This window comes from Tursiops truncatus, chromosome 10 (assembly GCF_011762595.2).
Source record: "Tursiops truncatus isolate mTurTru1 chromosome 10, mTurTru1.mat.Y, whole genome shotgun sequence".
Lineage (NCBI taxonomy): Eukaryota > Metazoa > Chordata > Mammalia > Artiodactyla > Delphinidae > Tursiops > Tursiops truncatus.
Window position 1 is genome coordinate 39166975 of NC_047043.1, and position 69521 is coordinate 39236495.

General features: G+C 52.1%; 2 protein-coding genes across 11 annotated transcripts; one reads left to right on the forward strand and one right to left on the reverse strand.

Annotated features, from left to right (window-relative positions):
• The first annotated feature begins 4178 nt into the window (after nucleotides 1-4178).
• Nucleotides 4179-7853, forward strand: SMIM29 (small integral membrane protein 29). Of its 5 annotated transcripts, none has more exons than XM_073810842.1 (5): nucleotides 5209-5340; nucleotides 6420-6606; nucleotides 6801-6826; nucleotides 7136-7202; nucleotides 7379-7853. In XM_073810842.1, the coding sequence occupies exons 2-5, from the start codon at nucleotides 6496-6498 to the stop codon at nucleotides 7442-7444; spliced, it is 270 nt and encodes an 89-aa protein (XP_073666943.1). In that variant the 5' UTR covers nucleotides 5209-5340; nucleotides 6420-6495; the 3' UTR covers nucleotides 7445-7853. The 5 variants fall into 5 exon arrangements, with proteins under 5 accessions (XP_073666942.1, XP_073666943.1, XP_033720294.1 ...); XM_004325057.4 differs by having other exon boundaries at nucleotides 5212-5340; nucleotides 7097-7202; XM_073810841.1 differs by lacking the exon at nucleotides 7379-7853 and having other exon boundaries at nucleotides 4179-5340; nucleotides 7136-7372.
• A 143-nt stretch (nucleotides 7854-7996) lies between these two features.
• On the reverse strand, nucleotides 7997-17187 carry HMGA1 (high mobility group AT-hook 1). 6 transcript variants are annotated; one of them, XM_073810843.1, is made up of 7 exons: nucleotides 17028-17186; nucleotides 16672-16785; nucleotides 15637-15747; nucleotides 13311-13489; nucleotides 11374-11457; nucleotides 10675-10725; nucleotides 7997-9356 (listed from the first exon to the last, which is right to left on the reverse strand). In XM_073810843.1, exons 4-7 carry the CDS (start codon nucleotides 13443-13445, stop codon nucleotides 9303-9305), a joined length of 324 nt encoding a protein of 107 aa, XP_073666944.1. In that variant the 5' UTR covers nucleotides 13446-13489; nucleotides 15637-15747; nucleotides 16672-16785; nucleotides 17028-17186; the 3' UTR covers nucleotides 7997-9302. The 6 variants fall into 6 exon arrangements, with proteins under 6 accessions (XP_073666944.1, XP_019799624.1, XP_019799621.1 ...); XM_019944065.3 differs by lacking the exon at nucleotides 15637-15747 and having other exon boundaries at nucleotides 13344-13489; XM_019944062.3 differs by lacking the exon at nucleotides 15637-15747.
• Between the last annotated feature and the right edge of the window lie 52334 nt (nucleotides 17188-69521).

Consider the following 69521-nt stretch of genomic DNA (forward strand, 5'->3'; position numbering starts at 1 on the left):
TGTTTCTAAGTGTACAGTTCAGTGGCATTAAATACACTGTTATGCAAGCATTACTACCATCCATCTCCAAAAAGTTTTTCATCTTCTCAAGCTGAAACCCCGTACCCATTAAACAATAGCTCTTTATTCCCTCCCACCCAGCCCCCCCGCCCCAGCCCCTGGCAACTACCATTCTACTTTTTATCTATATGAATTTGACTACTCTAGGTACCTCATATAAGTGAAATCATACCTTATTTGTTCTTTCGTGGCTGGTTTCTTTCACTTAGCATAATGTCTTCAAGGTTCATCTATGTTGTAGGTGTGTCAATATCCCATTGTACATATGTACCATATTTTGTTTATCCACTTACCTGTCGATGGGCACTTGGGTTGCTTCCACATTTTGACTATTGTGGAGAATGATGCTATGTACTTGAGTATACAGATATCTGTCTGAATCCCTGCTTTCCATTCTTTGCAGTATATACCCAAAAGTGTAATTGCTGGATCATATGGTAATTCTATTTTCAATTTTTTGAGGAACCACCATACTGTTTTCTGTAGTGGCTGCACCATTTTATTCACACCAGCAGTACACAAGAGTTCTTTTTTCTCTACATCCTCACCAACAATTGTTATTTTCTGTTTTGTTTTGTTTTAAATAATAGCCATCCTAATGGATATGAAGTGGTATCTCATTGTAGTATGATTTGCATTTCCCTAATAAGTAGTGATGTTGAGCATCTTTTCATGTACTTATTTGGCCATTTGCATGTCTTCTCTGGAGAAATTTTTTTTCAAATCCTGTTAGATCATTTTAAAATCCATTCTGCCTTTTTTTGTGATAGAATATACATAAAATTTACCATTTTAATCATTTTGAAATATACAAATCAGTGGCATTAAATACATTCATAATATTGTGCACCTATCACCAATCTCTGTCTTTTAATTGGTGAGTTTAATCCATTTACATTTAAAGTGATTACTGATATTGAAGGACTTACTTCTGCTATAGTACTGTTTTCTGTGTGTGATATCTTTTTCGTTCCTTAATCCTTCCAGTACTGACTTCTTTTGTGTTTGATTTTTCTCCTAGTATGTACCATTTTGATTTCCTCTTCATTTCCTTTTCTATATATTTCCTACTTGTTTTTGTAGTGGTTACCATGGAGATTACAATTAACATCCTAAGATTAACAGTTGATTTATCATCAGAAACCCCAAAGGCTAGAAACCAGTAGAATGATATATTTAAAGAACTGACAGGAAAACACAAACAAAAACCTGTCAACCAGTAATTCTATATCCGGAAAAATTGTCCTTCACAATTAAGGAGAAGTTCAGACATTCCCCGATTAACAAAAACTAACAGCATTTGTTTAGTAGACCTGCCCTACAAGAAATGCTACAGGGAGTCATTCAGACTGAAACAAAAAGGCACTAGATAAAAGTTCACTGATAAAGGTAAGTACAAGGTAAATATAAAAGCCAGTATTATTGTATTCTGGGTATGTAACTCTTTTCTGATTCTTACATGGTTTAAAAGACAGATGCATAAAACAATAATTATAAATCTATGTTAATACGCATGCAATATATAAAGATGTATTTGTAACAATACCAACTTCAAGGGGGACATAGAATTGAATAGGAGGAATTAATGTATGCTATTGAAGCTTAAATTGAAGCTATAAATTTAACCTAGATTCCTATACATTTATCTATTTCTTAGGTGAGCTTTGGTAATTCGTGTCTTTCCATCTATTCTTCATTTCAACTAAGTTATTGAATTTATTGGCAAAAAGTTGTTCCTAATATTCCCTTATTATTCTTTTATTATCTGTAGAAACTGTTGTGATCTTACCTCTTTCATTCCTAATATTGGTGATTTGTATTTTCTCTCTTTTTTCCTGATCAGTCTGGCTACAGGTTTATCAATTTTGTTGATCTTCTCAAGAAGCAGCTTATGGTTTCATTGATTTTCTGTTTTCTATTACATGGATTTCAGCATTGATCTTTGTTATTTTCTTCTGTACACTTTGGTTTCAGGTGGACGCTGAGGTCGTTGACATATCTTTCTTTTTTTAAATAGATATTTAGTGCTATAGATTTCTCTAACAGAGATGTCCCACAAATTCTGATACACTGCATTTGCATTTTCATTCAGTTCAAAATAATTCCTAATTGATCCAGAGGTGTGTTATTCATTTTCCAAATAGCTGGGAATTTTCCAAGGATCTTTTTGTTATTGATTTCTAATATAATTCCACTGTGATCAGAACACACACTTCGTTATGACTTGAATCCTTTTTAATTTATTGAGACTTGTTTTATGGCCCATAATATGATCTGTCTTGATAAATCTTCTGTGTACACTTAAGAATATGTATTCTGCTAGTGTTAGGTGGAGGATTCTATAAAGGTCAAGTTGGTTGATAGTGTTGTTCTAGTTTACTACATCCTGGCTGATTATTTGCTTGTTTCATCTATTATTCAGAGGGTAGTACTGAAATCTCTGACTAAAACTGTGATTGTTTTTTCTTGGAGCTCTATCCATTTTTGTGTCATATATTTTGAAGCTTGCTTATTGGGCACATGAACATTTAGAATTGTTATGTCCTCAATTAATCAACCCCTTTGTCATTACAAACTGAGCTTTTTTTCATCTCTGGTAATATTCTCTGCTCTGAAATCAACTTTGCCTGATTTTATTATAGCCTTCCCAGCTTTCTTTTGACAAGCATAAACATGGTGTATCTTTTCCCATCTTTTTGCTTTTACCCTATTGGAGTCTTTATATTCAGAGTACATTTCTTATGGGCAACATGTAATTGTGTCTTACTATTTTATCCATTCTGATAGTCTCTGCCTTTTAATTGGGTTATTTTATTATTATTATTACTATTATTTTGGCCATGCTGTGCAGCATGCGGGATCTTAGTTCCCCGACCAGGGATCAAACCCGTGTCCCCTGCAATGAAAGGATGGAGTCTTAATCACCGGACTGCCAGGGAAGTCCCTTAATTGGGTTGTTTAGACCATTTACTTTTAATGTGATTATTGATATATTTAGGTTTCAGTTTATCCTCTTATTTGTTTTCTGGTTGTCTCATCTCTTCTTTGTTACCCTTTTTCTCCCTTATTTTGGATTACTTGAGAGTTTTTAATTCTATTTTATCTCTTTTGTTGACTTACCTAAAATAACTCTGTTATTTTAAGGTTTACATTATGTGGATTTAACTTATAACAGTTCATCTCATCACAGGGACAACCCAGGCCTCAAATGCAGTCCCAGAGTAGCTGCCAGAACACAGCTGTCCAAGGAAGAGGGGCCCGCCCATCATCCCATTCTGCCTTACCCTTGGTGATCACACCAAGGGCCTTGGGAAGTCATTACACCACTCAGGGCCTCAGCTTACTCACTGTAAACTGAGGTCGTCCCAGCTGCCCTGCCTACCTTGGAATGGTGTTCTGTCCTAGGAGTAAAGACCCTGTGCCTTTCCACACACTGGCCTAGCTAATGCAATCACTAGGCCTGCTCCAAGGACCACTAGACCCTCTAGATATGTGGTTGGAAGTCCTGAGGATGGGAACAACAGTTGGGTGTGTGGTCAGCCAAGGGGGCCTGGGTCTAAAACATACTACTTGATCCCTACTTCCTTGTGGAAGGTGAGGGAGGCCCTGCCTGGGGAGGTGCCTCCTTCCTCTGCCCTCAGGTCTAATAGAAGACTCTTATGGGTGGTCTCCCTACTCTCCAGACTCAAAGGCAGAGAATACCAGGACATCTACCTGGAGCCTTCAGACCCAAGCTTTTCTCTCATTCCTTTCCCTTTATCTGATTCCCCAGTCAGATGGTGGTGTCTGGAGGCAAGAGGCAAGTTCCCACCTGCCCTCTGGTTCCTAATTGGGTCATCTCTGCACCAGACCTGCTCTCATCTAACCACCTCTGGAAGGACTTGAGGAAACTGAGGCCTGACCAGACAAAGTAGCTCAACCACATCCATGCCATTGGCTGTCTCTGGCAAGAATAGGGTGACCCAGGAAATTCCCTGGCGGTCCAGTGGTTAGGACTCCAGGTCCAGTGGCAGGGGGCACGGGTTCGATCCCTGGTGGGGGAACTAAGATCCTGCATGCTGGGGCGGCACAGCCAAAAAAAAAAAAAAAAAAAAAAAAAGAATAGGGTGACTCACAGCACCCCTGTATCTCCAGTAGCACTTGAGGACCCAGGAGGGCCTCAACCTAGTTCGGCTGCCACAACCTTTATGTTCTTGGGTGTTTTCTATTGCCTGCCAATCTGGAGTTTTCCCAATTGTGTGTGATTCTGGTGACGGAAAGGTAGGTGTGGTACAAAACTATACACACACAATTCGAGGTAACTAGATTCACATGCAGTTGTAAGAAATAACAGAGATCCCTTGTACACTTTGCTTAGCTTCCCCCAATGCTAACTTTTGCAAAACTATAGTATAACATCACAACCAGGATACTGACATTGGTAAAACCCACTAATCTTATTCAAATTTCCCCAATAAGTGTGTGACATTTTTAATTATCAGACGACCGAAGCTTCAACTCAAGCTTACTTGGCAAGTTACCTATGACCCAGAGGAACTTCACCTCGCTGCTCCGTCTGTGCCCTGGAAAACCGGAAAGAGGCTAACAGGGAATTTAAAATTCTGGGCATGCTACGTGCTAGGCTCTACCCATGTCATGGTTTAATCCTTACAGCAGCCTGTTTTACCAATATTAAGAGTGAGGCGCAGAGAAGGTGGCTAGGTGGGTGGACCTGAGGTCCAAGGCTGGGCAGGGGCTACCCCAGGCCTGCCTACACACTCTGAGCACTGCACAGAGGGCCAGTCTGCGCCGCTAGGAGATCTAGAGGGCCCAACAAAGCCCTTGCGGGGCTTTGGAGGCCTTGTGGGGCCTGGGCTAAACGTTAGAGCGTGACTGGGCTCCAACCAGAAGTGCGAGTAAAGCGGACGCCAGGCCTCTCCCTGGAATGTGAGCTCCCAAGCGCGGCCGCATAGCAGGGGTCCGCCCCGGGGTACGCCGGGAAGCCGCGCGCGCCCCTCCCCTCTCCGCCCCTCCCCGCTGCGCAGCCCTCGGCTGCCCCCTGCCGTCACAGGGTGGACCCCGCAGCCCAGGCCGTCTCGGCTCGGCGCCGCCAGCACCCCCGGCCTCCGGATTGGCCCCTCCCGAAGCCTCCGGCCCTTCTGCCTGCCGCCATCGGATTGGCTGCACCCTGATACTGTGGCCCCGCCCATTTCCCCGGGTCCTTTGATCACGCGCCTGACGGCTCTTCCGGGGCCCGGGAGCCAACCGAGGGCGTTCCTTTCCGGGCTGCATCGGCGGGAGGTAAGGCTTGGCCGGGTTGGATGGGCTGCAAAGCGCGGGTACAGGTCCACGCCTCGGGGTGTTGGGATGCCAGGAGGCCCGGGCCCCTCTGTGCTCCCCCTAAGTTCCCTTCCCCTGGCCTGAGCCTCCCAGCGCCGTGGGAACTACCTCCCGCTCTCCGTTGCTGGTCCGCATCCTAGGAACGGCCTGTCACCCTCCCTACCTCGGCATGTCCCCTCTACTATGGGACGGGCATGCGACTGGGTAAGCCCGGAGCCTCCACGGGTAGCGGGACGGGTAGTTCATACCTTGCCCTCCGATAGAAGCCCAGGAGAACCGGGGTCAAGGACCTGGGTGTATCTGCGTGCAGCCACCCGTGGACAGTCTCCTTGCATCTGTCATGGGAGCTGACCCTCTCCACTTCCTTCTGTCATTCCAGGCCAGGAGGGGAGGGACCCGGGCGGAGCCCCGAGTGGGGACCAGGGGGCGGTGACATCACCTCGCAGATGCAGTCCAGCCCTGCCCACTTGTGTCCACCCTGGCACATGAGACCGATGGGGGAGACGGTGCCCAGGCTATGCCTGGCGTGACTCCAGGGACAAAGAGGGCATAGGACCTATATAGACCGAAGTGTGGGCACTGGACCCGGGCCGAGATGGTCTCCTTCAGATGCTCCCACCTCACCCCTAGGCTGCAATGCAGGACCCTCATGTTTTAACCTAATATCCCCATTTTGCTCCACTGGATAGCTGCTGGCAGTCCAGTACCCCGGGAGGCTGGGGCAGGAGCTGGGAACCTACATCTAACCTCTCCTCAGCAATTGATATCTGCAAATGTTTGGCCAGCACCTGAGCTGAGCAACCCCCCCCCCGCCCCCGATGTGGGGATAGGAGCTGGGCAGGACTCAGGCCCTGGTCTGGGCCTCCCTTTGGTGCCGTTTACACCCAGGACTTGCTGAGAGTCCCTGGAGGGTTAAACCCAGCACATTGACCTGGAAGATCCCTCTTCCCAGTGCCTGACCTAAGTTTTCATATATTACTAGCTCTTGGGGAGGAATCCGGAGCCTGAGTGGAATTGACAACCTCCTTCCTCCTCCCCAGGGAGCCCAGTGGAGGCGCCCTCCCGAGGCAGTACTACTGCCCATGCTGACTACCCAGCCCTCTGGCTGCCGATGTCATGAGTAACACCACAGTGCCCAATGCCCCACAGGCCAGCAGCGACTCCATGGTGGGCTATGTGTTGGGGCCCTTCTTCCTCATCACCCTGGTCGGGGTGGTGGTGGCCGTGGTAAGGAACCCCCCACATACATACATACCTACCCACACCTTTGCGAAGGCAGGGCTGGGTGGGCCTGGTCCAGCCTGCACACAGCATCTCAGCTGTCCTGCTGTTACGGGAGAGGAGGGTGTGGAGGTAAACCCCTGTCACTTGTGGGCCATCCTGGGCTCAGCGGCCTCCACAGTGCTGTGTCTCTGTTACAGGTAATGTATGTCCAGAAGAAAAAGCGGTGAGTGTCCCTGCCCCCCCGCACCCCCTCCCCCGAATTGTGCTTAAAGTTCTTCCCACAGGATCTGAGATCCCTGCATACATGTACGATGCTCCTCAGCCATTCGGACACAAACCTGCAATTCCCTGCACTCCCGTTAGGCTTTCCTGCCCAGACATGTCTCGTTAGAGCTCTAGTGTGCCCCTGCCAGGGGGAGTAGAGACAGGGCAGTCAGGTGTCTGAAGAAGGGGAGTGGGTCCCCTGGGCTGAGCCCCCTCCCATGCTCCCCAGGGTGGACCGGCTTCGCCATCACCTGCTCCCTGTGTACAGCTACGACCCTGCTGAGGAGCTGCACGAGGCTGAGCAGGAGCTCCTCTCTGACGTGGGAGACCCCAAGGTGAGCACTCTGGGGACAGCGAGAATCAGCAGAGGTGGGCCTGCTCTATTGATACCCCTGAAGACAGAGCCTGGTTCTGCTCTCAGCCTTCCCCATGTGGGCCGTGGCTAGTGGGGTGCCTCCTCCCAAGTTGTGCTGCGGACTGTGCCCTGTGGTGCGGGTCTCCTCCCCTACAGGTGGTCCATGGCTGGCAGAGTGGCTACCAGCACAAGCGGATGCCCTTGCTGGATGTCAAGACATGACTTGAGCCCCCTGCCCTGCTCTTCAGAACCACGGGGTCCTGGAACGTCCAGGGCCCTGCAGCCTGCTGCTTCCCCCAGCTCCCCCTCCCGGGTACTGGGTCTCCATTCCTCCTCCCATCTGTCTCCAGTCCTAAGCCCTGCATAGCAGTCAGCCCCCACTGTCACCTCACTCCCTGCTAGGCCTTCAGTCCTTTGTGGGCTGAGCCTACCAGCCACTCCCAGGAGCTAATGGGAATTTTTCCTTCTGGGGTGGAAGGGTGGCTGGGAGACAGGGTGGAGCTTTGCCCTTCCACAGGCACCACCTTTCTCTAGCCCTCCCTGACTTGGCTTTGGAGCTGTTCCCATGGTGACAGGGCCTAATGTATAATATTCGGTATATATATTTTGTAAATAAAACGTTTTGTGGCTAGGGGTGTAGTTGACTTCTTCAAGAGGGGCTTAAGTTACCTTCCCTGGAGCTGACGCCAATGCTTTTTCTTCTTCCTCCCCCACCCACTAGAGCCTTGGTTTCCACCCTTCCCTATTCCAGGCACCCATCACAGAAAGACTCAGTCCAGAAAAGGATATTTTTTTATTCAAGTAACTGCAAATAGGAAACCAGAGGGGGGGCCCCAGGCTGGGACAAATAATGGCTACCTCCTCCCTGACAGAACAGGGGGAGAAGGTGGCCCCTACACCCGACGGTCAACACAGGCCCCCCTCCTTACTCTGCTGCAGCATCCTAGGGGCAGGGCCCCACCTTCCCTGGGACTGGGGTAGTCGGTAACCCAGCCTGCTTTGCCCCAGGCCCCTTCCCCTAAGAGCATCTTGGAGGAGGGGAATGTGGGCAGAACAGGAGGCAATGAGGATGAACATTTGGCGCTGGTAGCAGCAGCAATGACGGATGTCTAAGAATGAAACATTGAACAAAAAACAACACAACTGTCCAGAGGTAGTTTGTGAACAGAGGAAAGATGGAACCAGAACCTTGGGGGTTGGGGAGGAGCAGAAGGATGGGAGTGGGCAAGGCTAGCTCCTTGTTATTAGTGCCCCGAGTGAGGGAAGGAAGGGGAAACCGAGGTCTAGAGTGGAAGCAGACAGGGACAGGGAGTGGCTCTAGCCCGCCTTAAGTGGCTGCCACCGGGAGCCCAGGCCTCCTGGGCCTCACCTGGATAAAGGTGACTTTGCATTTTCATCACTGCACTGGATTCCAGGGTGAGGGCAAGGTAGATTGGAGCCTGCTTAGAGGGGGGAGGGGGCTTAAACCCCTCCTGCCTGCCTTCCTGTGCCCCCAAGGGGGCGGCCCAACCTACTGCAGGGACTAGGCAAGGTGGGAAGGAAGCAAAGGGCGTGCGAGCCACCCCTGGTGAGACACAGCTTGGTTGGGGGCATCTGGGGCCCATCACCCCTCTCCAGTGGCCACGCCTGCTGCCGCTAGTACAGTGGGAGTGGGGCATGTCAGAATGAGATGGGGCTTGGGCCCCTTTTTAAGGCCAGGGGAGCCCTCCCAGGCCCCTTAATGGGAAGCCAGAGGGAAGAGTCGGGGATTAGAAGGGACCCCGAAACCAAGAGCCCAGCCAGCAAGGTCCCCACGCTGAGGGAGTGGGGATGCAGCAGCACGGGAGCAGCTCGGTGGGAAGTCAGGTGCGTGGGTCAGGGGTCGCTGGGACCCGAAATCAAAGGAAACTGCTCCCGACTCGGGCCCCCGGGGGCCCTGTGGCGGCGGCTGGTGTGCTGTGTAGTGTGGTGGTGAGGGCGCAGGTGGGTGGCGGTGACACGAGAGCCTGGGGGAAGGGGTGGGGGCAGTGGGAGCGGAGCGGAGCTGTCCAGTCCCAGAAGGAAACTGCTCCTCGGTGAGGGAGCTGGCGGCGCGGCACGGTCACTGCTCCTCCTCTGAGGACTCCTGCGAGATGCCCTCCTCTTCCTCCTTCTCCTGCAGGGTGGGCAGGGCCATCAGCAGGAATGCCAGGCCTGTCCCCCTCCCTCCTCCACCGCCCAGGGGCCAAGCTCGCCCCCAACCCCTCCCCGCACTCCCTGGCTCTCCAGAAGGGGGATGAGTCAGGGCTGAGTGTGTGGGTGACTCAGCAACCTCCACGGCCCAGTTTCATTCATAAAAAAGGAAGAATTTAAAGGGAGGGAAAAAAAACCACACACATGCTGCGCTCACATAGAGCCAGGCCCCCTGGCCCCCAGGCCCATGGCAGGGGTACCTGGCAGAGCTCGGGGCACCACTGAGCTCGAGGAAGCGAGGACGTGATTGGTTCTCGGGCAGGGGAGGAGAGGAGGCAGCCAGGGAGAGGAAATGAGGAGGGAAGGGGTGGCTGGAGGCTGCATGAGCCCCCCTGGTGGGTGCAGGGGAACCGAGTGGCCTTGGCCTGCAGGGGCAGCTGCTGGGCTGCGGAGCAGTGGCCACAGGCTGACCCCAGGCCAGGGCGGGGAGGAAGGGGAAGTGTGTGCCGCCGGGGCTCACTCACTGGGCGGGAATGTCGGGACACCACACGGGGCCCCCGTGCCAGGCACAAACTCCAAAACAACTTGTTTCCTGTTACTCACTCCTGGGGCCCGGCCAGCACCCAGAGCTCCCCTCACCCGGTGGTGGCTCGAGGAATGAACGCCTCAGGGAAGACAGGTTGGGGACAGTAAAGGGCTGGGAGGGCCCTCACTGCAGTGGACCCCCTGGCAGCATCTCCCGGCTCAACCCGCCTACTTCCATTACCAGCTATCGGGGCCTAGAGATGGACGGCGCCTCCCTGAGGAGGTAGCTCCCTGCGGCATCGCACCTCAACCCCCACCCAACGTGACCCCCTCGCCCGCCCGCCTGCCAAGGCCTGAGCTCCCTTGCTGCTCCTTAAACCTCTTCGTTCTCGTTTCTATAATGGCAGCGGAGGAGAAACACTAGTAGTTGACCTCCAAGTTCACCCGAGAAGTTCTGAGTCTGTTCTAAAAGCAGAGGAAGGAGAGACAGGGACCACCCCCAGTAGGGCAGCGCAGGGTGTCTGGTCTGGTTTGTACCTGGGACCCCTCAGGTCTCGTGGACACAGCCCTTTAAAAGCCCTGGGCTGGGTGCCAGGAACCCTAAGCCCTGGACAAGTCCCTTCCCCTCTCCGGGCCTGGGTAAAACATGAAGTCTCACCATTCCTGGCCCTGCGGGTCAGGGAGAGCCATGTTCCTATGCGGGATTAGGATGGGGGCATCTCCCGCTCTTAACAGCCTCCCCAGAAAAGCCAAGCTGCCGCCACCTGTTCACCTACCAGTTTTTTGGGTCTGCCCCTTGGTTTCCTCCCTGGAGTTGTGGTGGTTTTCTAGATGGTCAGAGAAAAGATCCACTAAGTCAAAGATGTTCCTGACAGTGCCCTGGATGGTGAGGGAGAGCAGGGAGGGGCAGAACTACCTTCCTCTGCTCGGGGCAGCCCAGGACTCTCAGCCCAGCAGGCCCACCCGAGTCCAGCTGGTGATGACTGGCCAGCCACACTGCCCCCCCACCCCAACATACACACACGCCCCCCACTCCCTCCTCCACCCATGACTCAGAGGATATGAGTCGTGTCTTAGAAAAAATAAAATAAAAAACAAAAGAACTTCTCTGAAAGGCTGATGCCACTGTAGATCTGGCCTTCCCTGCTTCTCCCCACTCCCTCAGGAGCCCGGGGGGCCTCCAGGAGAAAAGGTGACATTCTCAGCCCAGGAGCTGCCCCTTCGCTCCTCCTAACTCGCCTCTCTCCAGACCAGGAAAGCTGCGGGACATCTGACTCGATTTCCCCAGTGTCCTGGGCAGGACCAAGGCCCCAGAAGTGAGACCTCAGTCATTGCCCCACTCTCTTCAATTAGCAAAGACACATCGTCCCCCATATGCCAGAGAAAAAGAGGGTGCCAAGAATAAGGACAAGCCGGCCCTTTCCCAGACCTCCTATGGCTGCTGTCGTGGGGAGAGGGCCCTCCTCAAGCCTCACCCGGGTCTTGGCAGCGCCCTTGTTTTTGCTCCCCTTCGGTCGGCCCCGAGGTCTCTTAGGCGTTGGCACTTCGCTGGGCTCCTTCTGCAAAGACAGACAGGGCAGTCAGGGACACAGAAGCCACCTGTCCCCCCCTTTTCAGGACAGAGCCCTCTGCCCCAGCCCAGCAGAATTAAGTCTGCAAGCCATCCTCCAACTCTGGAATCCACAGGAATCATGGAATCATGGCAGGCAGCCCTTGGGATTCAGGTTCTCTGTCTGAATATCTTTTGCAAAGTCTCTCCCCTTGCTTCCCTATGACAGCTAAATGACAAGAGGCCAGAAGGCCTCTGGGAAGGGTGTCACAGGGGCAGAAAGACACTCTTAGGCAGCTCTGTCCTCATGCCAGCTCGGCCACTGACTAGCTCTAAGGTCTCGGGCAAGACACTTAATGCTCGAGCCTCAGTTTCCCTCATCTGTAAATGGTGACAAGACTTACCTTGTAGAGTGTCACGAAAACTAAATGAAAAATGTACAAGTGTCCAGCACTGGGCTGTGATCATTGCCCACCCCCTCAGATGATGCAGAAGAGGGGAAGGGATCCCCCTTCCCCCTAGAGGGAACCTACTGCCTCTACCTGCAAACCAGACTCCCTTCAGGCTGCCTCCTAGGGAGAAGGAGTTATGTCCAGATCTCGGAACCCCAGAGATCCCTGCCCACTGGTGCCGCTGAAATTTTAATAAGCCCGAGACAGAATAAAAAACTGCTACATAATGCATAGAAGCTGGGCAGCAAAGGCACGTCAGCTATGGTTTCCCAAGGCGGCTGCCTAGGGGCTCTTCATGGTCCAGTAACCCAACACCCCTTCTCTGACCCCCCCACTGACCACAAGCTAACAGGCGGCAGGGGTGGGCCTAGGGAATGAGACTAAGAGGATGAGCTCCCCACACACAAACTGTGGGCTCTGAAAGAGGCAGTTGAATTCCACCACCCGTCAGACTCCTCACGGGTCCTGAGGGTCAGTACAGGCCTCTCCACCTACAGATGGGGGGCGGCACCCGGGGCCCGGTGGACACAAGCTGCCTGATGTGTAAAGAGCAAGGATCGACCTCAACCGCTTTCCTCTCCTCTGCCCCACGAAAGGGAAGTAATGGGGCTTCGCCAACAGCTGCCCCTTACATGGGGATAGATGCCCCTCTGTGAGAGAAACCCAAGATCTCCGCCATGTAACAGGTGGTCCCCACAGCCCGACTGGCCAAGCTCCCTGGGGTGCCCACAGTGCCAAGCTGGCCTTTTAATCCCACGGGACCTTTGTGAGGGGCAGAACCAGGGCTCTCAGTCACTCTGCCACCAACTCCCCAACATTTTAAGCTTCTTGGGCTTCCACTTCCTTTCACAGAGCTGGGGCAAAGCCCAATCCAGGGCCACTCAAGGAGGCCCGTGAACAGGTGCTGGCCCAGAAACTGTGACTGTCCTGGGATGAGGAACTACAGAAACGTACAGTAAGTATTTAGAAACCTTCATAGTAAATTTCACAGTAAATTAACAAAGTACTATCACATGCAGTGAATATAATAACAAAAAACGCTGGGCTTCCGTATGTAAACGTTCACGTTTCTACAATTCATCTTTACTGTTTCATAATGCACTGGTCCACGATGGACTGGAAATAAAGGGTGGGTGGTTTATCACAGTGTATAAGCACTGACTGGCCTGCGTGACTACAGGGTCACTTCTGGCTCGGACTTTCGGGCTCGGGCTCAGGGCTCCCTCGGGCTGCACTTCTCTCCCAGACTCTCAGGCACCAGGGATGCATGTGTGGGGTGCACGGGTGTGTGGGGAGAACACACATGTACAGGAATGACGCTGCACCCTGCCAGTCCTGCTTTCACCTGCCAAGACGCCTGGCACCTCCCTAGCCCAAAGAGGTAAACTGAGGCAAAGGTTTGGACACCCACCTGACTCCCTACCAGCGCCGTCCCGGGACTCACCGGAGGCTGCTTGCGCGGCCTGCCCCGCCCTCGCTTCTCAGTGCCGTCCTTTTCCTGCTTGGAGGCCAAGGGCTGGCTGGACTTCGAGCTCGACTCGCTCATCTTCCCTTGTCGGCAGAGCAGGTGGAGGAGCGACGGCTGGGATGCTAGGAGGCGGGAAAAGTTGTTTTAAACAAAACCTCTTGCTTTAGCCGCCTCCTACCCCCTCACCACTCCCACCCTCCAAATGCCCGGCAGGAAACTGCCTGCTCCCAGGGGTCCCCGCGATTCCCACCTGGGCCGATGGGGGCATCTGCCCAGCCCAGCTTGCAGCCACAGGGCGGGGCTGGGCCGTTGGGCCTAATCAGCTCCTTATCTCCTCTTCAGAACGGCTCTTTGTCGTCCTGCCAGCCCCACAGGGCCCGGGGCCCAAGGGCCCAGCCAGCCCAGTCCTGCCTGTGGGTAAGGCCGCCCTGGCAACGGTGTGGGTGAGATGGGGGTCCTCACACTGCCAAGGCCCCCTCCCTCCACCAAACTGCCCCTTCCCTTCAAGAGAAAACCAAGCCTGGGTAGCTCGCAGGGAACAAGGGCGGAAAGGTAAGCAGAGAATGAGCCCTGGGCATCTGGCAGCCATAGACATCAATCCCTGGCCCACCTGCCAGAGCCCCACCAGTTCCTTCCGCTGCTGTCTCCCTGGGTAAGAGCCTTGGGGGTTCAAAGATGGGGACGATTTGGGAAGAAGGGTGAAGGGGGTTAAAACCGCAGTGGGTGAGGTGGGAGGAGGAAAAGAAACCCAAAGCTGAAAGGTGAGTCTCCTCTTCCCCCTTGCCCGCCCCCACCCACCTGGAGTCAGATGAGATCTTTCTCTTTGATGCCTCCTTACATGAGGGGCAGGGACTTGTCCAACTGAGAGGGGCCCACGTAACAGATGCTAGCTGACGCCCTGAAGCCCCAACAGGGCTGAGCCTAAAAGCTCCTTGGTCCTTTTCTAACATCTCCCCTCTCCTTAGAGGCCTGTTTGGGCTTCATCAGCCCTACTAATATAGAATTTACCTGAAACCCCCCTCTGCAAGGAGCATTTGGGAGTCTGTTCCAGAGGCTGAGAAAGGACAGTGAGGGCCCTCGCACCCCCATCCCTGTCCTGCCCGTTATTATCCCCCAGTTACAGATAGAGACGTGTCCTGGGAGGCCTATGGTTCCACACCTCCCTGATAACCAATCCCTGGCTGCCCTTGGCAAAGGGTGGGCCCCAGTGGCTCCACTTCTGAAAGCCCCTCAATTTACAAAATGTGGGTAATGATAAAGCACCTGCCTCACCTACCTCTCCAGACTGCGGCAAGGATGAAACCAGGTAAAAGTTAAAAACGCTTCAACAACAGAAAGCTTCATTCCAGATCAAAATGAGAACTAGAACGTTTGAAAATGACTTTCTTTCCCCTTTTCAGATTCAGACAATTTCCAATTTTAACCCAATGAGAGGAAAGACTGTTTTTGCAAACTTGTGATTGTTAGAGGGCCTGAGGCCCCCGATCCTCAAGTACTGAAATGCTCCAGACGGCGGGACTTTGGTAATTATTCCATTTTATAATATTTCAGACTTGAAGACCCTTTTAAACAAGGTGGTTGGTGATTTATCCTGCTCCATCATTAGTGGCGTGGCCTGCTCTGTAATTGCAGGCAGTGATTAGAATCTTATATTACACCACAGGTCCCCCTTCAAAACTAAACATCACAATTAATCAGCTAAATGAGTGCTGACCTCACATGAGGTTTGCTGGAGGCCCCCTCGGAGAGGTGGTTCCAGTTGGGCAAAGCCAGCCCCTAATCCCATAAAGCCTGGGCCAGCCTGCCTGGGGATCCTGGTGGGTGTCCCTGGTGTTTCCCCCCACCTCTTGCTGCTGGGGACCCTTTAATCCGCTCACCCCAACCCCAGATCCAGGACTCCAGAGAAGGCAAGGCCTGAGGCCCTCTCTGGTGAGACTAACAAATGCTTGTCTCTTCCACCTGTTTCTGAACATCAGAGAGGCCTGGCTTGGCGAAGCCACGTTTAGGGTCCAACTTCAATCCTTCAGTTGGTAATAAGCCCTTTCAGGCCTCAAGCCTGTCTCCTCCACACACTGTGCACGCAGTGTGAGCTCCACAAATGCTGAGGCAATCTGCAGGAATGACTCGAGGAAATCATCCTGGAACCACCTTGTTTTCCCCAAAATAGTAGCCCAGAGAGGGCTGATGAGTTGCCCAAGGTCACAGAGCAAGTTGGCGAGCAGGATGGAGTGGGTTGCTGGCGACCCTTCTAGTCCGCCACTTTCCTTACCCGTCTGGGGGCTGGTAAAATCCCTGTCGTCCCTGCTGCAGACCCGGGGCCCAGGGTGACTCTGCAAGTGTCTGCGCCCGGCGGTTGCAGGTCGGCCGGCGGGACTGGGGGCTAGAGCGCGGGGGGAGGGGCGCAGGCCGCTTTCGCAGGCGCGGGAAACCGGTGCACCCCGACCGCATGCACCGCCACGAGGGTGCACCCGGCCCCACTTCCTGCCAGAGGGGGCACCCAAGCCCGCCTTGGGGCAGGAAACCTGGCGCGCGCGGGGGAGAGGAAGAAAGGCCACCTCCCTCCGCGCCCTCCCCGCAAAATAAAGCCCCAGAAAAAAAAATTGAAACGGGGAGTCAAAGGAACTAGTTCCAACAGAGCCCAGCAAAGCAGAGAAACCAGTTTGTGGGGGCGGAAGGCAAGCCGGGCCCTGGGGGCTGAAGAGGCGCGGGCCGGGCCAGAGGTGGGGTCGGGGTGAAGCCCCAAACCCAGGCCGGCGATTCGGCCTCATCTGCGGCGGGGCGCCAGGAGAAAGGCCGAGCTGGAGTAAGGCCGAATTGCGGGGTTCCTGCCCATCGCCCTCACTTCTAGAACTTCCCCAGGCTGCAGGGGCCACCCGGCCCCCCACTCTCCCCTGTCGCCGCAGCCCGTTCCTCTCCCCGCCCCCCACAACCCAGGCCCGGGCTCGGGCTCGGGCGGGAGCGGCGGCCGCGCGAGGTGCACCGGGCTCCGCCGGGTGCACAACTCGCGCTCGCCGCAGCAGCGCGCCCCCTCCCCCACCGCGCGCTTTTCCCGGGTCCCCGCCCCCCGCAGGGCGCCCGCGGCGCGGGGGAAGGGGTGCCGGTGCCCTCCCCACGCCGCCGGGCCCCGCCGCCCGCCCCCGCGCCGCGCGGCCCTCCCCCGCCGGCGGCTCGCGCAGCCCCGGCCTGGGAATAAAGCCGGAGGCGCGCGCTGCAGCCCCGGGCTGCTTGCAGGAGGGGCGGCGTGCAGCGGGGGCGCGGGCGCCCCCCTCCGCCGCCGCCGCCGCGGGCCCCGGGGACGACTCACCGCGAGCTCGGCCGCCGGCCTGCGGTGCGCGCTCCGGGCTGCCGGGAGCGACGGTGCTGGGCGCTGAGGACCGGCCTGGCTCCGCCGCCGCCGCCGCTGGTAGCAAATGCGGATCTGAAACCGGGAGAGAGAGCAGAGGCGCTCAGAGACCGCCGCCGCCGCGTGCTCGCCGCCCAGGCCCCCGCGGGGTATTTATATGTCACATCCAGGCGGGGGGACAAAAATATTCCCCCTCCCCCGAAGGATGGCGAGGGGCAGGAAGCTAGGCACGGCCCGTGCGCGGCCTCAATAAATAAATAATTTAATTAAATGATAGATATAAAAAAAAGGAGCCACCGGAGGGGCCGCGAACTCACGCCTTCTTGGAGCCGCGCCAGGGCCAGAAATAGCCCGGGCTCGGAGTCCCAATTAGAGAAGCGCAGCCCCGGCTCAGGGGAGCTTAAAAAGAGCGACCCAGGGGCAGGGGGGACGGGCCCGCCCGCGCCAGCCGTGTCACTGAGGGGGCGGGGCCATGCAAATGAGCCCGGGGATTTAAAAGGGCGGCCGCCCGCCAGCCGCTGCCGCCGCGCGGGTGGGTGTTGAGTGTGGGGAGGGGCGAGCGGTGTCGGGCTTCTGGGGGCGGGCGCGCGCGGGAGGCCTGGGCTGAGAACCCGAGGCCACGGCCCACTTCCCACAGTCCCAGCCGGGAGACGTGGGGAGGTGTTTAGAGGGGTCACCAAGGAGTCCTTCGGGGGGGAGAGGGCATCCTTACTGCATGGAATGGGGGTCCCCGGGAGAGTCACCTCTTGGGGCCTTCCGGGTGTGTGGGCTTGGCGCCCGCGGGGCGCGTGGATGTGGGCGGGTGTTGGTGCTTGCGGGGGTCCGTGCGGGCGGCAGGGGTGGAGAGAAACGCGCCGGTTGGAGAATTTCGCGGCCTACCCGCCGCCCCTTCACCTAGGTACGCGGCCCCTAGATTTTCCCTCGGCGGACAGGTGTCAGCATGTGCATTTCGGTCCCAACCCGCGTGTGGCTGACTGGTGAAATGCAGGTCTTGTGAAATTCAAACGTGAAACTTGTGAAATCCAGGGTTTAAATTTATTAATGGGCCCGAGTGAACCATAATCAAGGTGCAGCCTTCAAGCGAGGCAAACGATTGGCTCCTTTGCAGGTAAACCTGAGGGAGGGGTCATTCCTTGAGGTGACCCGGATGGTGTTTTGGAGACCAGCGATCCCTCGTGGTACCCTGGCCCCTTCCGCTGTGCCTTTTTTTAAAAATAAGAACGCGTTAGCCGGTGGTCGTCTGGAAGCACTTTGAGGGCAGGAACTGGATCTACGCACGCCGTACCTGCCACGCCCGGCGCAACAAAGACTTGTACAAACGAGAAGGAAGCCAAAGTGGGAAGATGGCGGGGAGGGCGGTGGGAGAAGAAAGGGCGCTGTCAGGCGCGCCCTGCAGGCCGGGCCTGCACCTCCCCGCCCCTGGTCCCAGAGGCGGCCTTCCACACCTCCCGTGGTGCAGGGAATTGCAGTGCGGCCCAGTGACACACGGCTGTGACTCATGTTTTTCCTTGCTCCCCTTCTTCCCCCCTGGCCGTTGGAGGCCCCGGCCCAGCCCCCTCTTCAGGGGGCGAGCCGGCGGTGGAGGGGGACGCCAGGAAAACCCTGAGCCCAGCGTGGAGGCGGGGTGGGGAACCAGAGGGGCCGGGCCTCCTAGTTTCAGGAATGTTTCAGGAATGTTTCCGGTGGGGGTGGGGAGCGGGGCTGGGCGGGCGCTCGGGCTGGGGGCAGCACGTGCTCGGCCGGGTGGGGGCGGGGACGCCAGGGCGGGAAGGCGCTGGGGGCCAATCCTGTGGGTTCAAAGAGGAGGGCGCGGGCCTAGGGCCGGCCGGGGCTAAGAGTGGGCCGACCAGCGCGCCGGTTCCCCGCCGCGCGCCCAGGTGGAACGTAGTTTCTGAGAAGTCCCCAGGCTGCCCCGGAAGGGGAGAGGAAGTCACCGAAGGGCGGCCTGAAGGGAGAGGAGGGTGGAGGGGGAACGCGAGGGCGAGGCTGGGGGAGGGGCGGCCTGCCCCTTTGTCTGGAGCGGGGGTTGGGGCGGGGTGGAAGGCGCGCTACTCCCTCCGTCTTTGTGCCCTTCCTGCAGAGCGCGCGCGTAGTAGGCCGCGAGTAGGTTTGGCTGGAGGGCCTTGAGTTGCTAGCTCGAGAACCTCTGCAGCGTTGAGTGGAAGAGCGACCCTTAGGCCCTTACCCTACCTGCCTGGGTCACAAGCCCCTGCCAGCAACCCGGGCGCCCACGCCTGGGCCAGGGAGAGCCCACCCAGAGCCTCGCGCCCCTACCCACAGCCTTCCTCAAGGCCGCCTAGGCTTCCAGGCCCGGGCTCTGGGGCTGGCGGCCTTTCTAGGCCCCTCCCTTGGGCGCAGCTAAGCTCGGAGCAGCTCTCCCTGGCCTTGTGAGGCCAGTGGTAGCCCTTGAGAGGGAGGGGAGGTGGGGAAGAGAGAGGGCCTTCCGTCGCGAATGGGCTGTGGGAAACTTGGCCAACTTTTTGGCCCACTTCTAACGAGCCGACTTGATCTTATTTTCCTACTCTTATTTTCCCCTCGTCCTGATTTCTTCACCAACTTGTTTGTTACCTTGTATTATGTCTGTGTATTTTTGTAAGCCACCTCAAACCCTCTGGAAGGAGGCAGGCATAAATGTGTAGGCAAACATATCAATAGTAGCTTGCTTCTCACCCACACCCTTGAAATCCAAATAACTCTACCCACTGACCCCCACCTCCATTCTTTCTGGATTGTAAATGCCCCGAATTGACTTCCTTTTTTTCCTCTTTCAATAAGTATTTATTAAGCAGAAGGGTGAATGACAGGGATAAAGATGAATAAGACATAGTCCTTGCCCCAGCGAATTTCATGTCTAGAGGAATCAACCAGGAACACACCAGAGAAAGCTGAGTAACAATTGCAGAGATGCCATGAGGAGAAAACATTCAATCATTCATTCATTCTTTATTGTAGGCCTACTGTGTACCAAAAACTAGTTCAAACTCTTAGGGTAAAACAGTGAACAAACTATGAAATGAAATAGAGTTTCACTGAAAGAATGAAACAAACAAAAAGAGTTCCCTGCACTCTTGAAACTTGAATTAGGGGGTTATGTGCTTTAAGAGAGACTTGGGTGCTACAGGAGGAGAGAGGATGGGAACTGGCGGGGACGGGCTGGTGTCAGGGAAGTCTGGAGGAGATGGGCTTGGGCAGGCTTTAATGCGATTTGGGTAGGAAGGGGCTGGGTGGATGGCCTCGGGGTGACAGTCTGGGAGACGAGCAGTTCTAGGCCTGGGGCATCAACCCCTTTAGTCAAGGCCTGAGGAAGGAGTCCAGGGAATCAGCCATATCAGGACCAGTCTTCCCCGCAGGACGCATTTTCTTACGTCAGAGTTGGATTATACAGTTTTCACAAGGACAACCCAGTGAACTTCAGTGAACCCATCAGGAATGTCCAGGGAATGGGGAATTCGGGTCAACTTTATTTTTCAGGACAGCTGAAGGTTAAGCTCATTTTCACTTGGGCTGTTGAAATCCTTCCCAGTGAATGTTAGTTCTTTCCCTGCCTTACTAAGTGGAGTAGCAGGGCCTAGCGATCTCTCAGTTGTGGCTTGGAAATGTGGAGGTTTTGGTAGGTTGGGGTGTCCCTTAGCATTCTGTGGGGATTCGTGTCTCGATTCATCTCTGCAGTCAATATATTTGCTTATCAGTTTACCTCTTGCTTTTGAGTCAACTGTAGCTCTTAGGAGAGTAGAGGAAAAGACCGGAGTGATCATTCCATTTAGTGACTGAGTTAGTCAAGGTTTTCCAGAAGGCATGGGGATGAGAAGTGATGATGTTCTGTGTGTCCAGCCCAACATGGAAGGTAGATGGGAAGAGGTGGGCAGAGGAGGAACAGGAATTATTTAACCTATTGTCCAAACCAGGAAACCTTTTAAAGTAAACCTGTTACTGATGAAAACTATACATACAGAAAATGCACAAATCCTTTGTTCAGTTCAATGCATTTTCATAAAGTGAGCACCCTTGTGTCCCCAACATGCAGATCAAGAGACAGAACATCTCCAGCCTCCCCTTATGTCACCACCGTCCCAACTTCTAATAGCATCCTCTAGTTTCACCTTTCAGGTACATTGTATGGATGGAATCACAGGTTAGGTACTCTTCTGGGTCAGTTTCCTTTATTCAGCGTTTTGCCTGCAATTCATTCATGTCATTGCATGTGGCTGCAGGACGTTCATTCTCATTGCTGCATAGTTACGTGGTGTGAATGTACCACAGTTTAGATATCCATTCTGTTGAAGGACGTTTCGATACTTTCTGGTTTGGGGCTGTTACAAATAGTGCTATTGTGAATGTTCTAGTGTCTGTGTTGGTAAGTAGATGTACAAATTTCTGTTGCGTACATGCCTAGGAGAGGAATTCCTGGATCATAGGATATGTATTCCCAGCTATTAGAGACAATCAGAGCACTTAAGAGCAAAAGGAGGTACTATTAATAGTTGTGAATAGACTAGGAACGTGAACCTGACCTGGCCCATTGCAACTGGGGTTGACCAGGACCATATCAACAGGATTGGCCTGGGTAAGCCTGATATAGGGTCACCCTAGTGCACAGTGACCACTCTCCTGGAGAGTCACCCAGCTACTAGTACATCTGGTCATCTGGCAGGATCCATCCTCCGGGCCCTGCTGACCACAGGCTCTGCTGCCAGGAAGCCTGGCAGGGCCAGAGAGGGAGGAGGGCCTTTTCTGCTTCCAACTTTCGAGGGAAAAACTCTCCAATGAAAAGGACGGCCCAGGAGACGGCCACCACTCTGCCCTCCTGCCCTGAGCCAGCAGCCCACCCTGCATGACCCCAGGATACCATGAACTTCATCAGCTACCTACTTCAGGGCTGGAACCCAGGGAAGCCCGGCTCCCCGCCAATCTCGGGGAAAAAACCTGAGGAAAAGGGGAAGTTGAGGAGCACATACTAAATGCTTATGTTCTCTCAGATCCCTCAACCCCCTACCAGGGCAGTAATGCTATTGCCCCCATTCTACAGGTGTTAAAACTGAGACTCAGGGAGGTTAAATAGCTTGGGATTCTGCCACTTTTTCCTCCACTGCTTTTTCTCCCAGACTGGGTAGGCTTGCTTCCTTCTCCCAGCCTGGCAAAGATAGGGGATGTGGCCTTGAACAAGGTAGCTACATTCCCTGTCCTCAGGGGGCTTACCTTGAGTGACCTGGGGAGACAGACCAGTACATGGCTTCATCAGTGTGGTACCATCTGTGATGGGTGCCTGGGGAGCACAGGGCAGGGGCCTAGGGTGTGGTGGAGCATCCCAGGAGGCCTTGGAACCAGGCGAGGGAGAGAGCAGGGCATCTGACATACAGTGGGCTTGGGGCTGTGACAGATATGGTGGGCTGGCATTTGGCATCTTCCCCACTCCTTTGAAGCTACAGTTTGAGATGTGAATTAGGTTTCCCTTTGAAAGAGTGAAATTTGGAGGGAGGAAGCAAGGGGGCTGTTTTTCGCAGAACATCTGTCATCCAGTCACCAGCATTGTGAGGGTCTATTGGCAGGAATGGTGGCAGAGGGGCCTCCTGCCCCTGGATCACAGCTCAGCCATGCAGGTGGGGCTTCCTGATTTCCTGCCCCCTGGATCAGGATAGAGGCAGGCAATTCAGTTTGTGTTGTTCCATGAGGCTCAGCCCAGAGTTGGCTCCTCCAGTTCTTCCAGTGGTTTTGTAAGCACCTAATTCCCAGCATTAAATATTAAATCTCTTTCTACCTAAAACGTAAGGCATGTCCCTCCTATGCTAGGAATCCTCCCGGGGCTCCCATCTAAAACAGAGTGAAAACAATTTCCTCACAAAGGCCCTGCAATCTGCATCCCCTCCATCCCTCTCATCTCCTACCTGTTGTTCTGTTTCAGCCACACAAGCCTCCTCGATGTTCCCCAGACCTGCCAGGCATGAGCTCACCTCAGGACCTTTGCATTTGTCATTCCCTCTGCCTGACATGCTCTTCCCCTAGACAACCTCAGGGCCTGCCCTCTCACTGCCTCAGGTCTCTCTGTTCAATATTACTTGTCCATGCTATTTAAAACTGCACATCTCCCCCTACAGTCTCTCACCCACTTTACCATGTTCTTCTTTTTTTTTTCCCCCTGTAACACTTACCAGTTTCTAACATGCTATATAATTAAATTTTCTATTGAACTTTTGAACAATAAAAGTGATATATATTGCATTTTGTGCTGGTTCTCCCCACTGCAAGGCTAGCGCCATGAAGCCAGGAAATGTTATCTTTTGTGTTCACTGGGTATCCCCAGGACCTAGCACAGTATTCAAGCTCACAAAATGTGTTGAATGAAGAATGATTAGCCAAAGTTATCAGCAGAGGCCAAGCCACAGGGCAACAGTTTAGGGATCTGTCCCCAAACTTCAAGGCAAAGAAAAGAGCAAGGAACCCAGCAGTTCACCATGGTAGGGACAGAGTGGCCCAAACTGAGTGGGACAGGGCTTCTGCACCTTACAGAGACACCTGGTTTTTGTCTGAGTCCATCATTATCATGTGATCTGGGCCCAGACTCACTTCCAGCGGTCATTACCTTCGGATTTTATAGTTTGCCACCAATCGTGGGAAACTTTTTTTCTCCTTGGTCTCAGGTTCAGTCAGCAGGAGCTGGCAGCCACCTGACAACCGTCTTGGTCCTTTGGCTGGGGCAGGCTGGCTGGGTTGCTTGTTGGTGTCTGGGCAGTGGTGGCAGCTCAGCGGACTGTGCTTTGGGAGAGTGTAAGGTTTACACTTTGCATGGAACAAAATAGTTTCCCTTTTGTCTAAGGTTCTTTCTGACAATGTCCAGTGGAACAGGCTCTATGGGTAAAATGCCCCCAAACATGTCACATCCTCCCACTCAGGAATGGCTGAAAATACACTTTTTTTTGGGGCCGTGCTGCAGGGATCTTAGTTCCCCAGCCAGGGCTGGAACCCAGGCCCCCAGCATTGGGAGCTCGGAATCCTGGGCTGCCAAGGAATTCCCAGAAAATACACACTTTAATCTTGTGCAGCCTGTGGAAGTCCTGTGCACGTGAGCCGGTGGAAGGAAGTGTTAGAGCAGCGACGGCAGGCCTGTGACCCTGTTCTCTGTGGGCTGGGCTGTGTTCTGGAGTCCTTGAGGCCCTGCGCTGGGTTTGTCTTCCCCGGCCGCATGCCTGCTGGGGTTGTATGTCCACGTCCGCCCGTTAACCAGCTGTGGGACTTGGGAACTCATGTCCTTTGGCTTTAGCCACCTGCTCCTACCCACGTCACACTTTGGGAACAGGCCCTAAGGTTTCAGGAGATTCTCATATGGTCTTTGACTTCTGTTTCTCTTGTCTCTATTCCTTGCCTGCTTTGCAAGGGGGGATATGTCCTGGGCCAGGGAAGGGGAACACTGACCCCTGGGGCCTTCAAAAGTGACTGTTCTGCATAACTGGCTGCGGGGAGGCTCCCTCCTGCCCAAGGTCGGGGGTTGGATGAGTCCTGCCTGGTTCCTTCAGCCTCTGCAGGGGGAGGCTGCTCTGAATGGGAGATGTGCCCCGGGTCACACAGTGCTTTGTCCCCTCCAGGCCACTCTGAACCCTCACCCCGAACTTTTCTTAGGGTTGAGAGTCTGGCTCTGGGGGTCTCCATACTGGGAACGCACAGGAGGGGCTGCTGCCTGTCTGATCCAGAAGCACATGGGGCGCCGAGGAGGACTCACAGCCCCACGGGCCACGGGCCAGAGTCGACAGGGAAAGGAAAGCAGGGTGGAGGTCGAAGGGCGGGTGCCTGGGCTGAGGAGGAGGTGGGCTGGGGGTGGGGGGAGGAGCCCACACAAGGCCAGGGATTCGCCGGAATCCTCCAGGGCTTTGTTTGGTTCTTCTGCACACCGCGAGCCTCTCACCAGGCCTAAGGGGGCCTTGGCGCTCAGCAGAAGTTTGCTGAATGGATGGATGAATGAGAGCGAAAGGGGCTGGGGGAGGGGCGGAGGAAGTGGGTAGCTGGGGGAGGGGAGAGGGTGGGGGAGGGGAGGTAGCCACTGGCTGGAGAGCGGAGGAGGAGGGAGGCGGGCAGAGCTGGGCGAGCCTGCTGGTCTAGAATCCGGCCTGGAGGAGATGGCGGCGGGGAGGGGCCCAGCGGCTGCCCTCCCCACCAACGTGGCTTAAAACCTCGTTAGTCCCTGCACCCGGCCTCCAGGCCTCTCACCAACCTCACGAATCCTGGGGGTCATCAGTCCTCTGAGGCCGAGTCCTCACTGTGAATTGAGTAGCCAGCTTCTTTGTTTTCTTACTTTCTTTATTACTTTCCAGCCACTAGGGGGTCGGTGGCCCTTCCCTCTGGGACTAGAATATCTGAGTGGCCCCGTGTGGTGGGCATCTTCAGTCTGTTGGCAAAACCAGGCTTGGACCCTCCCCCCGACTCCCCTCTCCCCACCGTCGCCTTATCTCTGAGGTCTGGATGGCGGGAAATACAGCTACTGGGATCTGGGCAGCTTAGGAGAGTCTGGGGTAGGTCTCTAGGGGTAGAGAGTGAGCCTGTGAGCAGAGAAAACCCAAAAGCTTGCCCTGCAGGCAGCTGCCAGGGACTCCTGCCGGAAGCAGTGGAGCTCGATGTGGGCAGTGCCAGGCAGGAGCTGCTGACAGCCAGGTTTCTGGGTCACCATCCAGGGTGCCCTGCCAGTTCCCAGGCTTTGGGGGTGGAGTGGGGTGAGGGCGGTAGGCATCCCAAGCCCAGACCCTGCTGCCTCCTTTGTCTGGGCTCTTCTAGGCCCTGCTCCCATCCCCCTCTTCCAGCCTTGCTGGGGCCTCAGGAGCACCACAGTCCCCCAGGAACGGGCTGATTGTTGATCTTCAAACTTCCCCTGGGCTTGTGGGTCTGCTGCCCTGGAGGTGGGGTATAAAGGTGATCCAGAACCCCTCCCGCTCTCCCTCCTCCACCCCTGCTCCCTGGGCTCTGTCCACAGTTCCTATGCATCCCTTTTTCTGGCAGTTTTGCTCTTCGTGGCAGGGGTATTTGGGGGCAGGATGGCTTTCGTGGGCAGAAATCCTTCTAGTTTCTAAAGAAGGAAGTCATCTTCCCAGTATGGTAAGGTTGGCACCTGGTGCCCCACCCATCTGGGCACTGCCCTGGTTCAGCTTAAGGTGGTGGCTTGGTTCCCTAGAAGTCTACAATACTTTTCTCCCAAGAACTCAAGTACCCATCACACAGTCAGTGAAATTGAGGTTGAAGTATCTTGCTGTGGCAAGGGGTAGAAATGGATAAAAGATGGAGGGTCTGGGCAGCGGGGTTGAGGGCTAGGCTGTCTTTGGTGGCCATTAGGTGTTGGAAGTGGAGGGGATGTGACTGAGATTGGGAGGCTCTGTGCTGGCCACAGCTGCAGACAGCTGGAGGGGGTGGGGACAAAACTAATCTGATGAGTGTGCGTTACTCCAGTCCACACAGGAGGAATCATGGCCCCATTTCATAGGTGAGGAAATCGGGGCTCATCTATGAGGTCAGGAGACTTGCCAAAGCCAGTGGCGGAGCCAGGATTCAGAATATCTGCTGTCTCACTTTTCTGAATCCTGCCCCACCCCACCGGGCTCTCCCCACCCCCTACCCTGCTCTACTTTTTTTTTTAATTCCATAGCCTTTATCTGACATCTAGACTCTGCCTCCCACCTTGCCACTTGGCACAGGTGGTGACCGAGCACTTGAAATGTGGCTAGTCCGAATTTAGATGTGATGGAAATACTATAAAGTCCTCACTGGCTTTCAAAGCCTAAGGGTTTTTTTTTTTAATGTAGAAATACTCAGTTATATTCTGTATATGATAACATTTGGGTGTATTGGATTAATTATTAAAATTAATTTCATGTGTTTCTTTTTACCACTGTAATATCTCACAAAGCATGTGTGCCTCCCATTCTGTTTCTGTTGGACAGTGCTGGTCTAGATTATTTGCTTATGTACTATTTACTGTCTCCTCACCCCACCCCCAGAATGTCAGCTCTTGGAGGGCAGGAGTCGACATTGTTTGCTCACTGTCCTGTTTTGTTCACGGTTGTATTTCAGGTTTTCAGAGCCTGGCACTGGTTTTTATTATAGGTGTTAAGTAAATATTTGTTTAATTGAATGGAGGGGATCCGATTCCAGGTCAGTCTCAGAGGGTTAGGAGGGGAGCCTGAGGGAGGGTATCTTTCATGCCTATAGGACCCCAGGTTGCCTGTCTCCTTCTGCCACCCCACGGAGATCCACAAGGTGATCTGGTCGACCCCCAAGGGGTCCTTCTTGACACCCTGCCCCCCACTGCCTCTGGCTGCAGGTGAGCGATGCTGGAAGCTGGGAGAGGGACTGCCCTGTGGACGGAACAGACCGTAAGGGCCACTGGGACCCTAGTTGCTGGCCCCGGCCTGCCCCCCCACCGCCCCCGGCAGGCAGTGGAGTCCCTGCGCGCCCACCCTCCGGAGCCCCGGGCCGGTCCCTCCCCGTGGTGGGCTGGGGGTGTGTGTGTTGTCGTCTGCGGGGAGAGCGTGGGGGTGTGTCCGGCTCGGGCTCACACAAGGTCACTGTGTCAGAGGCGCGTTCCGAACACTTTCTCTTTCCTTGCGATTCGATTGCGGCTCCGAAAGCCCCTTCCGTAGGGACTTCCCTCCGCGCCTGACTCACGCTGCCTCATGCGTGTGACTCAGGCCGGGCGCCGCGCCAGCCCCGCTCTCCCCGCCCGCCGCAGGGGCGGAGGGACGGCCAGCGACAGGGGGCGGGGCGTGCGGGGACGGGTGCCCGGGCGGAGAGCGGGGGAGACCGACGGTCTGGCAGAGATGGGGGACTGAGGGGCACAGGGGTACCGTCTAGAAGGGAGTGACACAGGAACTGAGGGGATGGATGAAAGTCAGCGGTAGGAGAGGCTGACCGAGGGAGACTGACCAAATGGGAGGAGAGAGAGAGAAAGTGGAGAAGGACACAGAGACAGGAAAGAGAGAACCGAAAGCCTCCGCGGAGGCCCTGGCAGACCGAAGGTGGGAGGATGGACAAGTGACAAGTGAGAGGAAGGGAGGAGAGAGGAGGGAGACAGGAGCGCGTGCGGGCTGCCGCCCCCGAGTCCTGCTAACACCTGGGGGCCGCCGGCCTGTCCTGGGAGGCTGGGCCGAGGGACCATCGCCTCGGAGCCTTGCGCTTCTCTTGCAGCTCCGCCTTCCCAGCTCTGTGACAGCTGGCACCTGACTTCCTGTCTCTGCGCCTCCATCTTCTCATCCGCGAAGTGGGAGGCGGTGGTGGAGCATAATCCTGTCCGCCGCCCCCACCGCGCCACCCCGTGCTTGTTATTCTCCTTCATCCACCCTCTTACCCTCCCCATCCACCTCTGCTCTGACCTGCTCTTTGCCTGGGAGGCTGACGCTTGGCTGCGTCCCTGGGCCCGCCTCTCGGCTGGCTTTCTGTTGGTCAGTACCCACTGGCAGGAGATCCGAGAGAAGGAGAGAAGCTGGGGTACTCCTTCCTCTGCCCTGGCCCTGCTTTGGCCCCTGGTCTGGCTGCAGCTGTGTCTCTCCATGACCGAAGCTCCAGGAACATTAACATCTGCCCCTTACCCTTTCAGCCTTGGGAGTCACGACTTCCTGACATTGTTGGTCGCAGTGCCACATCACCCCTCTCTGATCCCCTTCACCTGCCAGCACTCCTGTAAAGAGCCCCTCCGCTAAAGCCTCTTGAAGCCCCTGGGTTGGGTCCCCTTTCCTGCCGGGGCCCCGACTGCTGCACTGCAGGGCTAGCACTCAATGAAGCAGCACAGCACTTGGCACCCAGTAAATCATAGCCCTTACCATTATCCTGCACAACATTAAAAAAGCACTCGGGGGCTTCCCTGGTGGCGCAGTGGTTGAGAGTCCGCCTGCCGATGCAGGGGACATGGGTTCGTGCCCCGGTCCGGGAAGATCCCACATGCCGCGGAGCGGCTGGGCCCGTGAGCCTTGGCCGCTGGGCCTGCGCGTCCGGAGCCTGTGCTCCGCAACGGGAGAGGCCACAGCAGTGAGAGGCCCGCGTACCGCTAAAAAAAAAAAAAAAAAAAAAAGCACTCGGATACCTATTAGCTCTTTAAATCATCACAGTGAGTCTGTGAAACAAGGGTGGGCTAATTAGCTTCGGCGGCTCATGCAGTTGAGAAGCAACACAATAGAATACGAGTAGTGACAGTGGACTGTTTCCTATGGGTGATAGGCCAGGTTAGGAAGGGGGCAGAATAACAATAACAATAGTAGTAGCTAAGATGTAGTAATACTTCCCAAGTGCCAGACACAGTTCTGATATATTATTATTAACTCATTTAATCCTTGCAACAACCCTATGAGGTAGCTGCTCTCCTTACTGCCATTTTACAGTTGTGGTAACTGAGGCACAGAGAGGTTAAGTAACTTTCCAAAGGCCACACAGCAGAGCTGGGCCGGAACACAGTCAGTCTGGATCTAGATCCACCACTCTAAACCTCTCCTAGGTAACCCCTTGGGGAGGGGTAGGCAGGGTGAGCACACCTGCATTCCAGGCTCAGTAGACAGCATGGGCAGAGCATTGGAGGGGAAAGAGCTTTTGCTGCGGGTTTCAGAAATAACCAGCCCGTGCTGTTAGCACCTGGGGGAGAAGGAAGCAGCCTAATTTGACAATGAAAGGAAGTGAATTGGAGCTGATCTTGGGGAATCCACCTGTCAGCCAGGGGCATGGACTTTTTTCTGAAGGTAATAGGGCACCACGGAAGGTTTTGAGCAGATGTGGAACAGGCTGGCATTTTAGAAAGGACTACTTTAAAATGCAAGAGAGATACTGTTTTTTCCCTATCAAATGGCAAAGAGCTTTAAAGTGATAATTCCCGATGCTGTCAACGTTTCAGAGCACTAAGTGCTCTCACATGTACCTGGTGAGAAGGAGTTGGTTTCACCTTTCTGGAAAGCAGCTGAGCCCTGTGTCGTGCTTGAGGAGGGTTCAGCCCTTTGACCTGCCAATCCCATTTCTAGGAATCTTGCCCCTGACATAATTAGAAAAGGGGTCAGGGATTTATGTCCCAGAATCTGAAATTCATTCCATCATTGATAATAATAGTAATTATAATGAAAGGAAACAATATAAATGTCCAACAGGAGGGAATTGTTAAAATAAATTAAGAGTGAAGTATCACAGAATGTTTTATAGCAATTAATATAATTTTTTCAAAGAAAGTAAGTGCATCAGAAATGCTATAGATTTCTAGAACTCTTAGAAGTAATAACTGAGTTCATAGTGGCTGTAGGGTACAAGATTAACACACAAAAATCAATCGTATTTCTATATGATAGCAACGAACAACTGGAAACAGATGAAAAAGACAGTACTATTTATAATCACTTCCAAAAAAAAAAAGAAACGACAACAAAAAGAAATACTTGGGTATAAATCTAACAAAACATATGCAGGATGTCTATGCTGAAAACTATAAAATGTTAATGAAAGAAATCACAGAAGATCTAAATACACGGAGAAACATATGTTCATGGATTGGAAGAGTCAACATAGTAAAGACGTCATTTTTCCCCAGACTGATCGAATTTGTTTCCTAGAGCTGCTGTACCAAGGTACCACAAACTGGGTGACTTAAAACAACGAAGATTTGTCTCACAGCTCTGGAGGCTAGAGGTCTGAAATCAAGGTGTCAGCAGGATCATGCTGTCTCTGAAGCCTCCAGGGGAGGATCCGTCCCTGCTTCTTTGAGCTTCTGGTGGTTTACCCACAATCCTTGGTGTCCCTCAGCTGGTAGCTGCAGCACTTAAACATCTGCCTCTGTTGTTATATTGTATTCACCCTGTGTGTCTGTCTCTTCTCTTATAGGGATCTTGGGTTAAGGACCCACCCTACTCCACTATGACCTCATCTTAACTAAGTACATCTACAATGGCCCTATTTCCAAATAAAGTCACATTCTGAGGTGATGTATTGGACCCAGGTTAGGACTTCAACATATCTTTTTGGGGGACACAATTCATAAAACTGATCTATAGATTTAACACAATTCCAATCAGATGCCAGCAGGAATTCTTGTAGATACAGACGAACTGATGCTAAAGTTTATATGGAAAGGCCAAGAAACGAGAATAGCTAAAAACAATTTTGAAAAAGAAGAAGAAAGTTGGAGGAATGACATGATCTGATTTTAGGACTTACAACAAGGCTTGCAGTATTAATCAAGAGTGTGAAAAAAAAAAAAAGAGTGTGGTGTTGTCAGAGGAATGGACACATAGATCAATGAAACAATAGAGAGCCTAGAAATAGACCCACATAAATATAGCCAATTGATTTTGACAAAGGTGCAGAGCAATTCAATGGAGAAAGGATAGTCTTTCCAACAGATGGTGCTGGAACTACTGGATATCTATATGCAAGAGAAGGGAACCTTGTCCTAAACCTCACACATTATACTAAAATTAAGTCAAAATGAGTTATAGATCTAAATGTAAAATCTAAAACTATGAAACGTCTAGAAGAAAACATAGGAGAAAATCTTCATGACTTGTGGTTAGTCAAAGAGTTCCTAAAACATGACACTAAGACCGAGATCCAGGGCTTCCCTGGTGGCGCAGTGGTTAAGAATTCGCCTGCCAATGTAGGGGACACGGATTCGAGCCCTGGCCCAGGAAGATCCCACATGCCGCGGAGCAACTAAGCCCGTGTGCCACAACTACCGAAGCCTACGCGCCGTGCTCCGCAATAAGAGAAGCCACTGCAATGAGAAGCCCGCGCACCGCAACGAAGACCCAACGCAGCCAAAAATTAAAATAAATTTATAAAAAAAAAAAAAAAACCCGAGATCCATGAAAGAAAATAACTGATAAATTGGACTTTATCAATTTAACAAAAGAATCTCTGAAAGATATTGTTAGAAGAACTAAAAGACAAAAAAATTTAAAAATAAAAAAACTAAAAGACGAGTTATGGGCTGAGACACAATATTTACAAATCATATATTTGACGAAAGACTTGTATCCAGAATTCATTAAAAAGTCTTAAAACTGAGCAGTAAGAAAACGACCAACCATATTTTTTAATTGGAGTATAATTGCTTTACAATGTTGTGTTAATTTCTGCTGTACAATGAAGTGAAGTGAATCAGCTATATGTATACATATATCCCCTCCCTCGTGGACCTCCCACCTCACCCTCATCCCACCCATCTACGTCATCATAGAGGACCGAGCTGAGCTCCCTGTGCTATACAGCAGGTTCCCACTAGCTATGTATTTTACACATGGCAGTGTATTTATGTCAAACCTAATCTCCCAACTCATCCCACCCTCCCCTTCTCCCGCTGTGTCCACATGTCCGTTCTCTACGCCTGCGTCTCTATTCCTGACCTGCAAATAGGTTCATCTGTACCATTTTTCTAGATTCCACATATATGCGTTAATATATGATACTTGTTTTTCTCTTTCTGACTTATTTCATTCTTTATGACGGACTCTAGGTCCATCCACATCTCTACAAATGACCCAGTTTCGTTCCTTTTTATGGCTAATATTCCATTATATATATGTACCACATCTTCTTTATCCATTCATCTGTTGATGGACATTTAGGTTGTTTCCATGTCCTGGCTATTGTAAATAATGCTGCAATGGACATTGTGGTACATGTGACTTTTTTTAAATAGAACTTTACTGGAGTATAATTGCTTCACGATACTGTGTTGGTTTCTGTTGTGCGGCAAAGTGAATCAGTCATATGCATACATATATCCCCATATCCCCTCCTTCTTGAGCCTCCTTCCCACCCTTCCTATCCCACCTCTCTAGGTCATCGCAAAGCAGGAGCTAATCTCCCTGTGCTATGCTGCTGCTTCCCACTAGCTAACTATTTTACATTCGGTAGTGTATATATGTCGATGCTACTCTCACTTCGCCCCAGCTCCCCCCTCCCACCCCCGCCGTGTCCTCAAGTCCATTCTCTATGTCTACGTCTTTATTCCTGCCCTGTCACTGGGTTCATCAGTACCATTTTTTTTAGATTCCATATATGTGTGTTAGCATATGGTATTTGTTTTTCTCTTTCTGACTTACTTCACTCAGTATGACAGACTCTAAGTCCCTCCACCTCACTACAAATAACTCAATTTCGTGTCTTTTTATGGCTGAGTAATATTCCATTGTATATATGTGCCACATCTTCTTTATCCATTCATCTGTCGATGGACACAGGTTGCATCCATGTCCTGGCTATTGTAAATAGTGCTGCAATGAACATTGGGGTGCATGTGTCTTTTTGAATTATGGTTTTCTCAGGGTATATGCCCAGTAGTGGGATTGCTGGGTCATATGGTAATTCTATTTTTAGTTTTTTAACTCCTCCATACTGTTCTCCACAGTGGCTGTATCAATTTACATTCCCACCAACAGTGCAAGAGGGTTCCCTTTTCTCCACACCCTCTCCAGCATTTATTGTTTGTAGATTTTTTGTTGATGGCCATTCTGACCGGTGTGTGGTGATACCTCATTGTAGTTTTGATTTGCATTTCTCTAATAATTAGTGATGTTGAGCATCTTTTCATGTACCTCTCGGCCATCTGTATGTCTTCTTTGGAGAAATGTCTATTTAGGTCTTCCGCCCATTTTTGTTTTGTTTTGTTTTTTAATTAATTAATTTTATTTATTTATTTATGGCTGTGTTGGGTCTTCGTCGCTGTGCGCTGGCTTTCTCTAGTTGCGGCAAGCGGGGGCTACTCTTTGTTGCAGTGTGTGAGTTTCTCATTGCAGTGGCTTCTCTTGTTGTGGAGCACGGGCTCTAGGTGCGTGGACTTCAGTAGTTGTGGCACGTGGGCTCAGTAGTTGTGGCTCGCGGGATGAGCGCAGCCTCAGTAGTTGTGGCACACGGGCTTAGTTGCTCCGTGGCATGTGGGATCTTCCTGGACCAGGTCTCGAACCCATGTCCCCTGCATTGGCAGGTGAGTTCTTAACCACTGTGCCACCAGGGAAGTCCTCCGCCCATTTTCGGATTGGATTGTTTGTTTTTTTGATACTGAGCTACATGACCTGTTTGTATATTTTGGAGATTAATCCTTTGTCCATTGCTTCATTTGAAAATATTTTCTCCCATTCTGAGGGCTATCTTTTCGTCTTGTTTATGGTTTCCTTTATTGTGCAAAAGCTTTTAAGTTTAATTAGGTCCCATTTGTTTATTTTTGTTTTTATTTTCCTTAGTCTACGAGGTGGGTCAAAAAAGATCTTGCTGTGATTTATGTCAAAGAGTGTTTTTCCTATGTTTTCCTCTAAGTGTCCAGTCTTACATTTAGGTCTTTAATCCATTTTGAGTTTAGTTTTATGTATGGTGTTAGGTAATGTTCTAATTTCATTCTTTTACATGTAGCTGTCCAGTTTTCCCAGCACCAAGTATTGAAAAGGCTGTCTTCTCTCCATTGTATATTCTTGCCTCCTTTGTCATTAGGTGACCATAGGTGCGTGGGTTTATCTCTGGGCTTTCTATCCTGTACCATTGATCTATATTTCTGTTTTTGTGCCATACCATACTGTGTTGATTACTGTAGCTTTGTAGTATAGTCTTTTAAAAATATCTTTATTGGAGTATAATTGCTTCACAATGTTGTGTCAGTTTCTGCTGTACAACAAAGTGAATCAGCTATATGTATACATACATCCCCATATCCCCTCCTTCTTGAGCCTCCCTCCCACCCTCCCTATCCCACCCCTCTAGGTCGTCACAAAGTATCAAGCTGATCTCCCTGTGCTATGCAGCAGCTTCCCTGTAGTATAGTCTGAAGTCAGGGAACCTGATACCTCCAGCTCTGTTTTTCTTTCTCAAGATTGCTTTGGCTATTTGGGGTATGACCAACCAAATTTAAACAGACAAAAGAGTTGAACAGACACTTCACCCGAGGGTAAATACAGGTGGCAAATAAGCCCATGCAAAGATACTGAATGTCATTAGCCTTTGGGTAAGTGCAAATGAAAACAATGACCCAGCATTCCCACTCCTAGATATTTACCCTAGAGAAACAAAAACTTACATTCACACAAACACCTATACAAGAATGTTGATAGCAGCTCTATTCACAATCACCAAAAACTGGAAGCAACCCAAATTGGAAGATTGGATACATGAACTGTGGTTCACTTAGGGAACTCAGGAGTAAGAAGGAACAAACTCTTGATACAAATAACAACGTGGGTGAAAGAAGCCAGTTTCAAAGGACACATGTCCTTTGAGACTGTACGGTCCAATTTACGTGACATTCTAGAAAAGACAAAAAATGGTGATGAGAACAGATCAGTGGTTCTCAGGGCTAGGGCTTGGGGAAGGTGTGCCTACCTGGGGATGGCAAGAGGGAGTATATTGGGGATGATGGCACTGTTCGGAATACTGATCATGGTGGTTACATGAGTCTGTACGTGTAAAATTAATAGAAATGCACACCAAAAGAGGTATCTGTTACTGCATGATAATTTGAAAAACCAACTATATACACTTGGGTAACTATGTGATAAAGCAAGCATAGTACACTGTTCATGGGAGAATCTAGTGGTGGATATGGGTGATCACTGAACAATTCTTTTAGATTTGCTGTCTGTGTGAAAATTTTCATAATACAATCTTGGAAAAAAACTATATTCAGAATGATCCTAAGTTTGTTTTTATTATTTATTTATTTACAAATTTATTTATTTATTAATTTTTGGCTGCGTTGGGTCTTCGTTGCTGCACGTGGGCTTTCTCTAGTTGTGGCAAGCGGGGGCTACTCTTTGTTGCGGTGTGCAGGCTTCTCATTGCAGTGGCTTCTCTTGTGGCAGAGCACAGGCTCTAGAGCGCAGGCTCAGTAGTTGTGGCGCATGGGCTTAGTTGCTCTGCAGCATGTGGGATCTTCCTGGACCAGGGATCGAACCCGTGTCCCCTGCATTGGCAGGCGGATTCTTAACCACTGCGCCACCAGGGAAGCCCCGTAAGTTAGTTTTTAAAGTCTGTCTATCTCTCTCTCTCTCTCTCTCTCTCTCTCTCTCTCTCTCTCTCTATCTATCTATTGGTCTATCTCACATATACAAATATAGGAAGAAGATATCATATCAAAATATTAACAATGGGGATCTCTCTGAAGGGTAAAATTGTGAGTGATTAAAATTATCTTTTTATATAGTTCTGTATTTTTGTATAATGAGCACATATTTATTTTATTTAGGGAGAGTATAGGCTGTATTTTATTTATTTGAAATGTCTTTTTTTTCAATTACGTGCGCAATCCTGGCTTATTGTAAGGTTCGAATGGTACAGAAACCTTATTGTAAGGTTCAAATGGTACCCCACAGGGAAAGTCCCTCGTACTCACTCCCAGCACTGCTAACATTCTGCATATATCCTAAAGGCTAAGTCTTAAATTCAAGTTCATTTTTTTCAGATTATGTCATCTTTAACAACACTAAGCAAGTCAAACAATATTCTATCTTTGTTTCCCATTACTATCACCTAACAATGAAAGTTTTATATTTACAAGGAAAATGGCCTTTATTCTATAGGTTTGAGGCATAGAACCTGAAAAGACGGTGTAATAATTTTTCTTGATTCCAAGAATTGAAACAGGAAAGAGTCTGCTTCCTTGGGTCACTCTTCTTTGTTATTTTAAAAGATATAACCATATGTATTTGTTTTCAATTTCTTTTGTATCTTAGGTCAAAACTGGAATGCTCTTTTGTTCTATGTTTGTGTGCTTCATTGCACCAATAATAAAATAATACCTGCTGAGGAAACTGAGATCAGAGCCAAGAGGGACTGAGGCTCAGGGTCACTTCTGGCACAGCCACCAAGTCCCCGTGACCCCTCTCTGGGCCTCAGTTTTCTATGCTATATTATTTTTATAATGAAGAACAAACAAACAAAAGTAATAATAAAACCCTGTTACTAGGCAGCAGCATGGAGGGTGCTGCAAAGAGTGCTGATTGTCCTGCATGCCTGATCTCCCCTTCTTCCTGAGGACTAAACTTCTATAAAAAATATAGACTCAAAATAGACTTGTTTCCTTGCCTTCCTTGTTAGATGTGGTCAATGGAAAATGAGCAAAAAATTTTTAAAGGGAAGGGATGTTTTCTTTTTCTCCAATTACTCCTTTCTAATGACTAGGATGTGGATATGATGGCTGGAGAACAAGCAGCTATTTTAGACCATGAGGAAACTTTGAGAATGAAAGCCATACACCACAGAGCAATCAGATAGAAAAAGGTGGGTTCCTGGCACTGCGGTGCACCATGCTAACTCTCCACTACCTGCCTCTGGACTTCTTGAATGTGACAGAGAAATATACCTCTGTCTAGTAGAATCCATTGGTATCTTTTTATATTGAATTATAAATGACATACAATATTATATTAGTTTCTGGTGTACAACATAGTGATTCAATATTTTTATATATTGCGAAATGAACACCACGATAAGTCTAATTACCATCTGTCATCATACAGAGTTATTACAATATTATTGACTATATTCCCTATGTTGTACATTACATCTCAGCTATTTATTTATTTTATAGCTGGAATTTTGTACCTTTTAATCCCCTTCACCTATTTCACCTGTGCCCCCAATTTACCTCCCCTAATCCATTGGTATTTTGGGATTTTGTTATTTGCAGCCATATACACAAAAGGCAGGAGAATCAGTGAGGAGACTGTTTTAGTAATTGAAGGGAGAGACAATGAGGGCCTGAACCGTGGTGGGAAGTAGATTTAAGAGACATTCATCTAGGACGTGCCAAGTTCCCACGTCTGAGGGAGGGACCATTTAAAGGGGGCTGTGGGTTGCATTGAGCTGGAGTTGAGCAGAGAGGTCTGAGCTGGAGGAAGCATGTGGTCAGAGAGGTAAAGATGCCCAAGTCACACAGCCAGGAGGATCCTGAATGCAGTGTGTATTAGTTACCTATTGATGAGTAAGAAGTCACTCCAAAACTTAGCAAGGGGGAGTCAGGGGTCTGGGAGCTGCCTAGCTGGGTGGTTCTAGCTTGAGGTCTGTCATGAGATTGCAGTTAAGACGCTGGCCAGGGCTGCAGTCACCTGAAGGCTTGATGGGGCTGGAGGAGCCATTTCCAAGGCAGCTCATTCACCCGGCTGCTGACCTGTGCTGAGGGCCCACCCTGTGCCCACCCTGTGCTGAAAATTTTACCCAAGTAAAGATGACACCACTTCTGGGGGCTGAGGAGAGAGACAGTGTAGCACAATGGTGGTCTCTGATAAGTTCCGACAAGGATGGTCAGGATAATTAAGAGACATGCTGTCTACAAGGTATGTGGCCACAGCAAGTGCTCACTAAATGTTAGCTCCTGGTGGGTCTAGGGCCAGAGAGACTGCGATTCACGTCCCAGCTTCGCCACCTAGTAGTTGTGGTGCCTCAGAGTCCTCAGTCCTCAAATGGGATGCTGATATCCTATAAAGTGTTGTCATGAGGACTGAAGAAGGAAATACATGTGAAATACTGAAGCTAGTGCCCGACGTCATAATTGCCCAAATAAAGCTTTATGTTGGTACTATCCCAGCTCAGAATTCTCCAGGGGCTTGCCCATGCTGCAGCACCAAAGCGACTCAAAGCCTCCTCCATGGAGCCTTGCCAGCTGAATTTCACCCCCGCCCCCAGGACCTGGCCTCTGTCTTCCTGTGCCCCTGTTGCCACCCCCCATGCCACCGCCATGCCCAGGCCTCTGTTCATCTCTTCCCCAAGCCTTTCCTGGCGGGAGCTCCCAGATGGGCCTCACCTGCCCCTGTGCTTTTCAGGGCATGCCCCCACCCCCTTGTTCCCTGTGCCTGGCACGGTGCTGGGCACAGCCTGTGGTGGGGGGACGATCCACATTGCAACAGTTGCTGTGAGGGGCGTGGCTGACTCAGCTGAGATGGAGGCATCCAGGGGGCCGGCTGACGGGGAGCAGGAAGGAGCAGGGGGTGGGAGTGGGGAGGGGGTTCTCTGGAAAGGCCGTGGAGGAAGTAAGCCAGAGGTGAGAGGCAAATAGTAGCCCCGCAGCCGTGGGTGGCAGCTGTGGCTTTTTCATCTGCACACTCTAGGTGCTCAAGAGTTGCTTTTAGGGACTTCCCCGGAGGTCCAGTGGTTAAGACTCCGCGCTTCCCCTGCAGGGAGCATGGGTTTGATCCCCGGTTGGGGAACTGAGATCCCACATGCTGCACCGCGTGGCCTAAAATTAAAAAAAAAAAAAAAAAAAAAAAAGAGTTGCTTTTATAGTTAATTGGAAGGAGGGTCATCTCAGGATTTGAAGGGTGATAAAATCCCTGCCTTTCCCCCAAATACCCTCCATCAGTTTGTTCAAGGTACATGAAAGTTCCCCATTAGAATCGTGTTTGGCTTGAAAGCCAGTGTCCCAGAGGCTCCCGTTGAAATCTGCACCCAGCGTGTTCCATGGGCGGGTTAACGGAGCAGCCCATTAGTCCTGATGACCTGATCTGACAGACCATCTGTCACCCACAGCCTTGAGCTACACTGAAACCACCAAATGTGTCACCCAGCTTTGCTCCTCCTCAGGGTCCCCCCAGCCCCCTGGTGGTCCGGACTCCCTCTGAGTAACCCCAGCCCCCAAGGTTGTACAGACTCCTTCATCAAAACTTAGCCCTCCGAGGGCCGGGCCCTGCTGGGCTTCCCTTGGTGAGGAATGTGAGGCAGAATAAGTTCCCACAGGAAGCTTGAGGGGAGATGGCCCCTGCCTCCATCCCTCTCCTCGATGTACTACCCTAGTAGAAATAAAGGGTCTCTCCCTCGAGCCTTCTCCCATGGAATGCAGGAGCAGCTGTGCTGGGGCAGAGTGAGATGGCATCACAGAGCCGTAGAGCTTGGGACATGAAGGGACCCCAGTGAGCCAACTGGTTCAGTCCTCTGCGGTCAGGCAGGCAAGGTACCAATTCTCCATGGTTTTAGATACAGAAAACCCCTAACTGAGCTATTTTACCCCATCAGCTGGATCAGGCCAGCTCTGTCTCTCATGGAGAAGCACTTCCCACCTGGGCTTTTTTGCACTGGCCGGTCTTACAACACTTCTAAGAGGGAGACAGGTGTATCGTACAGGAGCAAGATTCAGGGTGCCTCAACTTGACACTTCATTCAAATGGCTTCAACAATGAAGATATTTTTGCTGTCTTGTAACAAGGTGATCAAAGGTGAAGTGGTGCCAGTGCTGGTTAATTGAGTGGCTCAACAGCATCATCCAGGGTAGACAGAGGTTGTCTTCAACCTTCATCTCTCTGCCACTGCCAAGGGGTCAGCCATGTTTTTCCTCATGGTCACAAGATGGCTGCCTGTCACCAAGCATCATGCTTAGACATGACAAATGTACAGTCAAAGAAGAGAACTTTCCTGGAAGCTGCCAACAATTCATCTTCATGTCTCAGCAGCCATAATTACACCATTGCTCATTCAAAACCCAATATAAGTGCAATGTTGGGAGGCAATTCTCCATGGGCCTCTCGTGTGTTTGCACATCTCTCAAAGAGGTTTGTGTAGTGAATAGCCTTAAAAAATAGTGTTTTCGGACTTCCCTGGTGGCACAGTGGTTCAGAATCTGCCTGCCAATGCAGGGGACATGAGTTTGATCCCTGGTCCGGGAAGATCCCATGTGCCCCGGAGCAACTAAGCTCGTGCGCTGCAACTACTGAAGCCCGCGCCCTGCAATGAGAGAAGCCACTGCAATGAGAAGCCCGTGCACCGCAACGGAGTAGCTCACGCTCGATGCAACTAGAGAAAGCCCGTGCGCAGCAACAAAGACCAAAGGCAGCCAAAAATAAATAAATAAATAAATTTTAAAAATAGTATTTTCCTCCAGATCAAAGGGCAGATTTGTTGAATTCCTATTTTAAAAGATTCAGGTTCCCTGAGCTCTGGATTCCTCTTCTGTTAACACAGCTCATGTAGTCACATGACCACACCTCACTGCAAAGGGGGCTGGGAAATGTAGTCTTTAGCCAGACAAACATGTGCTCTGTTGAAATTTCCATTTCTACGGAAGAAGGGAGAATAAATATTGGGGCAGCTGGCAGGCTCTGCTATAGCTACTCCAATAAAACTGGGGTTCTTTCAGGGAGGAAAGGTGTCGGAGAAGCGATAATGCCTGCACACTGCGGTTGGTGCCTTGGCCTCATTTTATAGATGAGGAATTGCATTCCCGAGAGGGAGGTGTCAGCTCCAGGTCTGCTGACTCCTGACCTCAGGGGTTCCCATCATTTTCCTGCCTCTGCATCAGTGCAGGTCAGGTTAGGCTGGGAGGCCTCCTCTTTCTCCTCAATTACTCAATTTCCCTGGCTTCCATGAGTCCTCTCCCTCCGCTGTTAATCTGATCTCTGGTCTCTCTTTCTGCCTCTTTCTCCACCTTCTCTTCCCAGCCTATCAATGCTGAGTTCCCAGGCTTAGCCTTCGTATTTGTACCTGTGTGTGTCCATCTGGCCTGTGGCATTAAATAGCATCTTCTCACCAAGACACCCTCACTCCTGTCTGCCTTTCAGACCGTTCTTTGTGCTTTGGACTTGTATATCCAACTGCCCACCAACACCCCCATTTGGGTGTCTTACAAGCACCTCCAACATCACAATCCAAAACTGAACTCATGACATCACCCACAAACTTGCTTCTCTTGCATTCTGGCCAATCTCAGTAACTGTCCCGCCAGCCAGCCGTCTTGGCCTCTTTGCTACCTTCCTCTACTTCTTCCACATCCACTCCGCCTCCATAACCTGTGCCTGGATCATTGTAGGAGCCTCTTCCTGCCTCCCTCAAGCCACCTCAGCTCGCTCCGGCCATTCCTTACCATCTTAAAATGGAGGTATGCTCATACCATTCTTGTTCTCAAAAACTTTAATGGCTCACCATTGCTTTTAGGATAAAGACCAAAATTCTTTTCTAGTGAGGCAGAGGTTCTTGCCCCTCACCCATTATCCATTCTTTTCTTCTTTAGAAAGACAACCCCCTATTTGTAGCTGGGCACTTAAATCCTAGCCAATTGGATGAAGGCTGGTGTTGTGTTCTTATGTGGAGATGGGGTGGGGCTTCCTTTGCCCTGCCTCTTTCCTGCTGACAAGAATGCAGACATGATGGCTGACACTCAGGCAGCCATGTTGGGCCATGAGGAGGAAGCACCTGCTGAGTCTGGTGGAGTAACAAGACAGATGGGCCTTGTCCCTGACACTGATGCACACATCTGCTTACCTTTGGGCTTTTCGTGTGGGAAACAGAAATAAACTGTGATCTAGTTTAAGTCACTACTTCTGGGTTTTCTCACAGTCCAACCAAATCCCACCCCAGTCACATGGCTCCTGCTGCCTCTGGAGTCTCAGCTTGTGGTCCTTCCCTTTGTTCATTCCACTCTACCCACAATACTGCTGTTGAGTTTCTCTTACACACCAAAGTCTGCCCTGACTCAGGGCCTTTGCACATGTTCTCCTCTCTGCCTGGAGCACCTTTTCCTGGCCTTCCCTTACTGCAGTGACATACCTAGAGTATTCAGTACCCAGAGCAAATAGTTAATTAAAAAAAAAATACCCCTTCTCTATACATTGCTTTCAATAATAATCATGAATCACTATAGTAATTGTGGCCAATAAAACATGCAGTGAAAAATTTCTTTTATTGAGTTTCATATATATAATCATCATGGTGAGAAATAAAGTGAAACAAATATTATAGTAAAAAAAGAAATAAAGGGGTGGGGCCAGGTCTTGGCTTCCAGAAGAGTTCATGCCAAAGAATATTCCCCAGTACCTCCGCCACCTGTGTCCTTGTCCCCACAGCAAGCCACGGCTGCCCCCCTCCTCCTCAGGAGACCCTCCAAGACCAGCAGGTACTACTGAACGAGTGTGCTTGATCCAGGGAACAGCTGAAGCACTGAATGCCGTTCATGGATTCACTGCAGAAAAAATTCGAGAAATGCCCCCAAATGTGGCCAAGACAGAACCAGTCAGCATTCTACAACCCCAGACCACTGTTAACCCGACTGCATCAAACAAACATTGCTATCTTCCCCAACTACCACCAAGTCCTCTCCGTCGGATCCCATGACCACCTCCAGAGCTAATCAGGTACAGTATCATCCCATCATCTACGCCATACTTTTCATGGTTGATTGTCTGCAGACTGGAGAAAAAATACTGGTGGGTTAAGGACGTATTGGTTCATTCATTCACATATGTGCACCATCATCAGATTCCAAGTAACCTGAGAAAGATATCAATTATTCCTGAAAATTTATATGCATTTTTAGCTTCAGATAACAAAAATATATCAGATGGTAGCCTACTAGAATTTTGGATTTTCACCTTAAAATTATGAACTTACGGAGTTCTGAGGGTTATTGATTGAGTTGGTGTTTATAATCTCCCTTATTGTTTCTCCCTAGAATTCTTGGTGTATAAGTTAAGAATATCATATATGTAAAAACTAAATGTATAAATATGACTTATTGAGCAAAGGTATATCTTTACATGTGAATGCATTTTTTCTTTGTTTTTTATTTCAGATACGTCTTACTGTGTAACACTTTTAAACTTTTGATGAAAAGCATGTCTAGCAATCTAAAAGTAACTGGAAATTGGTATTTGTGATCATTTTAATGCTGTTTAACAACTCAGGAAATGGTACTTTCTTAGAATTTAATAATAGCCTTTTCTTTGCTGGAGTGGCAAACTTTGCAATCAGAAATATATCTTAGTTTGATCTGATGGTTGTTTTTGTGCTGCATCTTTGTAGGACATTCTGCAAAAATGCAGTTATTTTGGGCACATTTAAGGAAATCATCTAAAATATTCTTTGTAATTCACAGCCTTCCTGTACTTTAACTGACAAATGTTGAAAAATATATTTATTAAAGTGATTAGACACACAAAAAAGAAATAAAAAAGTAATACCTATATCGATGGCAGTAATGAATAACATTACGCTTTCCGCTTACCAACCTTCTGCAAATCTGTCAATGACTTTGTCAAAATTATCTTTGCCTATTCGTGTTTGAGAAATAGCTTATGCAGATTTGTCAATTTATCTTTGATCATAATTGACCAATGAATATTTCTATTAGTTTTTATTTGGAAATGTTTTTTTCTCCCATGAAGCAATAGATACACGAATAGTCAGGGAAAGACTTAAATATAAGGATAACTTTGGCAGAAATTCAGAGAAAATCCATTTTACAATAAATGGGAACCGCAGTCCTGTCCACATCTGTTTCTTCAGGATTGATTCTAGCAGCTTTCAAATATCTTCTCAGTTGAAAAATTTTAAACAAATGAAAACTCCAAATGATCACATAGGACTAGGCTACCAATGTTTATTTCAAACCCACTGTTTAAAAGAAGGACAGTACAACGGGGATTCCAGACACAACTTTCCCCTGAAGTGAACATGAACAATTCTGCGTCCACATGACCACGGGTAGCTGGGTCCCCGTGTGTCGGGCGTGGTGCTGAATGACCGGGAATACTCCCAAGTAACTTCCAAATGGAATACAATGCTCCTTAAAGGATAAGTTATAAAAACGTGCTAATTTGAAACTTACATATATATTATGAAAAGTCATCAGTAACTGAAACAATGGTTGAGGTCTTAAACTTCAGAAGAATTTTGAGGGGAGGGCATTGTTTAGAATTGCTGGTATGCAGTGATAATAAAAAGCAGACCGACTTTTAGTGGTTTCTTACTGTTTTACAGTTTGTTACTAAAGACACCCCCTCTTGCCTGCATCAGGGCTCACGCTCCCACCGCCCCACCCTCAGCATGCCCTCCTTGCTACTGACTCTGTACATGTCCCTCTGAGGCTCTTACCTCAATTACGAGTATATCTGTGTCATGATCTTTATCATCTGTCCCCCACTAGACGGTCTGCTCCATGGGAGGTCACTGCTCTGCTCACACTTGGGCCCCAGCTCCCGACAGAGTACCCGGCACCTACTAGACCCATAGTACGTATCTGTTGAATAAATGTAGGTGAAGAACCTGGCACACAGTAGGTACTCAATAATAGGTAGCTGCCATTGCTATTATCTGCAGCGCGTCTATAGTCTGAAATGTAATAACCATTTGAATGCCTCCACATTCAAATTGGCAAAATGCTGCCTGAATTTTGTAGCATGAATTTTATCTTCCCCAACAGTCATTCCTTGAGATCAGCAGTCACATCTCGTTCATCTCTGGGGTCCCTTGAACCCCAACAGGGGACCTGGCACTAAACAGGGGTCAATAAATATCCCATAATCAGAGTTTACTGAGCATCCACTACCCCCCGGGAATTTTCTTTCATGTATGTGGTTTCTCCAGGGTGGGTATGAGCACGCTCACTTTACAGATGAGGAAAGTGAGACCCAGAAAGGCTGGATGACTTGCCCAAGATCACAGAGTCAATCAGTGCGGAAGCAGCTTTCATCCACGTCTGCAGGGGCTCCAAAGCCCCTGATCTTTCCAGGACTCCATGCTGCTTCCCGGATGTGGGGTGTGAGGGAGGTGACTCCAGTTAGGGTGGGACTGCGTGGGGATGGGGAGCCTGTCCTTGGCACCCAGCTTCCTCAGGCTGGAGGAGTTTGGGCTTCACGTTAGGCACGGGCCAGGTGCCTAGGCTGGTCAAGCACAGTGGCCAGCACCTGGGTGCTTCCATGGCGTTGAGGCGCCCAGGTGTGAATGGGGAGGCCTGGGGTGGGGGTGGGGCGGCGGACACGAGTTCCAACGCAGGCAAGCTCCCAGCACCCTCCCGCCACCAAGAACTGTTTAGCCTGCAAGGCACGGAATCCCTCCAGGCTGTGATCCCTCGCTGGTGATGGGAGCATCCCCATGGAGATTAGAGATACTGACTAAGGCTGGCCCAGGGCTGGGCACAGGGAGGGCTGGGCACAGGAAGTGCTCTGCCGATGGCAATGTCTTCTATTTCTCCTTCGTGTTCTCTTCCAGGCCCCTCCCTTTTACAATCCAGGGGGAGCAAGGTTAACCGCAGTGGGCCTTGCAGGGAGGGGGTGCTGCGCACCTGATGGGGCAGCTCCAGGACCCTGCTAAGGCTGCTGCGGTCCAGCCTCCAGGTCGCTCTGGATCGAAGCGGTCCCTAGGCTCCTTCCACGAGGATGTCCCGGCGGCCGCACAGCTTCCGCCACTGCTCTCCGGCCAGTTGGCCACCGGCCTGCTCCCCTCTGAACGACTGAGCGGGGACTAGGCTACGGCAGTGTGTGACGAGAGAGAGGAACACGAACGTTGCCCGAACGGGTCTGGGTTTGGGCGTCTCGGGCGGTTTCCTGGCGCCACCTCGTGATCGTGTTCGGCGTTGCCGCGCCGGCTCCGAAAGGGGCTGCGGGGAGGGGGCGCAGGGGCTGGGGTCGAGCCAGTTTGGGCTCTTGGGCTGTGTCACTGCGACGAACCCCAAGCCTTGCTCCTGTCTTTTGAGGGAAAACCAAGGCTTGAGGGCCCCTGAGGCCTGTGGCAGCGGGAAAGCTGGGGAAAGAAGCGCTGAGAGGTGTCCAGTCCAGGGAGGCCGAGATGGGGGTGAGGACCCTTCCTGGGGCTCAGGAGGAGAAAATCACCCCAGGCTTTACATTATGGCTCTCTTTACCACGGGCTGAATCCCACGGCCGTTCCAGATGTTCATCTGTGGCCAGACGTGGCAATGGCATCGTCCTCTCACTCCTGATTATTGAGGGCATATGGCGAGAGCTGGGACCGCAGCCCAGGCCCTGACTGTCTGGGACCTGGAAGCCCGAGTGTGACCGTGCAACAGAGAGGAGCTTCCTGGGCCAGCCCTGCTCACCCTGGGGCCTCCGGCTCCCAGGCAGCTGAGGTGTCAGCAATGCAGTGTCTGTCCATTGCCCTGCCCCACCTCCAGGCCAGGCAGCGGGACAGCAGTGCGGGGGACTCTGGGCCCCTTGGGATTCCCCAGGAGGCCCCAGGACCCTCACCATCAATGTCCACGGCTGCTCTGGTCCCTGTTGGAGGGAGAGGGCAGTCTGGGAATGACCCTCAGGAGGGTCACACAGCCAAGATATGGCAGAAGTACTGCTCGAACCTAGATCTTCTGGCTCTAAACCCCATGGTCTCTGCTGGACCCTGTGTGATGAGAGGGGTGACCATGTGGGATGTGAATCCAGTAAGAGTATGTGGGGAGCAGGTGAGGAGGTAGGTTTTCCAGCAGGAAACCAGGGACAAATGATCTCCAGGGATCCAGGCAGCGCCAGCAAGCCCTATGGTCAGGTAGGGGGTGCTGAGTCCTTGGGACATTGCTGTCAGGGGAGGGGTGTGTCAGGGAGTTGGGAGTCCAGGCAGGGATGCAAACGGTCTCCTCTCAGTGCCATTCCCCCTGCCCTCCCTGGCATCACTATACAATCATAGCACTCTTTTTTTTGCTTTTAATTACAAATTTTAAACTATTTGAAGTGCACAGAAAAGTGCAAAAAATGATATAACAATTACCTATAACCCTCCAACAAGTTTATACTGTTTTAAATATTTTGATTTATTTTCTTTTCAGAACACACACACACACACACACACACACACACACACACACACACAAATATTTTTTACCCTCGGCCTCTCTCTTTCTTCCTTCCCTGAAGTATTTTTTCACTCCCAAACACATTTAAAAACTTTTATTAAATAGCTACATAGCCATAAACAATATGTGGTATTGTCTTGTGTTTTAAATTCTACATAAATGGTATCATAATATTACATATCATTTTGAAAATTGCTTTATCTCAACATCGTGCTTTTGAGATCTATCAGGGCTGATCTATGCAAATCTAATTCACTCATTGTAACCTCTGCGTGTCTTTTATCCGATGCCGACCACAATTTATGTACCCTCCTGCTAAGAATAGTATTTCATGATTATGATCAACGGGCACAGAGAACCTTCCTGAACACGTCTCCTTGTACACGCACAGAAGAGTTTCTCTGCAGCTGTCAGCTGGAAGTGGAAATTCTGGGTCATAATGTTTACACATCTTCAGCTGTACTAAGTATCGTCAAATCGTTCTCCAAAGTGGTAGCACCAATTCACACTCCCACGAACAAACTATACAACTCGAGTTTCTTTACGGGCTCTGATGAGGCCTATTAATTTTTGTCAATCTGTTGGGTGTGAAATGGTTTTCCATTCTTGTTTGAATTTGCATTTCCCGACTTACTAGTGAGACTAAACAGCTTCTCATGGCTGTGGGTAGCTTCTCTTCTTTCAAAGGTCAATTCAGATCTTTTGTCTATTTTTCTTTTAGGTTATTTATCTTTTTCTTACTGGTATAAAGGAGTTCTGGATATCTTTTGTTAGTGACACTGATTGCAAACATTGTCACACAGCCCTTTTGCCATCTGATCCTGGACAGGGACCGAGGACCAGTGCTGGGATGGATTAGTGATGTCTGCCAGAGGTGTGGGAAAGGAAGCCAGAAGGGCTTTGGGTTAAGACTACGGTACAGAGGCCCAGTTACGAGACTAGGGCCAGTGAGGAGACTCCATTACAGGCACAAGGCCCAGTAGTGAGGCCATGGCAGGTCTGGGCAAGTCAGGTCAGCAGGTGAGGCCCTGGCCCACAAATCAGACCCTCTTAAAATTGTTCTGAGAGACCTCTGAGAAGCCCATGGGGGTTTTGGCCCGGCTAGAATTTCTCTAGTTGAATTGTAGAATATGTGTATCCTTAGTGAGAGACACTGCAGGAGAGAGTCATTACAGACTGTGTGCTCGGCACCCACCTTGGCCCTTGCACATGGCCCCATGGGACCCATGGGACCAGAGGAAACATGCAAACATGAAACTTGTGCCACTCGCTGTGCTTTGAGTACTAGAGTCCTTTGTCTCTGACCCAGGGCGCTCGCATCCTCTGCCAGCATCTGTGAAACGGTGACCAGTTAATTTGTTAGTTTGCAAGTAGGGCAAAACCTCGGATTCTTCTCAGCCTTTCCCGGGGTCCTTATTCATACTATCTGTAGCGGCCCTTTGACATGCCTTGTGGCTGCTCCAGCATTAAAAATTTCTTTTTTAAAATTGTGGGAAAAAATCCGTGTTTTCTATGATAGGGTTCGTTTGAGGTTCTTTACGTGGTCACCATTTGCTTTGCTCGCTATTTCTTCATGCATTTCAGACTCTTCTGTGATCATTTTCCTTCCTTCTGAAGTCCGTCTTCTAGGACTGATAGCGGTATGCGCTCCCAGCTATGTTTTGTTTGGAACTTTTAAACAATTATAAACTATAACACATGTATAGAAAACGCATAAGACAAAAATGGATGGAATGATTATAAAATGGACACTAGACCCTCAGCGTGTTCCTTTTCCAATCGTGTTTCAGGAACTGTCCTTTTATGTTAATCACATCCTTGCTTTTCTTTTTAGTTCTACCTATATCTCTATCAAACTCTTTATTTCCTTGCCTCTCGGTACCATTTGCCAGGTAGTTTGAATATAGCTTGAGCTCACTAATTCTCTCTTCAGCTCTGTCTAATATGCCTTCAATAAGGTTTTTAATTTCAACCATTATATTTTTATTTCTTGAATTCTATTTTATTTATTTATTTATTTAATTTTTAATTTTTTTTTTTTTTGGCCGCAGCTTGTGGGATCTTAGTTCCCTGACCAGTGGTTGAATCTGCGCCCTTGGCAGTGAAAGCATGGACTCCTAGTCACTGGACTGCCAGGGAATTCCCTTGAATTCTATTTTAAAATCTGTCTGTTCATTCCTAATTGTCTTTTGTTGAGTGGTTTATTTATAACTGCACCTTTTATTTCTTTAAGTATTTTATAAATATATGTTCTATATTTTGTATATGAAAACCTCCCGTCTTCAGTCCTTTGGGATTTAAACCTGCAGTTCATTTCTTCTGCTGACTCACAGACATAGGAACTGCCTCCCATGTGCCGGTGATCTTTAATTGTGAGTTCATTGTTTGTTTAAAATTGGTAGGAGTTTTGTGGGCCTTAGGTGGGCATCGGGGAAGCAGTCCTACAGACAGCATTTGCTTTTCCACTTCTACTAGTACCAGAAGCACCACCGATCTGGGGTTACTTCATCTCACCTTGAATGAGGGACCCGAAGACTGCCCTTTCCCCATCTGGGCTGGCTTGAGCTTCAGTTTCTCAGCAATGGAGGGAAATTTATTAAGCTGCCTGTTGCCCCAGCCCTGCCAGCCCCTGGTCCCTTGTCCAGGTTGGGGTATCCTTGGAGACATCCCTTATCTCTTGTCAGATCAGCCACATGTCAAATAAATATGTTTTTCAGAGTTGGGCTGTTCTCCTCAGCCATGTAATTCCTGCAGCAGAAGACCATTTACGTTCTCCAATAATTTCCTTTCTACTTAAACCATCCCGCATGGGTTCAGTTGCTTGCACTAAATACCAAATATGAGGGTGGGGGTACCTGTGGGAAGGGGGGCCCGGCGTCTCATTCCCTGGCTACACATCTGCTTCCTCAGTGGCCAGGCTGATCTTCTCCCATGACCACGGGAGCAGGGGAAAGAGGAGTGGAAAGAGGGCGGGTGGGGCAGTGCCAGGATGCCTGAGTCTCCCTTGGCCCAGCGGACCCCAAGGGGGGGTTAGGGCCATTCTGCTCATCTTCCCCGGGCAGGGCTGGCCACTGGGCAAGGGACCCTCAGCAACAGCAAAGGTGGGGTGGAGCCTGGGGTGGTGGGAGGGGCGGAGCCAGCACTGCCAGCACAAGACATCAGGCGCACAGCAGGGAGACTTGACACCCCCAAGGAAGTGATGACGGCAGGGGACTTTGAACCCCGGCTCCTCACCTCTCCCCTCCTCCTGCAGGCCCCTTGGCAGGGACTGTGACCGGAAGAAGGGAGTGACCACTGCAAGGTGAATTTCAGTTGCCGCTGGATGGGACTGGGTTTGTTTGCGTCTGAAAATCACCAGAAAGGCACCGGATGTGCCAAGATGGTGGGACGGGATGGAAGGAGAGGCTGAAGGCTGGATTTGGGGGCGAAAATCAAAGTGTTTTGTGATAGAGCTCCCCTGAGCTGAGCCGCCTCCGGGCCCAGTGACCAACGCAGCCTCCCTGAGGGCACCCATTCTGTGCCCCAGCGGCCGGCTCAGCGGGAGCCCTCGCTGGGGGGCAGCACAAGGAGCCAGGGGTGAGGGGCCCTGGAGCAAGTGGCCCTGCTCTTGCTGGGCACAGCGTGGCCACTGCTGACGTCTGGAGGGGACTCTCCTGGGCCGGAAACCCCACCCAGGAAGCCCCATCCCAGGGGCTGCTAGACTGAATCCCCCGGACACGGGGCCAGATGCCCCCTCCCTCCCTCCCTCCCTCCCTCCCTCCTTCTCTAGGGCTCAGGCTCAGGCCAGGCTCCGCCGACAGCAAAGCGTCCTGGAGACCCAGAGGAACGAAGCCCCTGGACCTGGAGCGCAGGCTGAGGCCCCGGCCAGGGCAGAGAGACAAGACGGGGCTCCCCTGGTGGCCCCGAGCCTGGGCCTGGCTGCGGGCCCGGGTCAGGAAGCAGCGGTGTGGGCCGCCTCAGGCCCCAGGGCCCCAGAGAGAGCAAGGCTGGAAGGACCAGGATGACCTCTGTGCCTGGGACCAGCTGAGGACAGCTGGCCAGAGTGAAGGGGATCCCAGAGGGCCCCTGCCAAAGCCTGGTCTCTACAGTTTACGGCCTCTTTGGTCGGTGAGTTTCCCTTACCATTGTGTTTGTAAGGAAGGGCTTTTAGTTTAAGCCTCCAGCTTGCCGAGTGAATGAAGGTGGGCCCAGGTGTGTCCACCTGGTGGAAAATGCTTCCAAAGACAAACTTTCGGATCCTCAGTTTCCTCCCCTGTAAATGGGGTAATAATATTTACCTGAAGGGGTTGTTGTGAGGGACCGTGAACTTGTGAAAGGGTCTAGCACAGGGCCTGGGCCACAGCAGGTGCTCAGGCAATGGTCAGTTATTATTCGACCTCCCATCACACCTGCCCCAGTTGCCAGCACCTTAATGAAGGAATGGGTGGAAAGGAGAAATGACCTAAAGGGCTGTCAGAGCGCCCTCTGCTGGCCAAGAGTGGTCAGAGGCCAAGTTGGAAAGTATTCCAAGGCCAGAAGAGGGGCTGCACCCACCTGGGGAGAAACTGATGACAGTCCTCCAGGGCCCAGCGTGGGGGCCAGTGGAGGACAGAGCTGTCCCGTCTACTGTCCTGAGATCCCTCATGGGGAGGAGGGAGCAGCTTCCAGTCCTGTAGATGCATGTGTACATCTGCAACAGCAGGGACAGCCAGCCCCCAAACCTGACACTTGCACTGTGAGCGTCTCCTGACTGCCAACACTCGCTGAGGTGTGGCTGGGGGAAGGGGGCTCTGCGCAGGCCTGGAGCTCCCGGTCGCCTGGTCTCAGGCCTGTGGCTTCCCCTCTCAGCTTGTTTCCTGCCCTGTGGACCAGATGCCGCCCATCCCACTCAGTCCTTTGGAATTACTGTGGTTTACCTTCAGCCTCCCAATCCACCCTTGGCAGCCCCGTGAGAGAGGGGTTTCCACTGCTACCTGACAGCTGCTTTTCAGAGAGCTTAAGTGACTGGGCTGAAGCCAACTTTGTGGTTGAGTCTGGGACCCCAGGTCCCAGCTCCAAGTCCTGCGTTCTTTGCGGGATGGTGGACGGTGGTGGAGACCCTCCTCTCTGCCCACCTTCCACCACCCACCCTGGACTTCAACCCTGCTGAGTCACTCCTCCCAGCTGGTTGGTTTGGCTTTGCCCTCTTTGCTTTGCAAAGGTGAGGACCTGGGCTGGAAGGAGCAGAGACCCCTTCAGCTGGCACAAAGGAGAACTGTGGTGAGCAGCAGGGAGGCACACGGCCAGGCTGCAGCAAGGGAGCTCCTTTCTTCCTCCTTTTTCTCTATGGATGGGGGATTTTCCTCCCCGCTTAGGCCACGGGCCGGTTCATAATATTCAATCCAGGCACATTATGATCTCTTTTTTTCTCTTGTCCAAGATCCTGGGGGGAAACACACACACACACATCAGGCTGAATGTGCACCCACTGCTGTGTGGGGCAGGGGCCAGGCGAGACAGCCCCAAAGTGCCCACCACCATGAGATTCTCTGAGATCTGGAAGAGTCCATCCTTGGTGTCTGCCTGACGGCAGCTCCCCCAACCCACACCCCCAGCTTCCTTGATTTACTCGGGTCTGAGCCTGGTTCCTTTCCTCTAAGTCCCCGAGGTATCTTGAGTTACCCTGCTCAGAATCCCCCTTCTCTAGAAATTCCCCCCATAACATGTATAGCAGCCACATTCTTATATGATCTCAAATCCTTGGCCATGGTGATGGGATCCAGGGGAGGCACCTGACTGAGACTGGACCAAGCATATTACTATAACACTGGCCAAAGCCAGCTGGATCCAGGACAAAAGAATAAAGCCCTTCCCTGTGGATTGCTTATAACTGGGACCCAAGGAGTAGTGGTCAATCCTTTTCTCATGTGGAAAGCAGCACGAATTCAAATTCAGAAACTCTTGAGGCCATGTGGAGAGAACATTTGTGTTTTCTTCCTTCATCCCCAAGTGATAGCCTCCTGATTTTCTTTTGGGAAGTGTCTTCTTGCCTGTGGTCTGATAGGACTGGCAGACAAAGGTGTAGGCCCAGCAACTGGGCTGGACCAATGGGATTCTCTCCTGGGGGTTTGGAGCTTGTGCAGAAATTCACAGGGAGGTGAGGTGGGTGGGGCTCAGCAAGTCCCCAAAAGGAGGATCCCTGAAGCCCCTGCTTCCTGTCCTCCCTGAGACTTGGTTAGTCACTGTTTGTTTTTTTTTCCAATTCTGTAAGCCAGGAGCTTCCAGTAAATTCTGCTTCTCTTTCTGTTCTTCAATGCCCACACCCCACCACATGCACATTGGAAATTTTCAGAAGTGGCAAAGTTGGAAGAATAGTGCAGTGAAAGTCTTCTTCCCTTCACTTAGGTTCACCACCTGGTAAGATTTTGCCACATTTGTTCACACATAGACAATCAACTTTTTTTTCTTTCTGAATCATTTGCAACAGTTCATCCCTAAATCCTTTCGCAAAGTCCCCTGAGAATGAGGACATCCTCTTCCATAACCACAATACCATGATCACATCTTCCAGTTTTCTATTGTTGCACAATCACCTCAAAACCTAGAGGCTAAAAACAACAGCAATTATTTTATTATCCCTCTTGGGTTTTGTTTTGTTTTTTTAAAATAAATAAATTTATTTATTTATTTATTCATGGCTGCGTTAGGTCTTCGTTGCTGTGCATGGCCTTTCTCTAGTTGTGGCGAGCCGGGGCTGCTCTTTGTTGCAGTGCGTGGGCTTCTCATTATGGTGGCTTCTCTTGCTGTGGAGCATGGGCTCTAGGCGCACGGGCTTCAGTAGTTGTGGCTCGTGGGCTCTAGAGCGCAGGCTCAGTAGTTGTGGTGTACGGGCTTAGTTGCTCTGCAGCATGTGGGATCTTCCCGGACCAGGGCTTGAACCCGTGTCCCCTGCATTGGCAGGCGGCTTCTCAACAACTGCGCTACCAGGGAAGTCTTCTCTCTTGGTTTTGTGGTCGACTGGGCTCAGCTGGGGGGCTGTCTCTCAGGACCTCTCTTGTGGTTGTAGTCAGATGGGGGCTGGGGCTGGAGCCGTCTAATGTTCCTCATCCCCATGGCTGGTGGTTGAGACTGCCTGCTAGCTGGGACTCAGCTGGGACTGTTGGCCAGAACACCTCTGTGGGGATTCTCTGTGTTGCCTGGATGGCCTCACAGCGTGGTAGCTGGGTTCCCAGTGTCAGGGTCCCAGGGGGCAGGAAATGGAAGCTACCAGGTTCTTCAGGCCCCCACCAAACACTGGCAGAGCATCACTTCCACCTTATTATATTAGTCAAGGAGTCACAGAGCCCAGATTTAGGGACAGGACAGAGTCCCATCCCTTGATTGGAGGAGTGTCCAAGAATTGGGGGGCTATATTTTAAAACTAACACACAACCCCCATGAATTCAATGTCAACACAATAATTTTACCTAAAACACAGTCTGTACTTAAGCTTGTCCCAATGATGTCCTTTTTTTTTTTTTTTTTTTGGCGGTACGTGGGCCTCTCACTGCTGTGGCCTCTCCCATTGTGGAGCACAGGCTCCGGATGCGCAGGCTCAGCGGCCATGGTTCATGGGCCTAGCTGCTCCGCGGCATGTGGGATCTTCCCGGACCAGGGCACGAACCCGTGTCCCCTGCATCTGCAGGCGGACTCTCAACCACTGCGCCACCAGGGAAGCCCCCAATGTTGTCCTTTATACCTATTTAAACAAATCCAGGATTCAGTCCAGGTTATGCCCTGCATTTAGTTGTCATGATTCTTTAGTATTCTAGAACCCTCCACATGTATTTTGTCTTTCAGGACATTGCTATCTTTGAAGAATCCAGTTGTCTTGCAGAATACGCTACAATCCATGTTTGTCTGGTGGTGTCCTCAGGATTTGATTCAACATTTTTTGGCAAGAATACTACCGAGATGGCATTGCATACTTCCTGCAGCACATCTGGGGCACATCATGTCATTAAATCAAAAGACATATGAACCCGCCCCCCCACAAAACATGTCATTCATTGATTTATTAAAAACTTCACTTTGCTCTACCTATAGGACAGGGTGCTCTAGAACTAAGAAACCTAATAAGTCACTCAAACCTCTCATCCTGTCTGAAAATGCCTGTTATTGCTAATCAAGGGAAACCGAAGATAATTCAACATGAACAGAAAGAAACAGACAACGTCCATTCAAAGAAAAAAAAATAGAAAATGAGAATCAAAACATTTCAGCTGATGAAAATTCTCCTCCAGAAAACCACCACCAGGCAGTCTAACATAACACTTCAACCTGTGCTAAATATCCTTAAACAAGCTTTTGCAGATATGAAGAAAACACTGTAAATCAGAAATTTTAAGACATCATACAAAAATGGACCCCAAAATGAGAAGCAGGAAATGAGAGTTAGCAAAAATCAGGAAAGCAATAGAAGAAAAAGTCAAAGTCATCTCACAAGTGAAGATTAAATTGCAAGGTACGGGACTTCCCTGGTGGTCCTGTAGTTAAGACTCTGTGCTCCCAGTGCAGGGGTCCCAGGTTTGGTCAGGGAACTAGATCCTGAGTGCCACAACTAAAGATCCCACGTGCCACAACTAAGACCCAGGGCAGCCAAATAATAAAATAAATAAATAAATATTAAAAAAATTGCAAGGTACTCAACTGAAAATATCATAAGAGGCATTCACATCATAAAAGGAATGAAAAAATCCAAGAGAACAAAAATAAAATCAATCACAAAGTCAGAAGTGTCAGAGAAAAAGAGATGGTTAAATATAAGCAAAGATGGTCCAACATACACATAACGAGTGCTCAGAGACAGAAAAACAAAACAATAGAAGAGAACTAAGATCACACAAAAGTGTAACTTCCCACAGAAAAAAGAAACTTTCTGGAAATAAATGACATGAACATAATAAAAGGGCCTATTGGGTTTTCCCTGGTGGCCCAGTGGCTAAGACTATGTGCTTCCAATGCAGGGGGCATGGGTTCAATCCCTGGTCGGGGAGCTAGGATCCCACATGCTGCACGGTGTGGCCAAAAAATTTTAAAAATATATATAAAAGGGCCTATCAAGTACTTAGAAAAAATGACCTGGAATGGTCAACTCTGGGACAAATGTTAGTAAACCTAGAAAAAGAAGAAACGTGTCCTGGTCATGCTGAAGGTGGGGGGCCTGGCAGTGTTATTTACTCTCCCTGTTGTTTTCAATGGCTTTGGGAGGATGTGTGGAGAGATTTGGATTTCAGCAGCTGCCATTATCTAAGGGAACCTGGAACCCAGCTCAGGTCCTCTTGGTGAACTGGCAGAGACCACTGGGAAGTTACATGTGAGTTGTCAAGTCAGTTCCTGTTACTTTGTTTTATTTTTGCTTAAGTTGGCCAGAATCATCTTGTTGCTCGCAACCAAAGGTTCTGAGCTGTAATATCGTGTTTCCTGCTGACTGGATGGAGCTGGGTTGCAGAGAGAAGCAGATGTGAGCTAGAGAGGTGAAGGAGTTTTGGAGCCCGTGGGAGCCCTCGTTTCAACCCATTCAGAATTCTGTGTATTTACTGAAATTTTTGCTGAAGTACTACACACTTTCACAGAATGGACACACCCATGTCATTAGCATCCAGATGAAGGATGGAACACATAAACCCCGAGAGGCCCCTCACATACCTTTGGGTCACTGCCCCCCCTCAAGGGTAACCAAAATTGATTTCTCTCGCTACAGGTTACTGTGACCTGTTTTTATACTTTGTGTGAATGGAATCACACAGAATCACCCAACATGTATACTCAGGTCTGGCTTCCTTTGCTCAATAGGATGTCTGTGAGTTTCACCCACGTTGCTGTAGAGATTTAGGATCCATTTTGGAGGTGGAACAGGTAGGACTTGGAGAGTCATCATTTGCCCAGTGCCCTTGGGCAAAGCACATCACCTCTCTGAACTCAGTCCTCTCATCTGTAAAATGGGACTGATGCTCATTCCTGGCTGTTAGTGCTGCAGTTTCCTCACTGAGCTCCTTCAAAGGGCCTGGAATAGAGCAGAGGCCGCGGGAGCCCTCTCCTTCCTCTTGTCTAAAAGAGTGTAGCTGTGCAGTTGGTGGGAATGTAAGTTGGTGCAGCCACTGTGGAAAACAGTATGGAGGTTCCTCAGAAAACTAAAAATAGAGTTACCATATGACCCAGCAATCCCACTCCTGGGCATATATCTGGACAAAACTATAATTCAAAAAATACATGCACCCCTATGTTCATAGAAGCACTATTCATGATAGACAAGACATGGAAGCAACCTAAATGTCCATCGACAGAGGAATGGATAAAGAAGATGTGGTACATATATGCAATGGAATACTGTTCAGCCATAAGCAGGAAGGAAATAATGCCATTTGCAGCAACATGGATGCAACTAGAGATTATCATACTAAGTAAGTCAGAAAGAGAAACAAATACCATGTGATATCACTTATATGTGGAATCTAAAATATGACACAAATGAACTTATCCATGAAACAGAAACAGACTCACGGACATAGAGAACAGACTGGTGGTTGCCAAGGGGGAGAGGGTTGGGGGAGGGACGGAGTGGGAGGTTGGGGTTAGCAGATGTAAGCTTTTATATATAGAATGCATGAACAACAAGGTCCTACTGTAGAGCACAGAGAACTATATTCAATATCCTATGAGAAACCATAATGGAAAAGAATATATATAAAAGAAGAATGTAGTGACTTCCCTGGTGGTCCAGTGGTTAAGAATCCGCCTTCCAATGCAGGGGACATGGGTTCGATGCCTGGTCAGAGAACTAAGATCCCACATGCCTTGGGCAAGGAAGAGCCAGCCATAATGAAGACCCAGCGCATGTCCCCCCCCAAAAAAAGAATGTATATATGTATATATGTATAACTAAATCACTTCGCTGTACAGCAGTAATTAGCACAACATTGTAAATCAACTATACTTCAATTAAAAAAAAAAAGAGTGTAGCTGTGGCTGCTAGCACTTGGGCTTGGTCGTCCCCAGTGTGTGAAACAGGGGCACCTCTCTCCACCCACACCCCTCCCCACACTGCACTTCCCAATTTGGAAACAGCTCTTTCCCTGGCGTGCTCTTCTCTCAGTGCTCTCCTCAGTCCCCAGTCCTTGGCCCATGGGAGGACGTGGCTGTGCTCTCAGTAAACATATTAGGCCAATAATGATGCCTGTTAGGGATGACTTCTTGCAGTTGAGGAAGCCTTAGCTTGCGCACGCCAGCGCAGGGGGCTGAATCCCAGCGCTCTTTCCGCTCTCTGAGCCTCTGTGGAGAGCAGACTGTCTATATACCTCTCAGGGCTGTGATGAGAGTGACAGGAGCAACCTCGTGACAGAGCCAGCCAAACTTGCGCCTGTAATGCCCGCACCGCGGGAGTGAGACGCCGTGCACGTTGCATCGCTGGGATGATTACACATGGGCCCTCCAACACTTTGTGATTTCATTGGTCTGAGGTGCGGACGGACATCGGAGCTCCCCCAGGTGACTCTAATGTGCAATAGAGTTGGCAACCGGGGCCAGGCACACAGTGAGAGCACAGTAAATGTTGACCTGGGCGGAGAGAGGCCGGAGCCGGCTGGGAAGGTTGGAGGGTGCAGCTTCCTGCGGCTGGCGCGCCTCCTTGCTCCCCTTACGCGTCTCCTATTTGCGCCTCCAGCTCCCTTACTCTGCCTTCCTCTCACCCAGGAATCCAGGACATCCCTCACCTGCCGCCTCCTGTCCGGGGTCAGCCCACTTCCTTCTGGATTTGGGGGTAGTGCCCCCCTCCATCCCTGCTGTCAGCGCAGGTGAGCCCAGCCACGCACGAATCGAGTCGGAGGGGGCGGTAGCCCAGCCTGGAAACAGCCCTGAAATAGACACCCCTGCCGCCTCCGCTGCCTCCTCCCAGGATCTACTCCAGTGAAAAACAACCCTTTCTATCTGAATGTCTCTCCAGGCCTCGAAGTGGGGAGGCACCGAGTCCTGCTGGCCGCGTAGACCCGGGCGTGGGTCCAGCTATGATGCGCGCACGGACCCTCCCCGGGCGGGCCAGCGCGTGCAGTGAGGGCGCCCGACCACCGGGCGGCGCTGCTGGTCCGCGATGGGAGCCTCGCGGCGGCTGGGGCTCCGAGCCGGGCGGGTTGGGAAGGGAGAAGGCCAGCGCTGTGGCTCTCCAGTAGGGAGGCTCCTCACGCCCCTTCTCGGTCTGGGGCGTCCCGAAAGGTGATCTCCCCGCATATTTGGGGTGGAGCAGGGCCGAATGGGCTCTTCATCCTGAGGAGGCCGGGGCAGGGGGCTTGTCCAGGCCAGTGATGCAGCCTTCTGCAGGAGCTGGCAGGTAGAGAAATGGGGCCACCGTCCCTACTCTCTTGATTCTTCTTTTTGTCTCACGTTTCCCACATGCTTCCTGAGTTCTGAACTTTGGTGGCAGTCGTGGGGAGGAGGTCAGGACTATCTATACATCTCTTAGTCTGTATGTCCATCGACCTGTCTACCCAGGTGACATTTGTTCCCCACAGGCTCTAAACCAGCTGGACTGAAGAAATGGGAGGTGGGTAGAAGATCACCCCTCCCAGTCTGGGGAAGGCAAACCAGTGAACGGGATGCCCTGGAATTCCGGATCCAGGTGATAGTTAAGCTGGGCCTTGAAGGTCAGGGAGAGGGTTTCTGGGTGAGAAGGGCAGGTGATTCAGCCACAGAAGTGAGAGGGAGGATGGAGGGCCCAGGGTCACAGGCTGGAGGGAGCCAGGAGCTGCATGCACGATCTCACCCAACCATCCATAGGGACAAGGCTGCGGGATCCCCTCCTGATCCATGAGGAAACTGACAGAGGTCAAGGGACTGGCTGTGGGCCCCCCCCCGCCGGTGGTGAGTGTTCAGCTGGGGCTGATGCAGGTGTATGAGGCTCAGGTGGAGAAAGCACCGGCCTTTAACCACAGAGCACCTTAACCGGGCATACAGGGCCAGGGTCAGCCTGCGTCAGCTCGCAGTCCTGAGCACTCTGACCCTGGCCTCCCAGGAGCACAGGGGCTCTTTCATGCTCCTGGCTTCTACTCTGTGCTCCTGAGATTTCTCCTGCTCTGCTCTCCTCCCCACTCACATCTTGCTTTTGGGAGGGGGTCTGTCTGCCATCAACCATGACCTCTGCAGTGTGTGGGAAAACCCTTGCCCCTGGTAAGGGGATTCAATTCAGGCTCTACCAGCAGGTAGGGACACCGGGTGGGGCAGAGTCCATGCTGTAGGAGCCCCACTCCTCCTGTGACCACCAGGGGCTGGGGCCAGAGAAGCCATGGGCCAAGGGGCTAGGGGCTCAGAGCTGGGGCTGTGCGGAATTGGGGCCAGGGTCAGAAGTCAGACTGAGCTCTGCAGTGAAACTGCTGTGCAGCCCTGGCCCGGTGGCTCCCCATCTCTGGGCCTCGGTTGCTCCCTGAAGGGGTGGGGCAGATCCCTGAGGTGGGGAGGGCAGAGGGGAGGCCCAGGCGTGGGGACGTAGGGGTGGAGTGGGGTGTGGGGGACAGATGGGGTGGGATGGGAAGCCCTGGTTCTCTGGGTTGGGTGTGGCCACCTGTTAGCACACCTGGCTGAGAGGCCCTATCTCCCCACCCAGCCACTGTCCCATCTTGCTTCTGCCTGTCCCCCGCGTATCTCCAGCTGTGGGGCCTCATACCCCACTCCAGCTGGTTGGAGTTCTATTAATATTTCAGTTTGATGAATTAAAGATTCTTTCTCCCCTCCTCCTTCTGATGTCCCAGGTGGGAATTAAAAGCACATCCGATCTGGTCAAACGCCATTAAAATGCAGCCCACGAGGGTAGGAGCTGGCGGGTGTGGGCTTTTCTTTCCCAGCACTGCTTTCTCCTCTTTGGGGGTGTCTGGGTGATGGCTGGTCTTTGTGGGTATGGGAGGCAAGAGAGAGCCGAGGTGGAGGAGCAGGAGGGGTGTTTGCCTAAATGCTGCTGCTTTAGAGGAAGCCGCACCCCCTGTGTGTGGGGCTCGGGTTCCGGATAAATGAGGATGTGGGGATGGGGCAGGGCAGGGCCCCTGCAACCCCTGCCCCGTGACCTGACCAGGACACCCCCATGGGATGTTTTCTGGGTCAGCCCAGCTGTCCCGGCTCTCCCCGGGGGGCTGCTGCAGGCACCTAGCAGTGAGGATGAAAGCCTTGGAGTCAGCATGGGCGGGATCGATGCTCCTTGAGGCTCCACTAGCAAGAGGTCCTGCGGGGTCCTTCCCAGCTTTCTATCCTGCCAGCTGTCTGGTTCCACCTTAGCAGGGAGCAAATGCTGGGACTTCCTTCCATGCTGTCCAGGAGGTTCCTGAGGAGGGCCAAGGCTGGAGTGTGGTGGGGAATGATGGAGGGCCTGCCGGGGATTCCCAGCCTGGTTGTCAGCCAGCCAGCCAGGCTGTGTGGCCTTTGCCCCAACCCAAGGGCCTGGGGCCCGTTTGGAGGTCAAGCTAAGGCTCCAGTCATAGGGATCCTTAGACCTGAAAAGCGCTTCTCAGCCCCATCCTTTCCCTTCAACCCTGAAGAGCCCCCAGTGGCAGCAGCATAATGGTCCACATTTGCTGGTGGAGGGAGCTGAGGCTCAATGTAGGCGGGGCTCATGGGACACAGGGTGGGGGGCATGCTGTGGACAGTGTGTGAGGCCGGGGTGCTCCGTGGCGTGTGTGACGATCGGGGAGGTGTGTGGTGGGCATGAAGGAAAGGACGGGTAGGACCTGGAGAAGGCACTGCAGGTGGGGCACGGGGAAGCAAAGACATCCCCTTTCCAGGTCACCCCCCCACCCCTGTCCCCTTGCCTGGCCTCCTGCAGGCCTCCTCTCTGGGCCACCTGGACTGCATCCCCTCCTGCCCCGTCACCTGGCTGCTCTCCTGACGCCCAGAGCCCTGCCATCAGCGGAAGGAGCAGGCCTGCCATGAGGCCCAGGGTGGGGCAGGAGGGCTTTAAAAAGTTAATTGTATTTTGATCTCGGCTGTGACATCCATTCTAATGCTATTGGGCTCACAGCTGACAGCCCCCGACATATGGAGGGAGAGGGATAATAAGTAGTTTTAAATTGCAGCATGGCAAAGAGGCTGGAAAACCCAGAGTCTTAAGAAAAAAGAGGGAGAAAGAGGAGAAGAGAGAGGAGGAGAGAGTGGAATCAAGGAGGAGGAAGTATCCTTCTCTGGGAGGGGTGGGGTCGGTCATCATTCGTTTAACAAGCCAGCCTTTATTGGGCGCCTGCTGCATGCTTGGCACAGGCTCAGCCCGGGGAGGCTCAGATGCCCAGTCAGGCTATGGAACCCCCCTCCCTCCTCCTCCTTCCCCCTCCCCCCTCCCCCCCCCCCCCCCCCACAGCACTCAGCTCTTCCAAATCCTACTCCTCTTTCAGGGTCTAAGTGATAGCCCCCCTGAGGGCCCTGACCTCCCAGCCTCAGCTGCCCCTCCCTCCCTGACCACCCAAGAGCCTGGGGCTGTGCCACAGCCTCCCCTGCTTTTCCTTCCTCATATCCCCTCCCTCTAGCAATCTGGTGCCCACTGTCCCCTAAATCCTTACCTACCTGGTCTGGCTCCTGCATCCGGTCCCCAGCACTTGGGTTGAGCAGAGCTGTGTTCAGAATCTGCTCTCTCTGCTCCGTCCAGCTTCTCTCCTCTTCCCACATGTCAGGGCGGGTTGGGAGGGTGTAGATACAGCTGTGCTGTGGACCCTGGAAAGACTTTGGTCCAAATGGGATGATTACAGGTCGCTGGGGCCAGATGGTTTTGGAATTTAGAAAGATAATATGGCACAAATATGATATATTTTGCAACAGCGCCAGGGGGCCTGGGGCAGCATCCCCAAAACAATACGCTGGCTCAGGTTCCTGTGGTGAAACAGAGTATCTCCCACCGAGGGAGCAAGACAGTTACAATGACTCGCTTTCACATCAGGTTTTGCAGCCAAATGACTTTGCCTAAAATTTATGGACAAACTGGTTTTCAGAGGCTGTTGGATTTTGGAATTGTGGAAAGGGGATGATGGCTTTAGCCAACTAATTAGTCCAAGTCAAAGGTCTGAGAAAGTTCCAGGGGTTGTGGGAGGATTCCTGAGGTTGGACCCACACCAGCCTCAAAGGAGGGAGTCACTCCCTGGCCTGTCCCCGAGCCTGGCCTGGGGGCAATTTCTGAGTACCTGTGTCCTTGAGACTCAATATCTCTGTGGGGCAAAGGAGAGGGGCTGGGGTGGCCCTGGGAGGCTAAGTAGGGGTGACTTACCCCAGGGTGCTTAACCCTGGGCCTCACCTCTCACCCCAGCTCTCCTCAACTCCTCTGAGCCTGCAGGGTGACTTAGGACTCTCTGCAGAGCCTGGGGCCATGCCTTGTCTTGTAGTCAGTTCTTCATGCTGGAAATGTCCTGCCAGGGGACAATTATTGTTTAAACAAATTCCCCTATCAGAGAATTTCCATTTCATGGCCTGGTTCAGGGGAAACCAAAACTGAAACCCATCAGACCCCCAGGCTGAGGCGATGACTGGTTTCACTCCACATGGGGACCATTTCTCAGGTGCTCCAGGCCTGCCAGGCTCCCCCCAGGCCCCTGCACCTTCAAGCTCACTTTGATCTAGTTCAACAAATTCTAAACTTCAGGATTTTCAAAGACCATTGCCCTCTCCTATTAGGAATCTTCTGAAATGGAGAAGTCCTAGAGCAGCTTGGTGAGTTTGAGTTGCCAACCCAGTGGGTGGGAAAAGGCAGGCAAGTTGTTTTCCCTCGCCAGGGAGGCCAGAATGAGAGCAGGAAGAAAGAATCTGCTGCAGCAGGAGGGAGTTAGGTCAGACCTCAGGAAGAACTTCCAGGTCATAATGATATAAAGTACGGGTGCAGGACTTTCTATGATTCTTTCCTCTAGGACTACCTGCCTCTTTCTCTCCCCCCGAAGCCATCTGTCCATCAGTGCTGAGATGGTGTCTCCTTTTCTCTGGGGAGGCCCATGTGTGCAGGACTGGTGGATTAGAATATCCCCCCCTGAGGACCCCACCAGTGTCAATCAGGTCAACTTCCTTAAAGATTTCAGAATAAGACCCAACACCAAATCCCAGCATCCTTAGAAAGAACTCGGCCCAGCCCCTCATGTCACTGATGGGGAAACCAATGCTCAGAGAGGCTGGGCAACTCCCCCAGGTCACACAGCCTTAGCACCGAGGCCCTGGCCTCCTGCTTTCAGCCCTGTGCCCCCCTCCCAGTCAGAAAACAGCTCTGAGGAGTGGGAATGGGACTGCTTGATGAAGAGCAGTTTGGAATTTGGGCCCTCGCAGCTGGCCCACGCTGGGGCCCTGCTATGTGATTCCTTGAGGTCACCTGTGGTTACTCTTCTCCCACAGAGGCAGCTCTGTAGTTCCTTTGTCTCCAGGGCAGGGGACAACAACTGATGTTTCTGGAGGTGTGTGTGAGTGTGTCTGTGTGTATGTCTGTGTCTGAGGATCTCTGTGTGGGTGCGTCTCTGTGTATGTGTGTACATATGTGTCTCTGTGAATGTGTATCTGAATGTGTCTCTACGTCTGTGGCGGGGGTGTGTCTGTGTGTGTGAGTCTGTGTGTCCCTGTGTGTCTGTTACCATGATAAGTCAAGTCAGCCATGAGTCAGCATGAGGGAGAAGATGTGTCCCAGCTGGACCAGGCTGGGGGTCACAGGTGAGGGCTGGGTGGCTGACCACTCTGCGGCTGGAGGCCTGGAGGCCTGGGAGGGCCCAGGACGGCTGCCCAGAAGACCTAGGCCTCAGGCTGAGACCTTCAAACTGGACGAGTCCACAAACTCAGCCATCTGCCAGCCAACAGTGTTTCTTTTTTTAACCCCTGAAAAATATAGCCTACCCAGGCTTCTGCGACACAGCTGGTGGGGGGTGGGATAATTATGGCCAGAGTGCAGGCAATGCTGAGGGCCAGGGGGTGGGGAGAGCGGCTGGGCTCCTTTTGGCTCTCGATAAACCATGGCCCCTTTATGTTCAGTTCCATTCATTCATTCATTCAACAAAAGGCTATTCAACAAAAGGGTATTGAGGACTATATTCTGTGTTAAAAACTGCAGTGGCTCCCACTTCTGGGCACCTAAACACAAGACTGGGTGCCCTGCATCCATTATTTCATTCCCTCTTCATGATGGCCTTGCCAGTAGGGCCCAGACTCTGGCCCTTATGGACCCTTGGTAGGAATCAGACAAAGGACCCCCATCTTTTAGGCAGACCCATCCTCAAGACAGGATGTGTCCCATGTCAAGCCCAAGGCAGGCTGAACTTGAACCTCCCAGCACCCCTAACTGGGTGGCACAGCAACCCGGCCGCCCTGCTCTGAGGTCAGCATCATGGTCCTTTTTGTACAGGTGGGAAACTGAGGGACCCTGGGCAGGAGGACCCCGGTATGCTCGGGGTTTGGTTGGAACCTGGGCAGGCTGTTCCCAAGGCCACGGCCTCTCCAGGAGTGACTTGAGTTTCCTGTAAGCCCAGAGCCGTGCACACGCGGTTGGGCAGAGCCGGCAGACAGCGGGAGCTTTGGGGGCCTTAGCTCATTCATGCCTCTCTAAAATGCGTCTGGCCGAGGTGCGCACGGCCATGGGTGCACACTTCAAGGGCAGGGTGCTCTCTTCAAGGGCAGGGTGCTGTGCTGCCCTCTGTGTATTCCTGGGACTAGGAATGCAGCAGGATCTCGGTCAGTGCTGCTTGCATTAACGACAACAACAAAAAAGGATGAATGAATGCATGAATGAATGCATGATCACCGCCCTCCCACCAGAGACTTCAGTCTGACTGGGTAAATGAGACATGTATTTGGGGCTCTCACATGAGACAGTTACAAAGAGAGTTCATGTTTTGCCAACATGTGTTCATTCACCAAACAGTGATTGAGCTTTCACTAGGGCCAGGCATGGTGCCAGGCCCTGGATGAACCATGGTGAACAAGATATGGTTCTGGCCTGGCAGTGTCTGGAATTCTGGAGGAGGGAGTGCCTGAGTGGGTCTTTGGGAAGGTGCTGGGGCATTGGATGAGGAGCAGGGAGGGAGAAAGGGCAGAGTAGGGGAGGGTCAGACCCTGCTATTCCCAGGCCCTCCCAGACATTCCCCTGATCTAGAAGAAGAAATTATCTGTGGAAATGAGGGGTTGGGCTGTGGGGGGCATGAATCCCCCCAGGCCTGGGCACAGTGGAGCCCAGATGGCACTCTGCAGGTCAGCCAGGATGACTGAGGTACTGACGTGGAGGAGGGAGGCCGCTGGTCAGCCACTCTCCCCCCCCAGCTCTCTGGCACTGTGCTGAGCACCCTCCCTGGGACAAGGACAGTCACTTGTCACAGCTCTAACTGAAGACACTTCTGCAGTCTGGGATGGGATGCTCTTGCAATCCTAAGAGGGCTGCAAGTCTCCCTCCCTCTCTTCCTCTCTAAGGCCAGCCCTCTCCTGGGATTTTTCACAGCCCCCCTGGGGAGGAGGAGAGCTGGGGCTCCAGCTTCTCCCTGGCTAAGGGATTTTCCCCCAGGCTCGCTCCTGTCTGCCAGCCAGGCCACCTGTTAAACTTTGCAGACCAGTGCTGGAGGGAGACCAGTGGGCTGTGGCCATGGAGTGGGAGTTCCCCAAGCCTGGTGGAGTTCTGGGGTGGAAGGGACTTCAGTGGGAAGGGGCTCCTGAAGGCTGTGTGACCAGGGGCAAATGGAATCCCCTCCCCCTCCCGTCCTGTGTCATATGCTCAAACCAGGAGCAGTGGGCTGTGCAAATGAACATGCCACATGGGGGCACACGCCACGTGCGTGGTGCAGATGTGTGATAAGCTGGCTTAAGGTGGGGGTCTTAGTGATGCTCAGGGAAGATGGGGGTGGGGGTGGGGAGGAGTGTGACCCCTTGGCGTCACTGTATTTGCTGTACTTCTCAGGGAGTGTGTCGGGATGCTATGTTCCTTGACCCTCGACCTTTGGGGTCAGGAGGGGTCCCTGCCAAGTCCTCTGAGTCGAGGAGCAGACATCCGCCCCGGGGGAGGGGGGAAAAGGGGGCTTCCAGGAGAGGACGCCGGTGGGGCGTGATGACAGGGGGAGCAGAAGGCGGGGCTGTTGCGGAGGGGTGGCGGGAAGCTGGGCAAGCCCCAGCCTTCCGGCGGTGGAGGTGTGGGGTCGGTGGTGGGCTCCCAGGTGCTCTCTTTTTAAAAGGCCGGCGGAAGCCGCGCGCTCGGCCGCACCTGCAGAGCAAACTTGGCGGGCAGGGCTTGCGCCTTCCCGAGTGTGGCGGCAGCAGAGTGGGCGTCGGGCTGAGCGGCTGCGGTCCCCTCGCCCCCTCGTGCTCCCGGCGCCCGCCCCCTCCCGCAGCCTCCCCTCTCGGCTTCTTCCTCGCTTGCTCGCTCGCTCGCTCTCCAGCGCGCTCTCAAGCTCGCTCTCTTTTTTTCCTGCTGCCGTGCGGCTGCCGCGGCGCCCCCGGGCGCCCGCATCTCAGCCGGCTGAGCTCGCTGCTCGGCTCACGTTCCACTCCCTTCCTAGCCCGGAGCCCTCGGCCAGACCCCGCACCCCGGAGCCGCCTCCTCTCTCCCTCCGGCTCGGACGTCGGGCTCCGCGGCGGACGGAGCAGGGCTGCCCGCCGCTCCCTAGCTCGCTGGCTCGCTCTCGCCAGAGCAGCAGCAGACCGCTGCGCGATTGGAGGCGGCTCGGGCCGGGCGGCCGCCTGCTCCTCCCCGCTGCGTCCCGGACTCCGGGCGGCTCCGCGCCGGGCTCGGACCGCAGCGTTCGAGCCGCCCGCCGCGGCCCGGGCTCCGGCCACCGCGAAAAGCCAGCCTCCGGCCGCCGCCTCCCTGCGCCCCCGGCGCGGGCGGGTGCGCCACCGAGTCCTCGCCGGCGCGCGGTGAGTTGTGGCCCGCGGGGAACGGGCAGAGGGGACCGTGCCCTCCGGCCTCTGGGGCGCGAGCTGCGGCGGGGACTCCAGGGCTCGGGGAGGTGGCCTCCGACGAGCTCCCGGGCTCGGGGCTGCCCAGAGGGCCGGCGGACCGGAGCTTTCGGGGCTGGAGGGCGCGGGACCCGGGCTAGAGGGTCTCCCCTCGGGGCTGGGGCCGGCTGGTCCCACCGCCCCGAGACAGGCAGTAGGGCAGTGGCTCTTTCGCGGGCCTGGGGGAAAGTGTCTCTGTGCCTGGGGTTGTTTCGGGTTCCCCCGACTGGGGGGTCGAGCCCGCGCTCAGGTGGGGGCGGCGGCATCAGAGCGCCCCCTCTGCGGAGAGACAGGGCGGGCGGGGGCGCGGGCCGTTCTTTGCCCCGGTTCCCCACGGTCTCCCGGCGGGAGAGCAGCGTCAGCCTCGCGCGCCTCTGCTCCTTGACCCACACCAGCCCCGCATCCCGCTCCCGTGGCCGCCCCAGCGTCGCCTTCGTCTCCGACCGACCCCGGCGCCGGAGGCTTGCTCTCGGCGGAGGCGGGATGGGACGGCACCCCAGGGTCTGGGGTCTCCCCGCGGCCCCGGGACTTCACGGTCAGGTGCTTCTCGGATATTCGGGACCGACCCTCTCCGGGACCCTGATGAACCTTTGCGTCTACGCGGCCGCGGGGCGGGCAGCCGGGCCGTGTCCGTGTCCGTGTGTGTGTGTGTGTGTGTGTGTGTGTGTGTGTGTGTGTGTGTGTTTTGGGGGGTCCCTCCGGGGTCGGCTTTCCCCGGCGCTCAGGAGCTGAAAGCGCCCCCTCCCCGCGCGGGGGCGGGGCTGGGAGGGGGAGGCCCCGACTGCGAGAGGCGCCCCCGCACCGGGGCGGTCTGACGCTGTTTGTGCTGAAATGGGGCGGCAGTGGCGGCGGCAGGGAGTCCTGAGGCCCGAACCTAAGAGCGACCCCTCCCACAGGCCGCGAGTGACACCCCCGCCTTCAGACTTTCGGTCCTGTTTGGAGGAGGCTCCTTGTCTCTTTCCCTACTCCGGTCACCCTCCCTGCCCCTGGTGCGGGAGAAGCTGCTTTGCGGGACTGAGCTGGTCTTGCTTAATGGGGTGCCCCAAGCCGCGTGTCTGTTGGAGCCGTGGTTAGTCTGTCTGCCCCTCTGTCAGTCTGGCAGAAAGCCAAATGACGGTGGAGGGAGGATTGTGTGTGTGTGTGTGTCTGCCTCATAGTCCCTCCTCTCCTCCGTTCTGGGGTGAGGTTGGGGGCTGAGGGCTGGCAGGGCGGCCAGCTCTGTAAGAGTCTCCATACTGGGCACCCCGTTCCCACAGCCTCCCACCCCTGGGCCCGCTCATGGTGGAAGTGAAGAATGTTCTAGTTGCCGTTGCCTCTTCCCCAGGATGTGTCCTGGGTCTGCCTTGCTTCCTCCCTGGCTCCACATTGGAGGCTGGGCCCCAGGCTCTGGGTGGGCACCTCTGCGCCTCAGAGGCCTCAGGGCATGAGGTGGTGGGAGAACTTC

Bases quoted from the DNA above. Each gene is read 5' to 3' on its own strand.
- SMIM29 (XM_033864403.2), top strand. From the start codon at position 6,496: ATGAGTAACACCACAGTGCCCAATGCCCCACAGGCCAGCAGCGACTCC. The intron at 6,607-6,800 runs GTAAGGAACCCC...TCTCTGTTACAG, and splicing joins TCGGGGTGGTGGTGGCCGTG to GTAATGTATGTCCAGAAGAA. The intron at 6,827-7,096 runs GTGAGTGTCCCT...CATGCTCCCCAG, and splicing joins TATGTCCAGAAGAAAAAGCG to GGTGGACCGGCTTCGCCATC.
- HMGA1 (XM_019944062.3), bottom strand. From the start codon at position 13,445: ATGAGCGAGTCGAGCTCGAAGTCCAGCCAGCCCTTGGCCTCCAAGCAG. The intron at 11,458-13,310 runs GTGGGTGTCCAA...CTGTCTTTGCAG, and splicing joins CGGCGCTGGTAGGGAGTCAG to AAGGAGCCCAGCGAAGTGCC. The intron at 9,357-10,674 runs GTAGGTGAACAG...CCCACCCTGCAG, and splicing joins GGGGCAGACCCAAAAAACTG to GAGAAGGAGGAAGAGGAGGG.